Source organism: Rhamphochromis sp. 'chilingali' (genome assembly GCF_963969265.1).
Source record: "Rhamphochromis sp. 'chilingali' genome assembly, chromosome: 7".
Lineage (NCBI taxonomy): Eukaryota > Metazoa > Chordata > Actinopteri > Cichliformes > Cichlidae > Rhamphochromis > Rhamphochromis sp. 'chilingali'.
In genome coordinates this window covers 21918948-21991036 of record NC_137934.1, presented here as the reverse complement: position 1 = coordinate 21991036, position 72089 = coordinate 21918948, and the positions used below count along the sequence as shown (strand labels likewise).

Below are 72089 nucleotides of genomic sequence, written 5' to 3'. Positions count from 1 at the left end.
GCGTTAAGGCGTCTGGGAAGGGATCTCAAAACTGGATTATAGATGGCAGAGAGTTGGTGTCGTAAACCACCGCCTCTGTTCAAACATGGTCGCTCACAGTGGACATAGATGGCTTCTTTCACTCCTCTTTCAAACCATCTGTCCTCTCTGTCCAAAATGTGAACATTGGCATCCTCGAAAGAGTGTCCTTTATCCTTAAGATGCAGATGGACTGCTGAGTCTTGTCCTGTGGAGGTGGCTCTTCTGTGTTGTGCCATGCGCTTGTGAAGTGGCTGTTTGGTCTCTCCAATGTAGAGGTCTGAGCATTCCTCGCTGCACTGTACAGCATACACCACATTGTTAAGTCTGTGTTTTGGCGTTTTGTCTTTCGGGTGAACCAGTTTTTGTCTGAGCGTGTTGCTGGGTCTGAAATGTACTGGGATGTCATGCTTGGAGAAAACTCTCCTGAGTTTTTCTGATACACCAGCTACATAGGGGATGACAATGTTGTTGCGTCTGTCTTTCTTATCCTCCCTCGCTGGTGTCTGATCTTCTTTTCTGTGCCTCTTTGCTGACTTTAAGAACGCCCTATAGATGCCCTCCAGATCAAGATCAGCCAGACCCTGCAGGAACTGGAAACCCTTCTACCCTCTCCAATCTTAGAAGAGGTTTACAAGTTTGTGGACAAGGCTCAGCGGGCCCAACACTCTAAAGGAAAAGAAAGACAACGCAGGAAATTTCACACCTTGCTTTCAAAAACACACACTCCTCATCCTGAACCTACACAACCCAGAGAAGAAAACACACCTGAAGACAGTCAGGAGAAATGGTTTAAGAACTTTTCAGACAGGATTCTCACTGAACCTGAAAAGAGAGTATTAGCCAAAGGACTCAATTTTGCCATTTCTCCACAACAGTTGCCCATAGTGGACCTCATCACAGCCACAGAATCTGCCATACGGATTAATAAATTATCACAGACAGAAGCAGAGCAAATCAGGATGAAAGTCTCAGCCACGCTCTCCGAAACCAAACAAAAGACAAGGAGCACGAGAACAACACTGAGTCCACAAATCCTCAAAAAGAGTTCAAAACAGGGAGGCAAAGTCCAAAGAGGCCAGAAGGTCGACTCGCGAGGTGACAGCACAAAAGTCCAGTTTGGCTGTTCCGGGGGCCGGCCGTGTGGAAGACGGCGGCAGCAGAGTGGGTCCGGAGTTCCTTATTTGGTTACCTCCTGTGTACCCCTGTGTATCTGTGAGCCCTCGTCTCTCCTTGTGTTTTATTCCATGTTTTCCCCAGCCTGTTATGTCTGTGTTCTCCCCGTGCTCTCTCTCCTCCTGTCTGAACCTCTGTGTACTTCCTGTTTTAATTTGACAGTCTCTCGTCAGTATGCGTCATGTTGTGTTCACTCCTGCCCTGTCTCGTTATGATTATCTGTGTCAGCTGTGTTCCCCGTGTGCTCCCACTTCCCTCGTTAACCCTCTGCATATTTATGTGCATGTCTCCATCAGGTGAGTGTCGCGTCGTCAATGTCTTCTCCCCGAACCTGTGTGTCTTTCTGTGTTCCCACGGTCTTCTGTTAGTATTCCCAGTTTAGTTCTGTTCCTTTGTGAAACCTGCAATAAAGCAGTGATTTTGAGTTCAGTTCCTGCCTCCGTGAGTTTTGCATTTGGGTCCTCATCTGCCTTCACACAGCCGGTTCATGACAGTAATGGACCCAGCAAACTCCCTACGGAACCGGCAGCGTGCAGACCCCGCCTTCCCTAACGAGAGGAGAAGGCAGGAGGCTCGGCATGCCCGGGAGCGCGAGTCTGCCTTTTATGGGACTCGATTGGCTCTAGGTGGGCCGCGCAGCCTCCAAAGTGCAAACGCTGCTGCCTTTTCCCCACATCGTCCCACGGTGATAAGAGTTGGAGGATTCAGCCTATCGCCTGCCACAACTCCTCCGGCCTTTTCAACTTCCGGTTCACCTCCCCAGTCGCCGCCCACGTCCCGCGCAAAGAAGAGGGTTACTCGGCGGCCAAGGAGAGATTTCGTGCCTCCGACAAGCAGCCTTTCTCCGCTGCAGTCCTTTGCGCTCTTCCTGGGACTTCCACGCTCGGAGCTGCACAAGCTCCCTGTCTCTTCGGCGCAGCCCGTCATCGGCTAGGTCAGCCGACGTCTTTGGGGTACCCGCGTCTACAGCCTCAGGAACTCACGGCACAGTTCCCAGGAAAAAACGACGCTCACGCCGTCGCCACTCTAAAGTTACTGAGCAAACTCCGGTGGTGAGTGAATCTGACTGTTTCTTCCATGCCACTTCCAAGTCGGACCGACTCGGACAATATTCTGTTCCTGAGTCCGCTGTTTTCCACGTCTGTAACACATCAGAGACAAATAGTAAGTTTGAAAATGACTGTGTTTCCAGGCCTCATAACGTTTCTAAGTTCACCTCTGCACCTATTAAGCATGAGACTGAGTTCATTGCCCCCCTAGAGACTGCTGTTCAGGCTGAATTAAAAGATTCTGGCACTGTAAACTCTGTGCGCATCATCCCAGAGCCCGTTAACTCTGTGTCTGGTAATTCTGGGTCAGTTAATCCAGAGTCTGCATTACCTACCCTCACGCCCATGTTTGAGAATGACTGTTTTTCCTTTGTTCCTCCCAGGTCAGCAGTAATTAACACACAGACTGACACTCTCACTTTAGAAAAGCAAAAGACTACTTTTGAGTTGCATACTTGTGAACTAAATATTAAAACAAACAGTCCTGAGGTTCCTGCTCCTGCGGAAACCGGAGGGGACCACCTGGAGACTGACCTGTGTGTCTCCCAACCTTCAAAGGTTGCGCGTTCTGTTCTTCAGGTTGCTTTTGACCCTCTGTCACATTCAGCTTTTCCTGCCTTGTCTGTTAGCTCTGACTCTGTTTCTCCAGGGATAAAGAATGTTGCTCCTCTCGTGTTAACACTAGCTGATGCGAAGTCTGTTAACTCAGGTTTTGAAAACACTAAGACTGTGCATTCAATCACAGCTGTTAAGGTTAAGTGCAACAAGTTACCGTCCGTCATGTGTAAACTGCTAGGGGAGCTCAGGTTGACTATTCCTGAGTTAGTTTCGCACCCAGTTGCCTCAGACACCACCTGTGTTAACTCCCCAACTCCTGTACCTACTGTGTATAAGACTGTGGATGGTGTTTCTTCACTCCTGGACTATGCTGCTCTCCAACCTGTATATTTAGAAACAGTCTATGAGAATGCTTCTATGTCTATAACGGCTCCTTCTGAGCCAAGAATTACAGACTCTAACTCTGCTAAGCCTGGATCTTTCTGTACAATGACTGTTTTAAAGACTGCTACTTCTAACACGGACAGCTTAAGAACAGCAGAGTTGCTAAGAGTGGCCTGCCATAAGTCTCTGTTTGCTGACACGGTGTTTGGCTCCACTAACTTGGTTTTCCCAGTGTCTGTTACTGCTCCTGAGCTCAGCTCTCCAACTCCAGTTCCTGTAACCAGGGCAGTGCAGGCCCAGCTTTCCCCTGCTCCCGCATCAGTTCCTCGGGAGAGGGTGGCTGAGGTCCAGCTGATCCCTGCTTCTGTCCCCAGCCTGGCAGAGGCTCCGTTCATCCCGGCACCCGTACCTGCTCCTCGGGTGGGGTTGATGGACACCCAGCCGTCGCCTGTTCCGGTTCACCGGGTGAGGTCAGCCGTGACCCTGCCGACTCCTGCACCCGTCTCAGTTCCTCGGGTGGGAGCGACAAAGGTCCAGCTAGTTCCTTCACCTACACCGGCCCCCAGGGTAAAGGCAGCCAGAGCCCAGCTCGTCCCTGCACCTGTATCTGTTCCTCGGGTGGGGATGGCTGGTGTTCGGCCAGGCCTAGCACCCGTTCCTGTTCCCCGGAGGAGAGCAGCCAAGAGTCAGTCACCTGCTCAATCACAAGTTCAACTACCTGCTGTTCCACCATCACTACAACCACAACTACAACTTGCACTTCTGTCCATAGCGCAGTCATTAGCTCAGTTATTAGCACAGTTTCCCGTTTTGTCACCAGCTCAGTCTCTAGCACAGTTATCAGCTCCATTACCTGCTCAGTCATCCGCTCTGTTACCACCTCAGTGTCTTACTCCATTGCCTGTTCAGTTAACGGCTCAGTCATTATTAGCTCTGTCATTACCTCTGTCACCAGCTCAGTTCATAGCTCAGCAACCCGCTCAGACACTGTCAACCTCAGCTGGGAGCCTTTGTGGGCTTTCTCTGCCAGCTGAGGACTGCGTGGTACTGACGGACTTTGGACAGACTGTTTGCCCTGCACAGCCCCAGCCGTTGCATCCCAAGCTGACTGCGTGCCCTGTGCAGCTACAGTTAGCGTCTGCTGAGCCAGAGGTCCCCGCACCTGCTGGCTCTGCATCTGTCTCCGCTGGGGGTTCAGGAGGACCCCTCCAGCCACTCCTCGTCTCCGCTGGGGGTTTGGGAGGACCCCTCCAGCCGCTCCTCGTTTCCGCTGGGGGTTCAGGAGAACCTCTCCAGCACCTCCTCGTCTCCGCTGGGGGTTCAGGGGAACCTCTCCAGCCGCTCCTCGTCTCCGCTGGGGGTTCAGGGGAACCTCTCCAGCCGTGCCTCGTCTCCGCTGGTGGCTCAGGTCAGCCCAGCCAGCACCTCCTTGTCTCCGCTGGAGGGTCCGAGGGGCCCGTTCAGCCGTCGCCTGGTCCGGCCTCTGCATCAGCTGCACCCACGCCCGGTCCGGCCTCTGCATCAGCTGCACCCACGCCCAGTCCGGCCTCTGCATTGCCTTCAACGTCGCCCGGTCCAGCGTCGGCCTCGGCTTCTCCTGGTCCGTCTTCCACGCGGCCGGCCTCCGGACCCGCTCTGCTGCCGCCGCCGTCTTCCACGCGGCCGGCCTCCGGACCCACTCTGCTGCCGCCGTCTTCCACACGGCCGGCCCCCGGAACAGCCAAACTGGACTTTTGTGCTGTCACCTCGCGAGTCGACCTTCTGGCCTCTTTGGACTTTGCCTCCCTGTTTTGAACTCTTTTTGTGGATTTGTGGACTCAGTTTTGTTCTCGTGCTCCTTGTCTTTTGTTTGGTTTCGGAGAGCGTGGCTGAGACTTTCATCCTGATTTGCTCTGCTTCTGTCTGTGATAATTTATTAATCCGTATGGCAGATTCTGTGGCTGTGATGAGGTCCACTATGGGCAACTGTTGTGGAGAAATGGCAAAATTGAGTCCTTTGGCTAATACTCTCTTTTCAGGTTCAGTGAGAATCCTGTCTGAAAAGTTCTTAAACCATTTCTCCTGACTGTCTTCAGGTGTGTTTTCTTCTCTGGGTTGTGTAGGTTCAGGATGAGGAGTGTGTGTTTTTGAAAGCAAGGTGTGAAATTTCCTGCGTTGTCTTTCTTTTCCTTTAGAGTGTTGGGCCCGCTGAGCCTTGTCCACAAACTTGTAAACCTCTTCTAAGATTGGAGAGGGTAGAAGGGTTTCCAGTTCCTGCAGGGTCTGGCTGATCTTGATCTGGAGGGCATCTATAGGGCGTTCTTAAAGTCAGCAAAGAGGCACAGAAAAGAAGATCAGACACCAGCGAGGGAGGATAAGAAAGACAGATGCAACAACATTGTCATCCCCTATGTAGCCGGTGTATCAGAATAACTCAGGAGAGTTTTCTCCAAGCATGACATCCCAGTGTATTTCAGACCCAGCAACACGCTCAGACAAAAACTGGTTCACCCGAAAGACAAAACGCCAAAACACAGACTTAACAATGTGGTGTATGCTGTACAGTGCAGCGAGGAATGCTCAGACCTCTACATTGGAGAGACCAAACAGCCACTTCACAAGCGCATGGCACAACACAGAAGAGCCACCTCCACAGGACAAGACTCAGCAGTCCATCTGCATCTTAAGGATAAAGGACACTCTTTCGAGGATGCCAATGTTCACATTTTGGACAGAGAGGACAGATGGTTTGAAAGAGGAGTGAAAGAAGCCATCTATGTCCACTCACATCCTGGGCCATCTGATCTCAGGAATTCGCATGATAAGGTGGGGCCAGGTTTCACAATGAGCTCACCCGAAACTCTGGCTGATTGGAACCCACACCCAGTTTCACACCTTGGCTCTGGCGATTGGAGGATCATCAGGGGGTCCTTTTGTCCCTCTGTGGGGGGAAACTCCCACTAGGTTTATATCTGGGACTCTCCACCATTTGACCTTAGAACTGAAGAAGCTTCTCGGATGAGAGGTGAAACGTCTTCAAGTAACTTAAAGAAGTCCAGACGCTTTTCTTTGCAAGCTCCTTTGACTACGATGACCTGGATGACTGAGAACCTTCACAGATATAATAACAATAAACAATAAAAATCTGATTTTTTTTATGCAACATTTAATTAAAGGCATGGAGCAATGTCCTGCACACCATGTAACGGGGCGATCGTGGCTCAAGAGTTGGCAGTTTGTCTTGTAATCGGAAGGTTGCCGGTTTGAGCCCCAGCTCCGGCAGTCTCGGTCGTTGTGTCCTTGGGCCTTGGACGCTTCACCTGTTGCCTACTGGTGGTGGTCAGAGGGCCCGGTGGTGCCAGTGTCTGGCAGGGCAGCTGTGGCTACAATGTAGCTTGCCATCACCAATGGGTGGATGACTCAATGTAGTGTAAAGGTCTTTGGGGTCCATAGGGACTAAGTAAAAGCGCTATACAAATACAGGCCATTTACGTATTTAGAGCATCTTTTCACAGAGATAAGTGTTCTTAAACGTGTTTGGTTGCCTGGATAACAGTAGTCCTAGTCATCTAGATCTGACCCTGAAATGTCGTAGAGACAATAGCAAGAGTGACAGAGACAAGCTATGCTATTTTTCATGTTTATGGTACCATAAATAGAAAAGCTGCTGCCACTCTCATTGTGTTTATGTGGAAACTGATGTCATTTCCCAGGGAATGAAAATACATGACATATCATAGATATGCAGTATGCTGAGAAGCCAGCTTCCTGTAAAATGACTTCTACATTGTAGAAAAGCTGAACATTTCTAAGCTTTTTTCATGTAAATTACCAAGTGTATTTGTTGTCTAATGACTGAATTTATTTTCTTAATTACTGCCACAATTCTTCACATCTGATACAAACTGGAACCGTGAGTGAAGTTTGGACCCAAGAGCAGACTCCATTGCATGAACTATTTACATGATTTAGTCACATAAATAATCATCTTAAACAAGAGCATGGATATTAACTGAAACTATGAACGGGGGCTGTTGGAAACCAGGGAATGGAGAAATGTTCGGGCACGCAGAACACAAGGATACCACAGGCAGGAACTTCTGCAACAGAGGAGAGAAGTATCACTGGACAGGGAAATGAGAGAAAGGGCTGAGGTAAGTAGTACTTGTGGAAGGCATGTGCTTATTTGTCGATGCAGACCGGTCGGCATAGGAGGGGTAGCCGTGAGAGTGTTCAGGGGATGGTGGATTATGTGAGTGAGATCAATCCAGGTTCCAGGGGGTCCAGAGGGGGGAGAGATCCACCGTTGAAGCAGAGGGCAGGTCGGCCAAAGAGCAGAGTGTGAAATCCTTAATTTGCAAGAAGACAAGAGAACTAGGGTGGAAACAGAACCAGCGCTGCTGACAAGCACGGCAGGAGATGGATTTGGAGAGAACTGGAGATGCAAAACATGTTAACCCAAAAAAAGGGGAGCATGAATATCGAACACAAGGAAGGCTGAGTTACCACCATGAGTAGCAAGATGAACTGGCAGAGATTGGCAGGCAGTGCTGTTTTAAGAACAATCCAGATGATGGCCCGGAAACTAGGAACCTAGTTTCCTACTTTCTATGAAACTAGGTTTCTAATGATTAGTTTATTAGTTTATTACCAGGCGTCTGGAGAACTGTGAGACTTGTTGAGGAGGAGGTCTCATGTTTTTTGTATTACTTTTCCCTGGAACACTCTCTCACAGTCTGTTCTCTAAAACCTAAAAGAGAATTATGGATTTGATCACCTGGTCTCTGAATGCAATTGAAACCCCTTCTCAACGAGAAGTTTGGGCTTGGGTGAGCCTGAGTGCTGAAGATATCTACCTATTCGGAACCATGGTGAAAGGTTTGTAGCTTGAACCTATTCGCTGGAACATTGAAGACAATATAATTACACAGCAAGCAAGACACGAAGTAGGCAAAGTTCTTCATGTTTCTCGTGCACGGGAGAGAACCTGACAAACGCCGTTCCTTCGCTTGACCCCAGTTGCTCTCGTCCGCTCCCCCGTAACACTACTCTTTTATTGAGGTTACATGAATATGCATAGGTTCATTAACATACGATGTCTACATACAAACAAAGAGTACCTTGCCTGTGTGTGTGTGGGGGGGGGGATCAGAGGGTGACCCCATAAATGACTTCCCAAATTTGCTGGTCTGGAGGTCCAACAGTTCATCTAAATAAAAGGCACTTAACCTAAAACAGATATAGCCACGTCTATCCTGCCATAAAACAATAAAACAAGGTACGACCTCTTCCCATGCTCCCAGGATGTAGGTGTGCGAATGCACACCAAGCCTTTGTAGCCTGCTAAAGATCACACATCCTATCACTACACAATTGATTATACACCTCTAAGCATATATGGTTAAATATTTCTAAGCATAAATGACAATCAACAATACAAAACCTAACACATGGTAACAGGGTTCTGGCTAATCGGAGCTGGCTTGGCCCTGACTTATCGAAGAATTAAGAAAGCGGAACCGGCTGTTCGAAACCCCACAAGGCTGCCCGCTGGGATTGGAACGAGGTGAAGAGGCGTGAGTTTCTCAAAATGGGCTCATTGAGTGCAGCACGGATAAAATCTTGGAAAGGCTACGGCTGCCGTGAATACTCAGAATAACATCTCTGAGCGCAAATTGGATGACATCTTGGGGAGCTCACTGTGGTCGTGAGTTCTCAGAATCGGCTCTTTGAGCACAAGAATGACAACATCACAGAGTGCAAGTTTGATAACATCAGGCGAAGCTCGCAGCTCTCCAACGGGAGATTTTGAGAGACCAGTGTCAGAACAGCTTTGAAATTCATATGAGTTGTTCGCACTAAAGTAAAAAAAACACCATCACTTCATGCGGATACCCCTTTGGCGCCAGCCTCTAGGCTGGAGCAGAACAACAACACCCTGATAATGGACTGTGTTTAGACTGTTCTTCCCATTCTATGCAAGGCCACCTGGGTTGGCTGGAAGACTGTTTACTTAGCCTGGCAGGGCAAAGGACACTGTCTCAGCTGAACTCTCGACACATACACACACACGCACACAGACATATATACACATGCAGACATACACTCATCCCCCCTCCAAACGCCTTCGACGCTTATTCCCTTCCGATGCTGACGGTGGATCAAGGAGACCTGCGCACAGGCTGTCTCTCACCCTTTACCCACCCCTGTTGCTTGTCATGTGTTTCTTTGGTGTATTAAGAGTTTTTTCATGTGCTATGTGCAGAGGTGTTTTTTGCTGTTCTCAAACTGATCTCCCTGTTGGAGCTCAGTCTGGGGGGAGTTATTTTTTTTCTCCTTATCTTTCATCATGTGGTGCATTTTCCATTGTTATATCTCTCTGACCTGTCGTCCCCATGTGATGTTTTTGTGTAAAGTATGTATGGTCGGAGGGTAAGATGGCGCCGCCATTGCGTGCAATAGGTCGGCAGCCTTATGAAATTTCCCCTTGTGGGACTAATAAAGGTATATCAAATCAAATGTAGCCATTTAAATTGGCTGTGTTGGATCAAGGACACATCTAAAACCTGCAGGGAACCAGCACTCGAGGCCTGGAGTTGGACACCCCTGCTGTACACAAAATGTACTACACGAAAGTCTGAGATATCATTTCAGATAATAGTCAGTCTACTCATAATAATGGTGGTTACATACATGTATTTATATTTGTCTTAGTCAAAATGCAGAAAGCAAACTGAGTAACTAATAAACGGAGTAAGTAAATAAACTGAAAGAGGCACAATGATTAACACAGACAAAATGGCGAGGAAAGGAGAAGCGACAGGAAAGGGATGACTTATTCTAAAACACAAAGAAAGAAGAAGAACTAAAAACGACAGTAGAAAGAAATTTATATTTTATCAGGGCTTGCTCTGGCATTGGAAAAAGAAAGAAACCATGACTCCTGCAGAGTTTGGCAACATCTGATTAGTTTACACACTGGCACATCATTTTTGTTTTAGTAGCCAGATTTTGCTCTGTGAACATTTGCAGAACTAATACTCTGTGACTGATATTTATTAAATCGAACAAGCTTTAGTAATGTACAGAATTATCTATACAGGGTGGGCCATTTATATGGATACACCGTAATAAAATGGCAATGGTTGGTGATATTAAAGTCCTGTTTGTGGCACATTAGTATATGTGAGGGGGCAAACTCCTCAAGATGGGTGGTGACCATGGTGGCTATTTAGAAGTCGGCCATCTTGGATACAACTTTTGTTTTTTCAATAGGAAGAGGGCCATGTGACACATCAAACTTATTGGTAATGTCACAAGAAAAACAATGGTGTGCTTGGTTTCAACGTAACTTTATTCTTTCATGAGTTATTTACAAGTTTCTGACCACTTATAAAATGTGTTCAATGTGCTGCCCATTGTGTTGGATTGTCAATGCAACCCTCTTCTCCCACTCTTCACACACTGATAGCAACACTGCAGGAGAAATGCCAGCACAGGCATCCAGTATCCGTAGTTTCAGGTGCTGCACATCTCGTATCTTCACACCATAGACACTTTCTTTCAGATGACCCCAAAGATAAAAGTCTAAGGGGGTCAGATCAGGAGACCTTGGGGGCCATTCAACTGACCACTTTCCAGGAAACTGTTCATCTAGGAATGCTCGGACCTGGCACCCATAATGTGGTGGTGCACTATCTTGCTGGAAAAACTCGGGGAACGTGCCAGCTTCAGTGCATAAAGTGGGAAACACATCATCATGTAGTAATTTCAAATATCCAGTGGCCTTGAGGTTTCCATTGATGAAGAATGGACCCGCTATCGTTGTACCCCATAAACCACACCAAACCATCACTTTTGTTGTTCCAACAGTCTTGGAGGGATCCATCCAATGTGGGTTACTGTCAGACCAATAGCAGTGGTTTTGTTTGCTAACTTCACCATTCACATAAAAGTTTGCCTCATCACTGAACAAAATCTTCTTTGTGAACTGAGGGTCCTGTTCCAGTTTTTGTTTTGCCCATTCTGCAAATTTTGTGCGGCGATCTGGGTCATCCTCGTTGAGATGCTGCAGTAGCTGGAGTTTGTAAGGGTGCCATTTGTGAGTAGCTAATATCCGTATCCGCTAATATCAATAGTCGAACAAGGGATGTTCGACTAATGCCACTCTCCAGTGACATGTGGCGAGTGCTACGCTGTGGGCTCTTGCTGAATGAAGCTAGGACAGCCGCCGATGTTTCTTCATTAGTGACAGTTTTCTTGCGTCCACATTTTGGCAAATCCAACACTGAACCAGTTTCACAAAACTTAGCAAGCAGTTTGCTGACTGTAGCATGGGAGATGGGTGGTCTCATAGGGTGTCTTGCATTGAAATCTGCTGCGATGACCCGGTTACTGCGTTCACCAGATATCGACACAATTTCGATCTGCTCCTCACGTGTTAACCTCTTCGACATGTTAATGGCTGTGAACAAAGAGAAACTTGTAAATAACTCATGAAAGAATAAAGTTACGTTGAAACCATAAAGAAGTGATGTGTGAGGAAAAAGAAGTTCTTTCTTCACTTCTCTTTTTGTTCATCCAACCACAGCTGTCACTGCACGGCAGTTACGATGATAAACATTTGTCTAAGCCAACAAAACCACAACTTCATCTGCTTCCTACTTTCTGTGAAATGAAACATTTGGTGCATAGTCAAATTTTGTACAAAGCCTTTCCCTCAGGCTGTTTAAACTAAGTGCAAATTTGTAAAGAATTCCTAGAAATGGCAGGGATTTAAGCCTTCCAGGAAAATACATCAGACAAGTTAGAACAACTAGACAAAAATCTATTAAACCCCATCCAGTGGATACAGCCAGACTACTTTCTCACCTTTGTTTCCAAAAAGGGTGCAGCTTTTTTTTTCAGAAAACACTGGATTAGTATGGCTTGTTCAAAACTGTTGCCGTAGAAAAGGTCATCTCCCTATAAAGAACATGTTAAAACAGGTTATGTTTCCAAAAATGCAGTCGTTAGAAAACACAAGACCTCTGGAACAAAGCCCTGTGTGCGTTGTGCACAGGTCCTAGCGGTTTTTTTTTTAAGAAAAAAACAAACACACCATGCCAACTTCAGCACACTGGTGGATGGATAAAGATTTGGGGTTGTTTTGCAGGTACAACAGCTAAGCAGGTACAAAAGCTTCAGGACCAGGGCAGTCACTGAATTGACCACTTAAGAGAGTTGACAGCTAAATTCAAATTCTTTTTTACAGCTAAAAATCAGAAAAGTGTGCACTTGTATTCAATCCCGTTACTGATATCACAAAAACAAAATTCACTGCAACCACCTGTGTGTACTCTGTGTACTATAATCTCAGTATAATCTCTTTAAAGGCCTCAGAGGTTTGTAAAGAAACATCATGAAGCTTAAGAAAACACCAGACAGGTCGGGAATAACGCTGTGGAGAAGTTTAAAGCAGGACTAGGTTATAAAAACACATTTCACGTTTTCCCCGTGATAATTGAAACGGCCTGTATGACAGTGAATAATTTACCTATAGTCCCTAAATTAAAGATTTATTGAAAGAAGATCATTTAATTTTTTGAGCTTGTAGAGACAGGCCGCTGTAGCTGTTGCTTTGAATTTTTCTTCAAGGTCAGAGTGTAAAATTCACACACACACAGAATAAAAGTGTTGAAAAGATGTCTGCTGTTTAAGAGCTTGGTTAAGTTTGCCTTTTTTTTCCCCTGCAGGTGTGTGAAGGAAACATTTGGATCATTGAGAAAATTCAGCAACACCTCAGAGCTGTACCAGAGCTGTAAAGCAGGATTTTGGCTTTTCCAAGCAACTTTAGGGTTAACCCTGGGTTTTCTATGCTTTTTTTTTTCTTTTTTTCTTTTTTTTTTGCCTGTCCCGTTTGGCTCTTTTGCCATCAGAATTGTTGTCTAAAGGCAAAGAAAGATACCCAACGGATTTACTTTACCAAATTGACCATCCCAGCCTTGCCGTAATGGTCCATTTGATTCACCTTTTATTGTTTATTTTATTTTCACTTACTGAATACGGGACAGACTTGACTGGGGGAAAGAAGGGAAGAAAGAAAGAGGGAAAGAGAAACAGCTGAGAAGAGGGACGGGGGAGAAGGGCAAAAAACAGAAACCAACAGAATGAGCAGAAAAAAAAAAAGAAAGAGAAAAAAAATGCATATATCAATGACCTGGATCACCTGTTGAGAAAGAAAAAAGAAAACAAGCAGAAGAGAACAAGAGTAATAGAATAAACAACATCACAATGATATATGGGAATATGACAGTAAATACTAAATGTTAAACATTATTGTGCAGCACATAAGATCAACAGAACACAGTGTGCTTTGAGGTAGGAGCCAAAAAGGGTGTAGTTTGTGGGTGTGATCACCCGTGTGTACACCTGTGAGCATGGACGCGCTTGTTTTTTTTTTTAAAGGTTCCTTCATGTAATGATCTGCTAGAGGGTGTGGGGGGGCCACAGCCCCGTCCTCCAGGGCATGAAGCAGGTATAAGATAACCTTTATTATTAGTCCCACACGTGGGAAATTTGTTTTGTCACAGCAGGAAGTGGACAGTGCAAAAGTTATGAGGCAAAAATTAGAATACAATAAGAATAAATACAGTACACAACTGTACAGAATAGAATAAAATAAAATACTATATACAGTAGAATAAAATAAAATAAATATACAATAAGATAAAAATAGAATACAAATACAAATACTATATACAACTGAGTAAAAATACAACGATGACAGAAAGGATTATTGCACTTAGTATTATTGCATATGTATGGATGTGTGTGCTTGATCAGTTAAAGTCTTTATTATGGGCCCCAGCCCAGAGACGGAGCGCCCCCAGAACCTCACGCCCATCCTGGACCCACCCAGGGGCAGCCAGGCTACCAGGTCAGTAACCCACGTCCGTCAGCACAGACCCTCCCCTAGCCCCGCTGCACGCAGCCGCGAGGAAACAGCCACCTGAGAGTCAACAGAGCCCCTAACCGGACATGACCGCTACCCCAGGTTGAGCCCCCCAAGGAAGATGCCTCCGGGGAACCCCCTGACGCCCTAAGCCTGTCCCTACCCCCACACCAATCACAACAGTGAAGGCGGGACCAAACTATGACCCCCCACCCCCACTAGGTGATGGAGCTGATCAAAGGAGCCCAGAGCAATTGATCTGATGTGGTGGCAGAGGCTGTATCAAGACTAATGTAATCTAATAGATAATTTCTATATTGGTTAGAATTAAGATTATTTTTATTTTTCCAGTTCATGAGGACTGTTTTCTTGGCTATGCATAGGGCAGTGAAAACCATATGGGCGATATTCTTTTCTGAAGTGACATTATCTAAGCTGCCCAACAAACACACTAAGGGGGAAGTTGGAATGTTACATTTCAGACACTTCGATAAGTCTTCACATATCTCGCGCCAAAACTTCTGAACTGGTGGACAGAACCAAAGAGCATGGATATAATTGTCCGGTGAATTGGTTTGGCAGTGTGAGCAGTTGTTGGTAGACGTAAAGCCCATCTTGAACATCCGATGACCTGTATAGTGCACTCTATGTAATATTTTGTATTGAATTAATTGAAGACTGGGATTTCTAATTAGATGAAAGGTTTTTAAGCAAATCTGAGACCAGAAGTTTAGGTCTAAGTTAACTGATAAATCCGCTTCCCATTTTGCAATAGGAAGTGATATTGATTCATCTGTTTTAGAAAGCATTCTGTATATTTTGGATAGTAATTTGGGGGTTTTAAGAGTAAGAAATTGAACCACACTTGGTGGTGTTTGTAGTTCAACTTGACCCGGTTTAAATTTCTTTTTTACTATGGATTTAATTTGTTGATATTCTAAAAATCTTTTCTTGTTGATCCCATATTGTGTAACTAGTCCGTCAAATGAGATAAATTCTGTTCCTTCTAGTATATGTTCTAAATATTTGATTCCTTTACCACTCCAATCTGAAAAGTTTATCATATTATTTTTTTGTAATATGTCAGGGTTGTTCCAGATAGGTGTACGTTTGCATGGGATTAATGAAGACGCCGTCAATTTTAGAAACTCCCACCATGCTGTCAGAGAAGAGCTGATGTTGATGCTTTTAAAGCATTCATGTCGTTGGATGTTTGAGCTGATAAATGGTAGGTCTGAGATCTCTAGATTATTGCAAAGTGCTTGTTCTACATCTAGCCAAGGTTCATCTAAGAGGGTATGTTTTAGCCATCCTGAGATAAACTGAAGCCTGTTGGCTAAGAAGTAGTGCTGAAAGTTAGGCAGTTCTAGTCCTCCTTTATCCTTGGTCTTTTGTAGTGTTTTTAAGCTTATACGTGGGGGTTTATTTTTCCAAAGGAATTTGGACATACATGAATCTAGCGATCTGAACCAATCTTGTGGCGGTTTAGTTGGGATCATTGAGAATAAATCATTTATTTTTGGTAAGACCATCATTTTTATAGCGGCAACCCTTCCCATGAGTGATATGGGTAGACATTTCCATCTAGCCAGATCATCTTCTACCTTCTTTAAAAGTGGGATATGGTTTAATTTAGTTAGATCTGCAAGCTTGGGAGAAACATTAATACCTAAATATTTTATATTTCCCGATTGCAGTGGTGTAGAAGAGGAATTATGGAGGGAGCAATTAATCGGTAGAACTGTAGATTTTGACCAGTTAATTGAGTAATCTGATATTCTTGCAAAAGAGTTTATCAATTCAATCACCCCAGAGATATTGGTTTGTGAATTTTGGAGAAAGAGTAACACATCATCCGCATAAAGGCTGATTTTATGTTCCACGTTCTTGCATTTTATGCCCTTAATTACTGAATTCTGTCTAATTGCTGCTGCTAGTGGTTCAATAAAAATTGCAAACAGTGAAGGGGAGAGTGGGCATCCCTGCCTGGTGCCCCTCAAGAGACAGAAGCTGGAGGATGTCTGGTCATTTGTTCTAACACAAGCTGTTGGGGAATTATATAATATTTTTAACCAGTTGATGAAAGAGGATCCAAAACCAAATTTGTGTAAAGTTGCAAATAGAAATTTACAGTTAACTCTGTCAAATGCTTTTTCTGCGTCTAAAGAGAATATAGTTTCTAGGTTTTTACTGTATGAGTAGTCTATCAAATTAAGTAATCTACGTGTATTTGTTGATGAGTGCCTACCTTTTATGAAACCAGTTTGGTCAGGATGAATTAAGAGGGGGGTTATTTTCTCCAGTCTCTTTGAGAGAGCTTTACAGATTATTTTAAGGTCTACATTTATAAGGGATATTGGACGATAGCTTGAGGGATATACAGGGTCTTTGCCTGGTTTTAGCAGGAGATTAATGTTTGCAGAATTCATATTTGATGGAAGTCTGCCCTTTTCTTTGATTTCCAACAACGTTCTGTAGAAAACTGGTGCTAGAATCGACCAGAATTCTTTGTAGAATTCTGCAGGAAAGCCGTCTGGACCTGGAGCCTTATTATTGGGCATACTTATCAGGGCTTCCTGGAGTTCACCTGGTGTCAGTGGTGAATCCAGTGCCATTGCTTGAGTGTCTAATAATTTTGGAAGAGTTATGTTGTCCAAAAACTGATCAATTTCTTTTTTAGATGGGTTTATTTGTGGTGAATACAGCGTTTTATAGAAATACCTGAAAATGTTGTTTATTTGTTTTGGGTCATATATTGTGTTCCCAGATGAATCTTGAACAGCACATATAGTTGTTTTTTCTTTATTTATTTTTAGCTGGTTTGCTAGAAATTGACCGGATTTATTACCATGTTCATAATTTTGTAGCCGTAGTCTTTGTACTAAGAATTTTTTTTTTTTATCAATTATCTCATTTAATTCTAGTTTTGTTTTGCGTATTTTGTTCAATGTTTCCTGATCTTGGTGGGACGCGTAGGCTTCTTCTAGTGATTTGATGTTTTTTTTCTAATTCCTGAATATTTTTATTTTCTTTTTTCTTTTTATGTGATGAGAAAGAAATTATTTTACCTCTCATCACAGCTTTCCCTGCTTCCCATAGAACAGAAGCTGATGTTTCGGGAGTGTCATTATAGTCCAAATATAAAGTCCACTCTTTTTTAAAATATTTAATAAAGTCTTCATCTTTAAGTAGTGATATATTAAATCTCCAGTTTTTTCTTGGCGTAGTATTATTCTTGTGCATTAGTGTTAAAGATACAGGACCATGATCGCTGACAGCTATAGGGTGAATCTCAGTGTCTGAAATGTCGTTCAGCAGTGAGCTGCTGACCAAAAAACAATCCAGACGAGAGTAGGAGTGATGGACATGTGAGAAAAAAGTATATTCCTTACTGGTGGGGTGAAGGGAGCGCCATGCATCGCAAAGACCAAAGTCACTCATATACTGTTTGATTATATTTGTGGACTGCCAATTACGCTGAGTTCCCGCTGTATTGAGCCTATCCATGTCTTCATTTAGTCCAAGGTTGAGATCGCCTCCAAGAACAAGTGTGCCATCTAAGTGTTCAGAGAGTGCACTGAAAAAACCGTGAAAGAATGAGGGATCATCAACATTTGGACCATATACACTTGCAATACATAGCTTTTTATCAAGTATAGATAGTTTAATGATTAAGAATCTGCCCTCTGGATCTATAACTGTATCGAGTACTGTGAAATTAATATTTTTATGTATTAAAATTGCTACTCCCCTTTGTCTAGAATTATAACAAGCTGAGAACACATTGGGAAACTCAGGTGTTTTAAGTTCATTCGAACCTCTAAGAGGTCTGTGGGTCTCTTGTAATAGGACAACATCTGTCTGTAGTTTTTTGAGTTGGTTAAATATTTTTAACCTCTTTTCTCTGGAGCCAGCTCCATTTATATTCCATGTAATGAACCTCAGTGTACCCATAGATGTTTGTGTATAACTAGGGATGTATGCTGTGTGCGTCGCTTAGACAGGTGGAGAGAATATGTCACTTGTTCATAAATAAAGAGAAGGAGAGAGAGAAAAAATGTGTGGCGAGATGCTCCCTGAGTCTGACTTTGTGTATGCATAGTTACTAATATGAGTAGGCTTGGCTTAAGTGTGTGTGTATCTTATATGACTGTGTGCGCTGTCTGACTAATGTAAATGTGCTGCCGTTGAGCGCATGGTGCGTATGTGTCGAAATAAAGGATGTTTGCGGATGAGTGTCGAAGCAGGTGATCGAGGCAGTGAAAGGAATAAAGAAAGAAACCAAGGACAGGGGTGAGCAGCATAAATTTGCCCTGAATTCTAAGGATGGGTCCGATGTATCCTTCATGTCCTACTATATCCCACGATTCATTGCGGGTCATAGAGGAGATTTGTTTCTGATAACGATGGTGGTCGAAGCAGGAGAGGAAAACACTTTCAAATGTAAGTATATGAACATCTGGTTGTACAAAACTTAAATTGTTATAGCTGTTGTGTTGTTAAGCTTTGGGCATCTGCATAGACATGTTTCTTTTATTTAAAATAACCGTAAACCAGCTTGTATCGCAGGTCCCGCAATTTTTCATGTATTGCCACTTACATACAGCTAATTTAGATTTTTTTCGAATTGGTGACATGTTGTGGGGAACAAAGACCAAACAGCTTAATTTATTAAAACGAGGAGAAAACAATCACCTCTTCACTGGGGTGAAGAATTGGGCCACTACGGCTTGGATGTACAAGAATAAATAAATTAACACATCATATTCATATGAGTACGGTCCTATTAACCTTCACGCTGTACAGCAGCGGTCCCCAACCTTTTTTGCACCACAGACCGGTTTATGTCAGACACAGAGTGGCCTTTAAGGTATCGCGGATGAATACAACCACATAAAATGATCCGACCAAGACAAAAACTGTGGTATTTTGTAAATATAATAAACGTGAATGTACTGTCTAATTGTGTAACTTTATTAGCAGCGTCATCCTGAAAATGCCTCAACATTGAGAGTAACATCCTCCTCTCTGCCGCTTAATACTCTCTGGTCGCTATGGTAACGTGTAAATATTTCTTTCAAAATAAGACACACAGCTACAACAAGGGAAAGACCCAGGGAAACCGAGTTAAAGATAATAACCCTGAAAACCATAAATTTCACAGCGGAGCCTCAACTCTCGTGGCCCGGTACCAAACGACTCACAGACCGCTGCTGTACAGAACCTGTGATGTCCAGACGGTGTTCCTCTGGTGTTCTGCTGTGAAAACTTTTGATTTAGGGATTAACATAGTTGCCACGGTTTCCTTTCTTCTCTTATTTGTTGTCTGTGGTCAGGACAATTCTGGAGAAGATGGGCCTGCAGGGGAAAGTCACCCCCTTGCAGGCCAGAAGACATGAGATAACTCAAAATACAAAGTACATATGTGTGTTATCAAGAAGATAATTCTTAAGAACACAAGTTAATAAATGTGCAATTACTAAGAGTTACTGTGGTGTTTTTATTTGCCTGCTATCATTTTTGATTTCCTCTGCCTTTAGGATTGCAAGTATCCAGGCTCAGGAGAGGGAGTCAGTGGGAAGCCCACTGCTGCTACTTGGCCCTAGTTTGCCCTCATGGATGAGGTGATAGGACAGATGCCTTCCATTAAGCCTCCTGTCCTAATGTCCTCTCTCCCTGAGGACACCCCAGGGCCAAGCACAGCAGTGGGTGACCAAAACGACAGCAATGACGAAGCGGCTCAGCCACCTACGACAGGGAGAAGGAGGAAAAGAGACAGGAATGATGAGCTGCTAGACCTCATCAGAGAGGACATGAGGCAGCAAAGAGGGGCTGAGGAGAGGGGAGCAGGGAGAGGATGGACAGACTGTGTTCACTTCTAGAAAGATTAGTTCCCAAATGAGTTATGTATTGAGACATTTATTTATTTGAATATATTTGTTACATTGTTATATGTGTTGCATTAGTTTAAAGGTTTTATGTTATTAATAAATTGATTCAAACAAACAGTAATTGTCACTGAACTCAATTTGATTTACAGGCATTTTTAACATGTATGAACATAATGCTAACTTTGAACAATATTACATGGATATTTATTTGATAGCAATAAATAAATAACAATAACAATTAAACATGAATATTTCAAATACACAGTATGTAAAGATGGAAAAACAATATTTTCAGTTGTTCACACAGGATTAACCCGAGTGACCTGTTCCTGGACCGTTTCTTGAACAACTGTAATAGATTACAGGAAGTCTCTGGCAGTGTTGCTGAAGATCAGACATGGAGGGGGTGCTGCAACTGAGACCTGCGGTTTGTCTTTTCTGGTCAGCGAGTGGAGAATCACACAGGGTGGTCTGCAAAGAGAGCTTTAGGATGCTTCCTCCCACTGTCCACTGCATCGTCCATCCACAGTGTTTGCAGGGCTGGCTCACTCGTGGCTGCCACACCACTAAGATGTTTTCAGAAATATGCAAGCAGGAGATGGTGGATGCTATATTACAGTTTTTTCTGAAGGCTTTAACCCTAACTGTGATTCTTATAGCACAATTCCTAAAACTGTTAATACTTATAGCAAAACCACTCACTGAGTTTGCAAAACTAAAAGCACAAACACTGCTTTGCACTCAGTTTGCAATTTTGTAACACACACTTGCAAAACTGTAGGCACAATTCACTGCACAGCACTCTTTTTGCAGATCTTTAAACACAACTCACTGCTTACACTCAATTATCAAATTTCCAACACACTCCAAGCAAAATTATACACATGTATGGCTATCATTAACACTATTTTGCCAACTGTCTGGCACACGTTCACATGTGAAAACTGTTTTAGATAATTAGTCCACTTTGCAATCAGCCTAAGCACTATAAACAGGCCACAGGTAAGCTGTCTATGTGGAGTACAATGGAAGGAGCAGTAAGAGTGAGAAGAGTGAGAATCAGAGGAGGCCGAGGGAGAGAACGTGGAGGTGAAGAAGTTGGAGGAAGAGGACGTGGAGGTGAACAAGCAAGAGGGTTAGAGGAAGTTAGAGGAAGAGGACAAGGAGGAGCAAGAAGAGGACGAGGAGGGGAAAGAGGAAGGGTAAGAAGAGTAAGAAACAGAATAACTGATGACATCAGAGCTACAATAGTGGACCATGTCATCAACCATGGGATGACCCTGAGGGAAGCTGGCCAACGGGTTCAGCCTAAACTGAGCCGCTACACTGTGGCAAGCATCATTAGGACATTTCAAAATGAGAATCGGTAAGTACTTTGTAGCACTGCCATACTCTAATGAGAAACACAACAGTACCATACATGCAAAAATACTGAAATTGTTACTTTACAGAATTGCTAGACGTCCAGATGTTGGGGGCAGAGGCAGAATGTTCACTCCAGAGCAAGAGACCCATATAGTGAACATGGTGATTGCCAATAATGCAATAAGACTGCGCGAAATACAGCAGCGCATAATTGATAATGACACCATCTTTCAAAATATACACAGTGCAAGCATTTCTGCACTAAGTCGTGTACTTGCGCGCAACAGAATAAGAATGAAGCAAATTTACAGAGTTCCTTTCGAGAGAAACATAGAACGTGTAAAGCAACTGCGATATGACTACGTGCAGGTAAGCTAGTGTCATTGGTTCTGAATTTGGAAGTGCATACTGTAGTGCTGTGCATGGGCCTGATGTGTTGCATTTGTTTTGTCTTGTCCAGAGAGTGATGGAACTAGAAGCAGATGCAATGGGACATGAGCTACTTTTTGTAGATGAGGCCGGTTTTAACCTCAGTAAAACCAGGAGATGTGGCAGGAACATTATTGGACACCGTGCCATCATCAATGTCCCAGGACAACATGGTGGTAACATAACCATGTCTGCAGCTATAAGCCAAAATGGTGTTGTTCACCATTATGCAACCATAGGCCCATACAACACTGCACACATTATTGCATTCCTGGACACCTTACATGACATGCTCACTGTTCAGAGACCAGGGCAGACCCGATATGTCATCATATGGGACAATATTAGCTTCCATAGGGCTGCTTTGGTCCGCAACTGGTTTACAGACCACCCATCCTTCATGGCACTCAACCTCCCTCCATGCTCTCCATTCTTACAGTTTTTTCTGAATGCTTAAACCCTAACTGTGATTCCTGTAGCACAATCTCTAAAACTATTCAGACTTATAGCAAAACCACTCACTGAGTTTGCAAAACTAAAAGCACAAAAACTGCTTTGCACTCAGTTTGCAATTTTGTAACACACACTTTGCAAAACTGTAAGCACAATTCACTGCACAACACTCAATTACCAAATTTCCAACACACTCCTAGCAAAAGTATACACATGTATGGCTATCATTACAGATTTTTTCAGTCGCGAACAAGCGTTTGTCCAAACAGTTGTCACATTTGCAAAACTCTAAACACAATTAGCACAGAATCGGTCTGTTGTGGCCATACCATTCACACATTTCATGTCGTGTTCACCCAATATGCAGTCAGTGAACACATTTCCACAATGCTTACATTTTCTTAACAGACAAGCTATACCTCCCAACAAAATTATGGACTGTTTTTGTAGTATCTACGAATGTTAACACACAACATCCCACAATAGCAAAAACAATATTCCAAACCTTAGATACAGTATAAAAACCTCTGCTTCTGCAATGATATCAGTACAAAAACAATATCAATATCAAAAATATATCTCAGCTGATAATAAACAAACAATTGAATAATTGACACACAGCTGATTTATGTTTGGTAAATTGGGCCAACCACAGCTTCTTCCATTCTGGCTTAGACTCAGTGGGGTTTATAAGGCAAGACCTTGAGGAGTGATGTTTTTGGAAACAAAAAAAAGACAAACACTGTAATGTCTGGTCGAGGAAGAGTAAGAGCAAGGGGCCCAGGGAGAAGAGCAGGCCCAAGGAGAGGGCAAGGTAGAGGTGTAAGAATGCGTGGTGGTGGCATTCCAAGGGCTGCAAGAACAGTAGTCAGTGATGAAATCCGTGCCACTATCATTGACCATGTAATCAACCATGGTCTTTCACTAAGAGAGGCTGGTGAAAGAATGCAGCCCAATTTGAGGCGGTCAACGGTTGCCTCCATTATACGCATCTTTCAACAAACCAACAGGTAAGTATTGCATTTTACATGGATTGTTTCTATTCTCACTTGACATGTCAATATGGTCATACAGTAATGCATATGTTGAATTTTTTGTCTTTCTAAAGAATGCAACGTCTTCCACCCTCTGGGGGAAGAGGAAAGCTCCTCAGTAATGATCAGGAGCTTGCCATTGTAGAAATGGTTACTGCAAATAATGCAATAAAACTGCGTGAAATTCAAACTAGAATTGTGGCGGACCATGAGATATTTGACAATATCGATAGAATCAGCCTCACAACCATTACGCGGACATTGTCCAAACACAGAGTGCGGATGAAGCAGCTCTACACTGTTCCCTTTGAGAGGAACAGTGAGAGGGTCAAGGAGCTACGACGACAATATGTCCAGGTATAGTGTATATTCAATCCAATGTCCAGTTCTATAAGCTTTGCACTTTGCAAGTAGGTAACCTACACAATACTAGGTTACAGTACAGTATGGTATACAGTAATAACATGACTTACATAATACAGTTTTTTTCAATCGCTAACAAGCGCCTACCCATACTTCAGATACTTTTTCTAAACTCTTAACACAGACTCACACCTACAAAACACAATTGGCCAAATGGATAATTTTCTTCTCAAAAATACATTTTGTTAAATATATACTAACTCTTCATTTCAAAATAGAACACATCTTTCTCTGCACACACTAACTGTACAAAAACACTATAAATCTGACTCAAAATGAAATTAGTCTGTCAAAGAATAACACTTGTTTTCACTTCACAAGGTACATGCAGTCAATCAAAGTACACCAGGTTTCAAAATACTGGCTATTATTGACATTACAAAAACTGCATAGACTTTTATGTTTCAGTTTTACAGGTATTTGCATGCGAAACATGCAATCCACCATTTTGACACCAGAAATGTCTTGGTTGGTAACTGTATGTCCACATGTACAGTAATGTTCACATTCAAAAGCATTCCAGTAAAAAGCAAACAAGTTTATGTTTCTTTACTGTTTACTACAGGAGGTACAGTAGAAACACAGTATGATAGGACAGAGAAAGTTTTACAGTATTGCTTACAGTGAACAAAATATCCATGAAACACACAAGAGCATTCTGAACAAAAAAACAACAGCAAAAAGCCAAGATCAAAAGGGGGGGAGGGGGAGGGGGGCTAAAAAAAGGCAAAAACTTTGCATCTAATCTCTGCGATCTTCAGGGTTAGGCCACATTTTTTCATCAACATCACATCTGATGTTATCCAAGTCGATGCACCTGGGATAGAACCGCCTGGTATGTCGGATCCACCCTTGGCAATCGTCAACTGTGATGTCCCTGGAGCCAGCATCCATGGCTTCGAGGAGGGACATCTGGTCATGTGGCTGATGGTCATAAACCTTCCACCTCCATGCAGAAAAGAACTCCTCTATGGGGTTGAGGAAAGGTGAATAGGGTGGAAGGAAGAGACTTACCAGTCTTGGGTGGACTTCAAACCATGTTGTTATTGCTTGCGAGTGATGGAAAGCCACATTGTCCCAGGTAATTACAAAGGTCCTCATGTTTTCACCCTCCTGACCTTGCTCTGGAACCAGGCGCTGGTGGAGATCATTGAGAAAGGCAAGCAAGCGCTCTGTATTATAGGGTCCAACCTGACATCTGTGAAGGAGTAATCCTGCATTTGCAATTGCTGCACACATGGTAATGTTTGCCCCTCTCTGTCCTGGCACATCAACTGTGGACCTTTTTCCAATTACATTTCGTCCACGTCGACGCCTTTTGGCCAGATTGAATCCTGCCTCATCGATGTATATGAATTTATGAGGGGCCTGGTTGGCCTCCAATTCCATAACTCTCTGAAACAAAGTTTATGTAAGTCATGTTATTACTGTATACCATACTGTACTGTAACCTAGTATTGTGTAGGTTACCTACTTGCAAAGTGCAAAGCTTATAGAACTGGACATTGGATTGAATATACACTGTACCTGGACATATTGTCGTCGTAGCTCCTTGACCCTCTCACTGTTCCTCTCAAAGGGAACAGCGTAGAGCTGCTTCATCCGCACTCTGTGTTTGGACAATGTCCGCGTAATGGTTGTGAGGCTGATTCTATCGATATTGTCAAATATCTCATGGTCCGCCACAATTCTAGTTTGAATTTCATGCAGTTTTATTGCATTATTTGCAGTAACCATTTCTACAATGGCAAGCTCCTGATCATTACTGAGGAGCTTTCCTCTTCCCCCAGAGGGTGGAAGACATTGCATTCTTTAGAAAGACAAAAAATTCAACATATGCATTACTGTATGACCATATTGACATGTCAAGTGAGAATAGAAACAATCCATGTAAAATGCAATACTTACCTGTTGGTTTGTTGAAAGATGTGTATAATGGAGGCAACCGTTGACCGCCTCAAATTGGGCTGCACTCTTTCACCAGCCTCTCTTAGTGAAAGACCATGGTTGATTACATGGTCAATGATAGTGGCACGAATTTCATCACTGACTACTGTTCTTGCAGCCCTTGGAATGCCACCACCACGCATTCTTACACCTCTACCTTGCCCTCTCCTTGGGCCTGCTCTTCTCCCTGGGCCCCTTGCTCTTACTCTTCCTCGACCAGACATTACAGTGTTTGTCTTTTTTTTGTTTCCAAAAACATCACTCCTCAAGGTCTTGCCTTATAAACCCCACTGAGTCTAAGCCAGAATGGAAGAAGCTGTCGTTGGCCCAATTTACCCAACATAAATCAGCTGTGTGTCAATTATTCAATTGTTTGTTTATTATCAGCTGATATATATTTTTGATATTGATATTGTTTTTGTACTGATATCATTGCAGAAGCAGAGGTTTTTATACTGTATCTACGGTTTGGAATATTGTTTTTGCTATTGTGGGATGTTGTGTGTTAACATTCGTAAATACTACAAAAACAGTCCATAATTTTGTTGGGAGGTATAGCTTGTCTGTTAAGAAAATGTAAGCATTGTGGAAATGTGTTCACTGACTGCATATTGGGTGAACACGACATGAAATGTAAGAATGGTATGGCCACAACAGACCGATGCTGTGCTAATTGTGTTTAGAGTTTTGCAAATGTGACAACTGTTTGGACAAACGCTTGTTAGCGACTGGAAAAAACTGTAATAATAATAATGGATACTTTATTGATCCCCATGGGGAAATTACTTGTTTTTTCTCTGCATTTGACCCATTCACTCAGTGAAGCAGTGGGCAGCCCACTAAGCAGGCGCCCGGGGAGCAGTGTGTAGGGACGGTACCTTGCTCAGGGGTACCTCAGGGTAGCCGTTAAGTGGATTCGAACCGCCGACCTTCCGATCATGGGGCGACCACTTTACCTACTGAGCTATCCCTGCCCCATGAACTTTGTTTCAGAGAGTTATGGAATTGGAGGCCAACCAGGCCCCTCATGAATTCATATACATCGATGAGGCAGGATTCAATCTGGCCAAAAGGCGTCGACGTGGACGAAATGTAATTGGAAAAAGGGCCACAGTTGATGTGCCAGGACAGAGAGGGGCAAACATTACCATGTGTGCAGCGCCTGGTTCCAGAGCAGGGTCAGGAGGGTGAAAACATGAGGACCTTTGTAATTACCTGGGACAATGTGGCTTTCCATCACTCGCAAGCAATAACAACATGGTTTGAAGTCCACCCAAGACTGGTAAGTCTCTTCCTTCCACCCTATTCACCTTTCCTCAATCCCATAGAGGAGTTCTTTTCTGCATGGAGGTGGAAGGTTTATGACCATCAGCCACATGACCAGATGTCCCTCCTTGAAGCCATGGATGCTGGCTCCAGGGACATCACAGTTGACGATTGCCAAGGGTGGATCCGACATACCAGGCGGTTTTATCCCAGGTGCATCGACTTGGCTGACATCAGATGTGATGTTGATGAAAACATGTGGCCTAACCCTGAAGATCGCAGAGATTAGATGCAAATTTTTTGCCTTTTTTTAGCCCCCCTCCCCCCCTTTTTATCTTGGCTTTTTGCTGTTGTTTTTTTGTTCAGAATGCTCTTGTGTGTTTCATGGATATTTTGTTCACTGTAAGCAATACTGTAAAACTTTCTCTGTCCTATCATACCATGTTTCTACTGTACCTCCTGTAGTAAACAGTAAAGAAACAAAAACTTGTTTGCTTTTTACTGGAATGCTTTTGAATGTGAACATTACTGTACATGTGGACATACAGTTACCAACCAAGACATTTCTGGTGTCAAAATAGTGGATTGAAGTTTGGATCCCTCTATGCTTATGGATCTATGACAGAAGTATGAGCTCAAACTAACATAGCCTACCTTGTGCACAGAGACAGCAAAAGCCAGATGTGTTTTGTATTCATACCATCAGTGTGCAGTTGGCGCATTGTGTGCTTAGTAGATGATGGCTTGTGTGTACTGTTTGATACGGAAACACCATTTTTACGAAGGTGTGAAGAGTTAATCTAGCTGTGTTTGCTTTTGCAAGAGAACTACAATGTTTTGATTATTGGGTGACAGGTTTTCTTATTTGTGTGAAGAGTTTTGCAAAAATTAGCCAATAGTTACAAAAAATGTGCTTAAGCAATCAGAAAAAACTGTAAATCCCATCGAGGAGTTCTTCTCTGCCTGGCGCTGGAAAGTGTACGACCGTCATCCTCATCAACAGGTAGCCCTTTTACAGGCAATGGAGGAGGCATGTGGAGATATTGACCAGGCATCATGTCAGGCCTGGATACGGCATGCAAGGAGATATTTTCCCCGGTGCCTTGGACTGGAGGATATCGCATGCGATGTGGACGAAATTTTGTGGCTGGACCCAGAAAGACGACATGATGTAGGCTGATTGTCTTTTTTTTCTCCTTTTTTTTTGTGAAATTCCTATTTTGTGTTCTGACTTTGTCTTGGTTTTGATGAGTGTGAATAAACACCAATACTTGAAGTTTGGATCCTTGTATGTTTACATGACACTATGACAAAAGTGTGACCTCAAATTGACATCTATACACAGAGAAAGCAAAAACCAGATGTGTTTGGTATTCATACCATCAGTGTGCAGTTGGCGCATTGTGTGCTTGTGTGTACTGTTTGATACGAAAACACCATTTTTACGAAGGTGTGAAGAGTTAATCTAGCTGTGTTCGCTTTTGCAAGAGAACTACAATGTTTTGATAATTGGGTGGCAGGTTTTCTTATTTGTGTGTAGAGTTTTGCAAAAATAGCCAATAGTTACAAAAAATGTGCTTAAGCAATCAGAAAAAACTGTATTAGTATAATACTTGTAACTCTGTAGCAGACAACAGTTTGATTAAGTGCTATGTAAAAAAACAAACAAACAAAAGATTAGATTCTATACGTTTCAAAGATATTTAGTTTATATATTTTATATGATACAGTACACGTGTAAGAATGACCGATGTCGTGCCAAAAAATGATCGTCTGCCAAAAACTTTCCGGTTTTTGCCCTAAACTGATTGCTTGTATGTAACCTGCTATAAATAAGTTGTTGTTCTATACGTGAAACGTGTCAAATGTTTCCCTCATTAATGATATCAAGTCACTCTGAGCCACCAGCAACATTCCTGTAACAAGGTAGAAGCTGCAATCAGTTTTTGGCAGTGACTTTTATATATCTTTTATTTATCCAGTTCAAAAACAATCTTGTTGACATTAGAAATTTATTTTTTAAGAGTAATCTGGCCGAGGACGGCAAGATGGCATCGTAGCGTGAACACCCGTCTCGCTGTGCTCCGGTGAGGTCCCCCAATTATCCGTCTAAAATACGTGTTCACCTGGTGAAATGTTACAAATGTGCGTGGGAGTAACTCTATAATGAGTCTGGACGACTATTTTTCTAAAATGCCTAACGTCAGGTCTAAGAAAAAGACAGCTCCGGTTGTGCAAGCTAGCGACATTGTGGGTCCTATGGCGGCTGAGCCTGAAGAAGCTAACGCCAGCGACACAGAAATCTCCGCTGACGCTGAGGAAACTGGGAGTGATATCGACCCGAATATCCTTGCGGCTCTGAGTAAGATAACTGACAGCATTACAACTTTGTTGGATGTTAAAGTTGATACTGTGCTGGCCGCAATCCGTGAACAGACGTCTCGGATCCAGGCTCTGGCGACACGGGTGGGAGACGCCGAGATACGGATTTCAGGCGTGGAAGACACGGCAGGTGTATTGCAGGCGAAAGTGGCTCGACTCAAAAAACAAGTAACTGACATGGCAGACCACATGGATGATTTAGAGAACCGCAGCCGCAGATGTAACCTTCGCCTGGTCGGGCTTCCCGAGGGCACGGAGGGAAATGATGTTGTCGCCTTCATGGAGTCATGGCTCCCCTCCTATCTCGAGCTCACAACTAAAAATGGGAAGATCAAACTAGACCGCGCTCACCGCTCTCTAGCACCGAGGCCGGGCCCCAGCCAGCGCGCCAGACCCATCATTATGAAGCTTCACAACTTTGCTGATAAACAACGTGTGATGGCCGCAGCTCGGCGCCTGGCTACGCAGCCGAACCAACCAAGAGGTCGGATCAAAGTCTCCTTCTTTAATGATTATTCAGCGGCGGTAGCCAAGAAACGCAAGGCTTTCGACGAGGTTAAAAGCTGCCTGAGGAAGAAGAATGTGGATTATGCGCTTCTCTACCCCGCCACACTGAGGCTGTTTGCCAACGGCAAGGAGAAGAGATTTAACACACCGGAGGCAGCTGCGTCCTACGCGGACTCGCTGCCCTGAATCCCCGTAACCACCGGAGTACTCCTTTTCTTCACACTATGCCTTATGAACCAGTGTGAGTACTTGCCGAATTTAGGCGTATATGACTCTCTTTTTTCGTCCTCGCTGCTTAAAAGCGACCAGGTGAAATCTTCCACCCCATCGGGCACCGGACGGACTGTGTTTTCGTCTATGGGTAGGCGTGAGTTACGCGCGTGCAATGCCCTTCGGCTTTCCCGACGGGCAGGAGGAGATTGGTTTTTCCCTACATGTTTAGTAGGGCTGTTGCCAAATCACTGTTCTTTGAATGTTCCGTCACACAGCTCTTTCTTGCCTTTTTTTTATTTTTATTTTTTTATTTATTTATTTATTTATTTTTTTCAACCAGGGTGTGGTGAACCCTTTGGCTCAATATGCTTTGTATGATACATGAATAAGTCTAATAATGAGTAGGCTGCGAATATGCACCTGGAATGTACGAGGGGTTCACAGCCCTATTAAGAGGAGGAAGATATTTACTTGTCTAAGAAAGGACGGTGTAGATGTTACTATGTTACAAGAGACACATCTTGATAATAATGAGCACTTGAAGTTGCAACAAGGATTATATGGACAAGTGTTTTTTTCATCCTTCACTACAAGAAGTAGAGGAATGGCAGTGTTGATTAGGAAAAATGTACCTTTTGTAGTAACTGATTGCGTTAAGGATCTGAAGGGCCGCTACGTGATAGTCAAAGGGATTTTGCAAGGCCAAAATATTTTATTACTGAATGTTTATTTTCCACCTGCCCACCCGACTACCTTTCTTACCAAAATGTTTCTGGAATTAGCCCCATTTCTTCCTAACTCTACCGTTATTATTGGTGGTGATTTCAACTTAATGTTAAATCCGTTTATGGACAGATTTCCACATAGCATTGCAACTCCCTCTCCTCAGGCCAAAGCGCTTCACGCTCTATGCGACGAGTTTGGACTTGCTGATGCTTGGAGATATACTCACCCCTCCGATAAGCAATACACATTTTTTTCGGCTCCGCATAGGTCCCAAACTAGAATTGATTACTTTTTTCTCCCGAAAACTGACTTGGGTTCAGTAGTATCGTGCGACATAACAAGTATAATCATCTCAGATCACGCTAGAGTAATCATGGATCTCGATCTTAAAGCTGCGCTTCATAGGTCCCGTCACTGGAGGCTTAATACCTGTCATGATCCTGGGTCCTTTTGACCCAGCGTTTTGTGTTTTCTCTTCGCGATTTTGGTTCTGTTCTTCCTCTGGTTAGTGTTTACTCTGTTCTGCCCGTGTGTTCCTGTATCTAGTCCGCGTTTCTTAGTTTGTGTCCTTTCATGTGTAAGTTCCTGTTTTATTGTGAAGGTCTGTGTCTTATGTGAGTGTTTTCAGTTTGCCTCCCTAGTCTCGTCATGTTAATTACTCCCAGCTGTGTTCCCACCTGTATGTAATCCCCCTGTGTTCTCTGAGTGTATTTAAGTTGTGTCTTCTGTCATAGTAGTTGCTGGTTCGTCTGTGTTGTTTCCCCTCGGTCTCCCTGTATGTATTTCCCCGGACCTCCCTGCACCGTCATTCCTGGTTTGTGTTGTTGGTTTACCCAGTTTAGGTTTCGGTTTCATGTTCACACCCCGTTGCTGTTTGTACCCACTGCTGTAAATAAACACTCACCTGCACCAGAGCTGCCGCCTTTTGGGTCCTTACTACAAATCCACACGGCTTGCCCCGCAAACCGTGACAGAACGAACCAGCCACCATGGACCCAGCGGCAGTCAATCCATCCGAGGAGCTCCAGGATGACATCGGCTACAATGTGGAGATCCTCCTCGGGCTGTGGCTGGAGAATCCTCCGTACGAGCTTCGCCGCGCCGTGGAAGGTCGGCTACAACGTCTCTTTTCCGGCCTGCCATGGCTACTGAATTCACTTCCTCCGACCATACAGGCTTTTCTCCGGCACACACCTCACCTTCTCTCAGCCACTCCTGCCTCGCTGCCCGACTCGCCGGATGTGATCTTGCCCGGCCCGTCGGAGCCGTCTGCGGGGAGGAAACGCCGATCGCGCCGCAAGCGCGCCACCCCACAGCCGGACGTTCGGGCTTCTAAATCGCCGGCTGTGGTGAGTGAGGACTCTTTTTCATTTTCAGACTGCATGACTGTTCATTCAGGGGCTGCGTTTTGTGTGGCGGATGTCAACGCGAGCTGCTTATCGCCTGTGCAGCTACCGGCAGCTCGGTTAGCTCCCCCGCAGCCACTCTCAGCTCGGTTAGCTCCCCCGCAGCCACTCTCAGCTCGGTTAGCTCCCCCGCAGCCACTCTCAGCTCAGTTAGCTCCCCCGCAGCCATTCTCAGCTCAGTTAGCTCCCCCGCAGCCAGTGCTCCTCTCAGCTCAGTCTCCTGTGCCTCCTTCAGCTCAGTCTCCTGTGCCTCCTTCAGCTCAGTCTCCTGTGCCTCCTTCAGCTCAGTCTCCGTAGCGCAGGCCCCAGTAGCTCCAGTGCCGCCTGTGGCGCAGGCCCCAGTAGCTCCAGTGCCGCCTGTGGCACAGGCCCCAGTAGCTCCAGTGCCGCCTGTGGCGCAGGCCCCAGTAGCTCCAGTGCCCCCGCTACCCGTAGCTCTGGCTCCAGCAGTACCGGTTCCACTCATTCACTCCATGCAGGGAGAAGATTTAAGGTCCAGTCAGGGAGTTTCTCGCGCTTTAGCTGCTTCAGGCACCGTTCTGCACTCCAGGGCTTCCCCAGAGGCTAGGTCTCAGTCCCCAGCTGATTCTGGACCCCTGAAGATTAAGCAGCCCTCAGAGAACAACTCCGTGTCAGTGCTGTCTGAGCAGGGCCAGTGCTCAGCACAGCACCCATTGCCTTCATGTCTGCCAGAGGACTCCATGCCTGCTGGCTTTGTGTTGGCTTCTGCTGGAGGGTCCAAGGGGCCCGTCCAGCCTTCGTCCCGTGTCTCCGCTGGAGGGTCCGAGGGACCGCTCCGGCCTTTGTTTCCTGTTTCCGCTGGAGGGTCCGAGGGACCGCTCCGGCCTTTGTTTCCTGTTTCCGCTGGAGGGTCCGAGGGACCGCTCCGGCCGTTGTCTCCAGTCTCCGCTGGGGGGCCCGAGGAGCCTGTTCAGCCACCTGTCTCAGCTGGAGGGCCCGAGGAGCCCGTCCAGCCACCTGCTGCAGCTTCATCATCATCCTCGCCGGCTGCAGCATCATCATCATCCTCACCGGCTGCAGCAGCATCATCATCCTCGCCAGCTGCAGCATCATCATCAGCCTCGTCTGGTCCAGCCTCAGAGCCTTCAGCCTCGTCTGGTCCAGCCTCAGAGCCTTCAGCCTCGTCTGGTCCGGCCTCAGAGCCTTCAGCCTCGCCTGGTCCAGCCTCATCCGAGTCTTCATCCTCGCCTGGTCCAGCCTCTGCAGCCTCGCCTGGTCCGGATCACCATCGCCTGAGTGGCCGCCGTTGCCTTCTGCACGGCCGGCCCCCGGACCGCCATCGCCTGAGTGGCCGCCGTTGCCTTCCGCACGGCCGCCCCCCCGAACTGTGTCCACGTCGCCGCCGTTGCCGTCCGCACGGTCGGCTCCCTGAACTGTTTGGACTCCTGTGCTGTCGGCCCCCTGGCCGGCCCCCTGAACTGTTTTGGACTCCTGTGCTGTCGGCCCCCTGAACTCTTCTGTTTTGGACTCTGTTTTTTCCTGTGTTCTGGTGTGCTTCGTTTCTTTTGGTTTTGGGCTCGTTTTTTGTTTTTGTCTTTTGGCCTTCTGGTGCTCCGGTTTTGTTTTGCTTTGAGCCCTCCTTCCTGGGCCCCCGCCGCCCGCCCTGGTCGGGTTGTTTTCTGTTTTTTCTGGCTGTTTTGTTTCTTGTTGGGCTGTCTGGAGCCAGCCTTTGAGGGGGGGGTACTGTCATGATCCTGGGTCCTTTTGACCCAGCGTTTTGTGTTTTCTCTTTGCGATTTTGGTTCTGTTCTTCCTCTGGTTAGTGTTTACTCTGTTCTGCCCATGTGTTCCTGTATCTAGTCCGCGTTTCTTAGTTTGTGTCCTTTCATGTGTAAGTTCCTGTTTTATTGTGAAGGTCTGTGTCTTATGTGAGTGTTTTCAGTTTGCCTCCCTAGTCTCGTCATGTTAATTACTCCCAGCTGTGTTCCCACCTGTATGTAATCCCCCTGTGTTCTCTGAGTGTATTTAAGTTGTGTCTTCTGTCATAGTAGTTGCTGGTTCGTCTGTGTTGTTTCCCCTCGGTCTCCCTGTATGTATTTCCCCGGACCTCCCTGCACCGTCATTCCTGGTTTGTGTTGTTAGTTTACCCAGTTTAGGTTTCGGTTTCATGTTCACACCCCGTTGATGTTTGTACCCACTGCTGTAAATAAACACTCACCTGCACCAGAGCTGCCGCCTTTTGGGTCCTTACTACAAATCCACACGGCTTGCCCCGCAAACCGTGACAATACCATTATTCTTAAGGATGAGGAATTTACCTCTCACTTCTCTGCAGAATTTAAAGCGTTTTTGGATATCAACACCCCCTCAGCTAGTACTGCCTCTGTTTTGTGGGAAACATGCAAAGCTTATGCGAGGGGCCTAATTATTTCATATTCTGCGACAAAGAAGCGACAACGGATGGAGGAACAAAAATCTTTAGAGAGCGAATTGATGGATAAGGAGAAAACATATATTGCCTCCCCATCACCACCATTATGGCAAGAAATAACCGCACTCAGGTCAGCGCTGAATTGCCTTCTTACCAGAGATGCAGAGAAGAAACTTAAATACACCAGACAGAGGTTCTACGAGCATGGAGATAAGGCCGGTAAATGTCTGGCGTACTATGTTAAGAAGCGCGCAGAATCTAATACCATTGCAGCGATATCTGATGAAGGTGGCCACAAGATATATGAAAACAAACTGATAAATGACTGTGTTAAGAAGTTCTACGAAGCCTTGTACTCTTCTCAACAAGTCCCGGAGGGGGAGCAGCTGATGCATAATTTCTTTACCCAATTCGACTTACCAAATTTGTCAGAGGAACAGAAGACTGCCCTTAACAGCCCTATAACTAAGACCGAAGTGTTTAAGGCTATTAAATCACTACGAAGTGAAAAGTCACCAGGGCCTGATGGCTTCTGTTGTGAATTTTATAAACAGTTTCGGGATATTATTGTGGAACCGCTTCTTGATATGTTCAACCACTCCTTCATTACGGGTAAATTCCCGCAGACACTGAAGGAAGCCAACATTTCCCTAATTCTAAAGAAAGGGAAGTGTCCTGATTTGTGCGGATCCTATAGACCTATAGCCCTCTTGAATGTGGATAGGAAACTGCTTTCTAAAATTCTGGCCTCCCGCTTAGAAAATGTTTTACCTGTGCTGATAAGGAAGGACCAGACAGGCTTTATAAAGGGTCGAAACTCAGCCACCAATGTTAGACGCTTACTGAACGCTATTGTGGCTTTCAAGCAAAAATCTATTGACGGCCTGGTGCTTTCTCTCGATGCGGAGAAAGCATTTGACAGAATTGAGTGGTCTTATTTGTTGTATACTCTGGGCAAATTCGGCTTAGGGGAGAATTTTATAAAATGGGTCAAAGTTATCTACAATAATCCACAGGCAGCAGTCCTGACTAATGGACTTAGGTCTGATTACTTCAACACTCATAGGGGAGTTATGCAGGGCTGCCCCTTATCGCCCCTTCTATTCGCTCTGGCCATAGAGCCTCTTGCTGAGGCCATAAGGGCGACGCCCACAATACGTAGTTTAGAGATTGGACAGCTGTGTCATAAAATAACCTTATACGCGGACGACATCTTGATTCTTTTGACTAACCCTGTAACATCCGTACCCAGTCTCATTGAGGTGACTGACAGGTTTAGCCGTTTCTCTGGCTATAGAATCAATTTGGCTAAGTCAGAGGCCATGCCTCTCGGTACTCTTTTCACAATGCCGGCTACTGTTCCTTCTTTTCCTTTTAAATGGTCTCCTAATGGATTTGTGTATTTGGGGATCTTTATTACCCCGTCTCTCGACCAATTGTACAAAGCCAACTTCACACCCTTATTTGGCAAACTCAAACAGGACCTAGAGCGGTGGGCGTCACTTCCTGTCTCCTGGCTAGGACGCATTGCCCTGATCAAAATGAATGTGCTGCCCAGGCTATTGTATCCTATCCAAATGATCCCCGTCTTGTTCTCTAAGAGAGTACTGAAGGACATAAATGGTTGGCTTACCTCTTTCATCTGGAACAAGCGCAGACCCAGACTCAAGATGGCAGTGTTGCATCTGCCAAGCTCTAGGGGCGGCTTGGATCTACCTAATATTAGATTGTATCAGCTTTCTGCCCATTTAAGATTTGTGAGCGACTGGGTTAGGGGTAAAACCTCAGTCTGGTCGGATATTGAGACAGCTCTGTCACAATGCAAACTGAGCGATCTATTATTTTGTAATGATTTTAACGGAATTAAGGCCCTTTGTACAAATCCTGTAACAATCAACACCCTAAAAGCGTGGCGAATTGTCCGCCGTCTTGAGGGAAGATCGAGAATAACATCAACCTTTACCCCTATAATGAATAACCCTGCTTTCCCTCCGGGTTCCTTGGACCCCGGCTTTCAATGATGGTCTGATAAGAATATTAAGTCTCTTGGTGACCTTTTCTCGGGTGGTGAACTCATGTCGTTTGAACGACTTACCAACAGTTACAGCTTGCCTAGACAGGATTTCTTTCGTTTTCTGCAAATACGACACTATATCACTCACAGTACAACCCTTGCTGAGCACCCTGAAGTATCTGATGTTGAGAAGGTTTTGTTTAGGCAACAGCTGAAGGTGTCGCTGAGTTCATTTTATCATGTGCTTAATGCTTTGACTACCACTGATGCGCAGGGGATTAGAGGTGTGTGGGAGAGGGAACTGTCGGTAACCATAGATGAAGATAAGTGGGATACCGTTTGGTCTCTCGCAAAAAGGATTTCAATTTGTACTCGGACAAGAGCAATCCAACTTAAGATTTTACACAGATTACACGTATCCCCTCACCGCAGACACCTCTTCAACCGCTCTCTTTCCCCTGTGTGTCTTAAGTGCAAAACTGATGTAAGGGCTTTAACTCACTGTTTTTGGTCCTGTTACAAGCTTCAAGAATACTGGGCTGACATTACAGGTGAACTGGGGAAAATCTTCCACATTGATATAGAGATGGACCCTTTATCTCTGATTCTAGGTCTTCCAAGTGACCGCCTAAAAGCGGCGGCCAACAAAAGATTGTATAACACTCTAACATTTGCAGCCAGGAAAAATATCCTCTTACAATGGATCAACGATAGGACTCCCACTGTCTGTGGCTGGTGCAAAATAATTTTTGAACTGATTCCTCTGGAATATCTCACACACGTTATACACCACAGTGTGGGTCAGTTCTATGGGATGTGGCACCCCTTTTTGGACTATATTGGACCGGACCTTTCCGCTATCTTATTCAAAGGACTACTACGCACGTGATCACCACCCGGGCGCTGTAAGACTGACTCACCACCTCTTGTATGTTATATTTTGTATTTTGTATCTTGTATTATGCCTTATTTAAGAGCTGTTGTGTACGTTTTGTGTTTGTACTGTTTTGTTGTTCTGTGTCTAATGTCGAGACACTGTCTTGTTAAAGGAAAATCTGCAATAAAAACAATGATGAAAAAAAAAAAGAGTAATCTGGCCAAGAGGACAGCAGACAGCGCAACAAATATATCAAGTGTACCTACATTACAACCAGAGTTATGAAGATACTTGAACAACAGGTAATTATTGTATATATAAAACCCCTTTGTAAACCATGTTCACCGAAGTCTATTTACCAACATACATAAAGATATTACACACGGAAACATTGGAAATCAGTTTTGGCAGGCGAACACTTTTTGGCACAACGCTGGCAATAATTCATACGTGTAATTAGCTGAGTAATTCCTAAATACGTGTAGATTAAAGGAAATTATTTTACCTAGATATGATTGTCTCTGATGAGCCTAAGGTACAAAACGTGCGGGTGACAACGATAAGGTTTTTCTAGCTCCTCAAGAAATAAAATTGTCCACACAACGGAGCAACATTTGTGGGTCCATTTTAAATTTTTCGCGCTGTGGCGTTAGCGACGGAAAAACACATAAGTAAGGGCAGAGTTGAAGGCTAGGAGGCTGTCCACAGCCCGTCTGTTATGTTGGATACTCATTGTTTGTTCAATAAAGTTTCTATAGAGAAAAAAAAAGGGGGCTGTCCACAGCCACTCACTTCCTGACTACCCGTCCGTCTAAGGACACTACCTTGTGACGTAGGTAGGTAGTGTCCTTATGAGCATCCTTCCCCTGAATTCGGACACAGCCAGTGATTCATTCAACTCGTTTGAGCTGTGAGCCAGGAGGGAGGAGGTTAGTGAGTCCTGAGTGATTCGCTTCTACTATGAGGGTGTGAGTAACTCAAATGTGCTGTTAGCATGCTAGCTGAGCGATGCTACAGTGAACCGAGGAGCTGTTGTCTTGATGTGTGATGTGAGCTTCTACTCAGGGTTTTTTCTTCCAGTTCAGAGCAGGAATGTTTTTGTTAAGAAACTGGCTGTTGTTTTTTTACCCACAATTTTAATTATAAGCTAGATATATTTCTAATAATGGGATTAGTTTGCTAACAGAAACAGGGATGAGTCAGTGAGTCAGTTGCGCTTGTGAATCATGATTCACGAGTCAGTAAAGTGATTCTCGAGTATTTGTTCACGAATCGAACATCACTACGCAGTAGCACAGGAACAGAGCAGGAGGGAGAGACTGAGAAAGAGAGCCAGGGACAACAACATCACATTAGAAAGGTACAGTAATGACCCACAACTATTTTCAGTTGCGGATGATAAAGGATTCAGAAAGTTTATTCATGCAGGCCTATATGACAGAGAATATGCATCTTCTTTTTGTTTTCATAGTTTAATTTATATTTAATTGTGTTGTGGTTTGCAGTGTTTTGTGGTGTTACACTTTAAATATGTTTAAAAGGAAAAAGCTGAAAATTTAAATAGTTAAAAGTTGAACTGTGAATAGTTGGGTTTTGTATTATATGATTTATTTATTTCAATTTATGTGGAGTGAAAAAATAAAATTATATTTACGGTGGCCCCTAGAGACAAAGCACGTACAAACTTCAAAACACATACGAACTCTGAAGCACGTACCAACTCCAAAACACGTAAACACTCAGAAGCACGTAAAAACTCAGTGTAATTACTATTTTGTTTTGAATTGGAAATAAGCACTTGTGTTTGTTTTGATGTGTGTGAATAAACACCAGCAAAAGCCAGATGTGTTTTTTATTCATACCATCAGTGTTAGGTTGGTGCATTGTGTGCTTATTAATGTGATGGCTTGTGTTAACTGTTTGATACAAAAATACCATTTTTACGAAGGTTTGGACAGTTAAGCAAGGTTTATTAGCTTTTGCAAGAAAACTACAATGTTTTGCTGATTTGGTGAAGGGTTTTCTGATTTGTGTGTAGAGTTTTGCAAAAATAGCCAATAGTTACAAAAAATATGCTTAAGCCATCAGAAAAAACGGTAAAAACTCCTGAGATTCATAAGAACACTGCAAAGCATGAAATCTGAACAGCTTCTGTAGCTGATTTTGGGCGTGGGAACATTGTTTACTTTCATGTTGTCTCCAACATCACAGTAGATAAAGTCAAAACATTTTGTCTTCCTGTAATCAGCTCGCCACCCCTCATTTCTCCTATGAATTTCTGGCATGAGTCCAAATGGCAGTTTAGCTCTAATATGCTGATCTCTCTTTTTGTTTCCTTTGGTTTTCCTTTCATGTTTTTAATGACTCAAGATCAGAAGAAACAAACTCAGACTGGAGAATTTAATTTCACACCACACACAACCCACATGCTCATCTGCTGCAGGATTGTACACCATTACTGCCACCTTGAGGCTCATCAACTCTCTGAGATAACCCAGGATGGCATTTGCATTATCTGACCAATCCCAATTATGGAAAAGCGCACTAGCAGCAGAGCAGCTGATTTTACAAAGAAAGATAAAAATGCACTTCAGGAGGTTAGACACATGGAAGCAAAACAGCTGCTGGTTGGTATGGTTGGTATTTCCCTCTGTTGTAGTCAAAAATTGTAGTTTCAACACTGTTTGTCTGTCTAGTACAACAAGTCACAATGGAGTGAAAATATGACAACAAGTTTGTAGAAACTAAAGAAAAATCAGTGGTTGTCTGAAGATTGTACTGATATTTTTTTGTATCAGTTACTGATAACAAACTCAGCATGCAGAACATAGGAGTGGAACATAAAAGGAAGCTTTAATTCTGATAAGACAAAATAACAGAGTCCAAAGGTAATCAAGTCATCAAAAATGTGCACATTCTTACAAAAACCTAAGAGAAGCTAAATCTCTCAGGTTAAAGTCTCAAAAATCTCTAAGAAGAAAAACAGAAATCCCCCAAATTCTCTTAGATTCTCAACAGCACTGGGGGAAAAAACAAAAAAAGATTTTTCCAGAAATCATAATTTTAAGCTAAGAGGGTTTGTTTGTTTGTTTGTTTGTTTGTTTGTTTGTTTGTTTGTTTAGAAAACCAGCTTTTCCTTTTTAAATGTGTCCAGGAAACTAATAACTCATGGGAGAACATGCAAAATCATTCTAGGAACTAATTCAAAGGTGCTTCTAGAAAGAAAATTATCAATTAACATGGAAACTCCAGTAAAACTTCAAGCTCTGTTAGAATTACAAGTTTCAACAAAAAACAATTTTTTTAAATTAATTGTTCCGACTTGGGATGGCATGTCCCAGTGATACCTGAATGGCTCGCCCTTGATAAGAACCAAAACTTATTCTGTTTTTTCTCCCTTTTCCAACTTTAATGGAGGGCGCTACCTTTGGAGTAATGTCCTTCCCAGTTCCAACCTTCTGTCATGGCCTTGGTCTTTGACCCAGTTTTTGAGTTTCTTATGGGATTGTGATTCTTTTTTTTTTTTTCGATTTAAGAGATTTTCATACTAGTTTTTTGTATGATTTAATCTTCAGTTTTGCAATTTTTTTTGTGTATCTGAGTTTGTTATTTCTAGCTCCTGGTTCATAAAATCTTTGTTGTGATCTCCCTCTTGGCTGTGCCATGTCGATTTGACTAATAACTAATATGATGAATAAATCTGCCCTGTTTAACCCTTTAATGGTGTTTGGACAATCAGTTGTGTAGTGGAGGAGAAGGTGTGACAGTGTGGGGGTGCTGTGCTGGTGACACTGTTGGGGATTTATTCAAAACTGAAGGCACGCTGAACCAGCAAGGCTACCACAGCATCCTGCAGCGTCATGCCACCCCATCTGGTTTGTGTTTAGTTGGACCATCATTTATTTTTTAACAGGACAATGACTACCGTGGAATGGACATATTTTAGCGACCTTTTTCTTGAAGGATGAGGTGCTGGGAATAGAGAATGTTAAACTAACTACCAAGAAGGACAGTGATGAAGTGCTGTGCCAGATTGCCTGGCCTTCAGTCACCTGACCTATACCCAGTCAAGATGGCTTGGGATGAGATGGACCACAGACTGAAGGCAAAAGGGCCAACAAGTGCTCATCATCTCTGGGAAATCCTTCAAAACTGTTGGAAAACCATTTCGGGTGACGACCTCATGAAGCTCATTGAGAGAATGCAAAGCAGTAATCACAGCAAAGGGTGGCTACTTTGAAGAATCTAAAATATAAAACATGTTTTGAGTTATTTTACACCTTTTTGTTTACTACATAATTCCATATGTGTTCATTCATAGTTCAGATGCCTTCAGTGAGAATCTACAATGTAAATAGTTATGAAAAAAAAAGAAAAGCCATTAAATGAGAAGATGTGTCCAAACTTTTCACTGGTACTTATAAGAAATCGAGAGACAGAGAGTCCGATTTTGAGATCTAATTTCTTTACTATAATTGGTCTCTATTTAAGATGACTAAACACTGAAAATCATCAAATAACAAAAAAGTTACAAAGCTTTTCAGAAAATAAATTTTTGCTTTTAAAGCTATGCTTGGTATGTTAAAAAACTGGAAGGAAAAGAAAGACATTACTTACAAAGCACATATTACTATTTTTTTCTTTTCTCACTCTCTCTTTTTTTTGTGAGTAAAACACAGTGAAATAAAAACGAGGTGACATCCTGATCACGACTCCTGTTGATTCACTATAACCCAAAGGCCAGAGGACATGTGGTGTGGTGGCTCCCTTTAATATTTCCTCAAGTACATGGATCCTCTACTGTCGTCACTTTTGACCTGATTAATCATGCAGATGGTAATGAGCAGGCCCAGCAGCTATAAAGACAGAGAAGAAGAATGATCAAAATGTATTGTTTGTATGTACTGCTCCAACACTGTAATGACTGGCTTTTAGTCTAAAGCTGAAGAGTTTCCAGCTTCATGCTAGTTAAAGTTGAAATCAGGAGGCTAATAAGCTACATAAGATAAATGAATATTATAGATTAAATTAAAAAGAAAAAACATTTGAAATGTAAACGTTTTGGCTTATCAAGTTTGCAACAAAGTGGCCAAAAAAGTGGACAATAAAGACTGTAACGCATAGATCAGAATAACATCTTCAAATTCCATATTTTGTTTGATTAGCAGTCCATTGACCAGAGTCAAGTACTATGTTAAAATGATTTTTCACTGTTGAACAGTTATTGAATGTACAGGTTAAAGGAGTCAAAGGTGATTTTGACAAAATCTTAAAGAACAACAGAGTCAGTGACACACAGAGGTAACCATGGCAATAAAATAAAAAAACGATAGAGCTTACTGCTATAACAGCAAATCCAAAGAAGAAGCCAAACAGGATGTTAAAGAAAAGGTTCAAAAGTTCAAGGATAATGTCATAGCAGGGCTGCAGAAGAGAAGAGAAAATGGTAATTATCTGACCAGCAGTACAGTGTACAGTGTTTTGATTGGCTGGTAGGTCAGATGATTGAATACCTGTTCATAGATTTCATGTGGGCCACTGGTTCCCTGCAAGAACACAAGAGCAAAATGTGGATGTAAATAGAAACAGTCTGTTAATGTTTTAGGTTGTTTTATTCTGGTGAGATTACACTCACCAGCCTCTTTGTTAGATACTCATGTTCAACCCCCCATCAATGCAAATCTCCTTCAATTCCGATTCTTGTTCATGTAATATAATATAATATACCCCTCCGCGAATCACTACCTTATCATGGTGGAGGGGTTTGTGTGTCCCAGAGATGCCAGGGCCTATGTTGCTTGGGGGCTTTTACCCCCTGGTAGGGTCTCCCATGGCAAGTTGGTCCTGGGTGAGGGACCAGGCAAAGAGTGATTCAGAAGACCCTTATGAGAATATCACCGAGGGAACAGTTTACCCTGCCCAGGATAAGGTTACTGGGGCCCCGCCCTGGAGCCAGGCCCGGGGAGGGTGCCTGAGGGTGAGCGGCCCGGCAGGGCACAGCCCGAAAAGGGGACATGGGCCCATCCTCCTGCAGGCCAACCACCCTCAGGAAGCGGCATAGAGGTCAGGTGCATTGTGCGCTGTGCGGCGGCCAGGAGCAGAGGTCCTGGCTGACTGATCCCCGGCAACCAAGACTGGCAATTGGGACATGGAATGTCACCTCTCTGGGGAAGGAGCCTGAGTTAGTGCGTGAGGCTGAGAGGTACTAGCTAGATATAGTCGGGCTCACCTCAACGCATGGCTCAGGCTCTGGAACCAATCTCCTGGAGAGGCGCTGGACTCTGTCTTAGTCTGGAGTTGCCCCTGGTGAGAGGCAGTGGGCTGGGGCGGGTATTCTAATATCTCCTCGGCTTGCTGCCTGTACGTTGGGGTTCTTGCCAGTGGGTGAGAGGGTTTTGTTCCCTGCACCTTTGGGTCAGGGAACGGGTCCTGACTGTCATCTGCGCTTATGCGCCAAGTGGCAGCTCAGAGTATCCAGCCTTTTTAGAGTCCCTGTGGGATGCTGGAAGGTGCCCTACTGGCAGACTTCAATGCTCACATGGGTAACGACAGTGTGACCTGGAGGGGCGTGATTGGGAGGACCGGCCTCCCTGATCTGAACCCGAGTGGTGTTTTGTTATTGGACTTCTTGCAAACCAAAGTTTGGCCATAACGAACACTATGTTTGAACATAAGAGTGTCCAAAAGTGCACGTGGCACCAGGACGCTCTAGGCCGCAGGTCAATGATCGATTTTGTAGTCGTAGCACCAAACCTGCAGCCATGTTCTGGACACTCGGGTAAAGAGAGGGGCTGAGCTGTCAGCTGATCACCACCTGGTGGTGAATTGGATCAGGTACCAGGGGAGGACGCTGGACAGACCTGGCGTGCCTAAACATATAGTGAGGGTGTGCTGGGAACACCTAGCAGAGCCCCAGTCCGTGAGATCTTCTTCGGCAGAGCTTCGATAGCATTCCAAGGGAGACTGGGGACAATGGGTCCGAATGGACCATGTTCAGCACCTCCATTGCAGAAGCTGCTGCACTGAGCTGTGGCTGCAAGATGGTTGGTGCCTATCGTGGTAGTAACCCCCAAACCAAATGGTAGTACCCAGAGTTGAAGGGAGCCACCAGGCTGAAGAAGGAGTACTATTGGGCTTGGTTAGCCTGTGGGACTTCGGAGGCAGCTGACAGGTACCAACAGGCAAAGCAGAATGCTGCTCGGGCAGTGGCTGAAGCAAAAACTCGGGTGTGGGAGGAGTTTGGAGAGGCCATGGAAAAAGACCTTCGAATTGCCTCAAAGAGATTCTGGCAGGAGGGGAACGCGGTGCTCTACCTGTACTGTGTATAGTGCCGGTGGAGCGCTGCTGACTTCGACTGAGAAAATTGTTGGGCGGTGGAAGGAATACTTCAAGGACCTCCTTAATCGCACTGGCACGTCTTCCATGAAGGAAGCAGAGTCTGGGGCTGAGGGGGATGACCCGCAAATTTCCGGGGGTGAGGTCACTGAGGCAGTTAAACAACTCCTTGGTGGCAGAGCCCCTGACGTGGATGAGGTCCGCCCTGAGTTCCTGACGGTTCTGAATGTTGTAGGGCTGTCCTGGCTGACACGCCTCTGCAATATTGCATGGAGATCAGGGGCAGTACCCGTGGACTGGCAGACTAGGGTAGTGGTCCCCATTTTTAAGAAGGGGGACCGGAGGGTGTGTTCCAACTACAGGGGGATCACACTCCTCAGCCTCCCTGGGAAAGTCTATGACAGGGTGCTGGAAAGGAGACTCCGTCTGTTAGTCGATCCTCGGATACAGGATGAACAATGTGGTTTTCGTCCTGGTCGCGGGACACTGGATCAGCTCTTTATCCTCTCAATGATACTTGACAGCGCATGAGAATTTGCACAACCAGTCTACACGTGTTTTGTGGACTTGGAGAAGGCATTCGACCATGTCCTTCAGGGTGTCCTATGGAGGTGCTGCAGGAGTATGGGGTGTCTGGCCCATTGCCCATTCGATCCCTATACAACCATTGCAAGAGCTTGGTTCGCATAAGGGGGACTCGTTCCTCGTGGGTGATGGGCTCCGCCAAGGCTGCCCTTTGTCACCGATTCTGTTCATAACTTTTATGGACAGGATTTATAGGCGCAGCCAAGTGCTGGAGGGCTTTCACTTAGGTGGCCTCAGAATCTCATTCCTGCTTTTCACGGATGATGTGGTTTTGTTGGCTTCATCGGGTGATGGCCTCCAGCTCACACTGGAACAGTTCGCAGCCGAATGTGAAGCAGCAGGAATGAGGATTAGCATCTCCAAATCTGAGGCCATAGTTCTCAGCCGGAAAAGAGTGGAGTGCCCACTCCGGGTCGGGGACGAGTTTCTGCCCCAAGTGGAAGAGTTGATGGGAGAATGGAGACAGAGATCGACAGACGGATTGGTGGTGTGGCTGCAGTGGTACCGGCCCGTCATGATGAAGAGAGAGCTGAGCATAAAAGTGAAGCTCGTGTGAAGCTAATGAGTGAAGCTCATTATTATTATTTTTTTTTTTTTTTTTTTTTTTTTTTTTCTGTTTTATTGTTATCATCCGAATCTCAATGGCCCAACCTGTTTTGATATATGTCTTTATATCGGTTGATACTTGCTGTATTGGGCCTGATATGTTAAATTACATGTGCAAAACTTTATAAATAAAAAATTATAAAAGTGAAGCTCTCAATTAATCGGTCGATCTTTGTCCGTACCCTCAGGGTCACGAGTTCTTTTGGGCACTTTTGGTAGTGAACAAAAGAACGACATTGCGGAAATGAGCTTAATTCGAAGGGTGGCTGGCCTCTCCCTTAGAGATCTCCCTTAGAGGGAGGTCTGGGCCTCTCTGTTTACCCTACTTGTGTGAGGAGGCCTACCCATTGTAATGTGGTGATCTTTTTGAGAGATAGCCTTTATTTGTCAGTTGCAGGTCTTTTGCCCACAACCGAGATGACAGACCTTGCCGACCGTACATACAATACACAAACATCACATTAGGGAGACAGGTCAGGCTAGGTAGCGAAGAAAAAAACAAAAGAAACAAAATGTGTAACACAAAAGGATAATACAGGAATGCACAGATATCAACACACCATAGGACAATAAACACAGACAAGCAGCATGGGAAAGTGTTCCAGTGTGTACATCTGATCTGGGACCGCTGCAATCTTCGACTGCGCCTCCAGCTGACCCGATGTCCACATCAGAGGGGAGGTAAGCGTTGGAGGTGGTGTTGGATCCGGGGCAGGGAGGGTGATGCGTCAGTGAGTGGTTATCAGTATCAGTATATGTATGTGTTTGCGTGTCCATAGTTCAGCTGAGACAGTGTCCTTCACCCTGCCAGGCTAAGTAAATAGTCTTCCAGCCAACCCAGGTGGCCTTGCATGGAATGGGAAGGAACAGACTCAACACAGTCGTTATCAGGGAGTTTTTGTTCGGCTCCAGCCTTGAGCCCACAGCTGGCGCCGAAGGGGTTGCCGGATTATGATGGTACTTTTTCTTTTGCAACAACTCATGAGAATTTCAAAGCTGTTCTTTAACACTCCGACACTGGTCTCTCAATCCGTCCATCGTGTATCCGGCAGGGAAAGTACTTCCAGGGCACTCGGGCTCTCCCGAGCCCAGACTTCTCATTGAGAAAAGGGTGTCAATAGCATTCAGAGACCAGTTGATCAAATCCATAATTCTCTTTAGGTTTTAGAAACAGACTGTGAGAGTGTGTTCCAGGGAAAGTAATACAAAAAACACGAGACTAGACAAGGACATAAGCAGGGAAGATAAGGGAGAGGAGAGGAGAAAAAGTGCGTCCGCCTCCTCCGAGAGCCTAAAGAGAAGTTTTTCCAGTTGAGCAGTATCTTGGCAATAATCAGGACCACAAGCAGAGGTGTTTTGATATATTTGGAGTTTGTTTAGTTCTTCCATATCGCCAAGTAAACAGAGGGAGAGGTGGTCAAGGATTTGGGATATTTTAGTAGTTATTTCTTTCCAGACGTTTTGTATTGGTGGACAGAGCCAGAATGCTTGAAGGTGTTCATCAGTGGTGTTGAGTGTGCAGTTTGTGCAAATGTCTTATTCACTAAGTCCTATTGGAGATAAAGTATCGGAATTTCAGGAGAGGTACCATGCCTCCAAAACGCACTCCTTCCGGTTCTCATCTATATATGTTCCCCCAGTTCTACAAGCTGTTCATTCTCGTTTACGTGCCCTACCCTCCCTCTTCTTTAACTCCTTCACTTCTGTTTAGTACATGGGGATCTGCTAGGCCCGGGAACCACGACCAGTCCCGTTCGAGGAATTCCCCAAACCGCAGCTGAATTCACATCCAAGCCATTTACCTATACAGGGAGTGCAGAATTATTATGCAAATGAGTATTTTGTCCACATCATCCTCTTCATGCATGTTGTCTTACTCCAAGCTGTATAGGCTCGAAAGCCTACTACCAATTAATCATATTAGGTGATGTGCATCTCTGTAATGAGAAGGGGTGTGGTCTAATGACATCAACACCTTATATCAGGTGTGCATAATTATTAGGCAACTTCCTTTCCTTTGGCAAAATGGGTCAAAAGAAGGACTTGACAGGCACAGAAAAGTCAAAAATAGTGAGATATCTTGCAGAGGGATGCACCACTGAACAAGACACACAAGCTGAAACGTCAAGACTGGGCCAAGAAATATCTCAAGACTGATTTTTCCAAGGTTTTATGGACTGATGAAATGAGAGTGAGTCTTGATGGGCCAGATGGATGGGCCCGTGGCTGGATTGGTAAAGGGCAGAGAGCTCCAGTCTGACTCAGATGCCAGCAAGGTGGAGGTGGAGTACTGGTTTGGGCTGGTATCATCAAAGATGAGCTTGTGGGGCCTTTTCGGGTTGAGGATGGAGTCAAGCTCAACTCCCAGTCCTACTGCCAGTTTCTGGAAGACACCTTCTTCAAGCAGTGGTACAGGAAGAAGTCTGCATCCTTCAAGAAAAACATGATTTTCATGCAGGACAATGCTCCATCACACGCGTCCAAGTACTCCACAGCGTGGCTGGCAAGAAAGGGTATAAAAGAAGAAAAACTAATGACATGGCCACCTTGTTCACCTGATCTGAACCCCATTGACAACCTGTGGTCCATCATCAAATGTGAGATTTACAAGGAGGGAAAACAGTACACCTCTCTGAACAGTGTCTGGGAGGCTGTGGTTGCTGCTGCACGCAATGTTGATGGTCAACAGATCAAAACACTGACAGAATCCATGGATGGCAGGCTTTTGAGTGTCCTTGCAAAGAAAGGTGGCTATATTGCTTGCTGATTTGTTTTTGTTTTGTTTTTGAATGTCAGAAATGTATATTTGTGAATGTGGAGATGTTATATTGGTGTCACTGGTAAAAATAAATAATTGAAATGGGTTATATATTTGTTTTTTGTTAAGTTGCCTAATAATTATGCACAGTAATAGTCACCTGCACACACAGATATCCCCCTAAAATAGCTAAAACTAAAAACAAACTAAAAACTACTTCCAAAATATTCAGCTTTGATATTAATGAGTTTTTTGGGTTCATTGAGAACATGTTTGTTGTTCAATAATAAAATTATTCCTCAAAAATACAACTTGCCTAATGATTCTGCACTCCCTGTATCTACTAAAACGCTGTCAAATCTAAAATAAAGACGTGGGCCTAGCTAGTGAAGTATGATTTTATATTGTATTACTTGTATGTTGGTGTTGTTAGACATGCTAAAAATGTTATTGCAGACTCTACTCCAAAACTGATTATCTGTCTGGATGATGGAGTCTTTTTCCCATTTGTTAATTTGAGCGTGAGGTGCATTATCATTAGAGGATAGTAGTTTATTTGGTTTTAAGGGTGGTTTTTGTGACTTTGCAATTTTATTGATGCTGTTTATTAGTGATGGTTGTCCTACGTTAGTGTTATTGATACTTATTTTTGCTTTGATGGAGTGTTTTTGTTGGTTATGTTGACGAAATAATTTTCTGTCAGTCCTGTATATGTCAATGAACTGTTGAAATGTTAAGAAGTTATTCTGATAAAATATGTGGCGGAGGTGTGTGATGCCTTTTTCTTTCCATTTAATGCCTATCAGGGTAATTTATTTGCAGTGATGTAAGGGCTATTCCATATGGGTGTTTGAGTTGTAGGTGAGAATATAGTGTTTTTTATTTTATTAATCTTCCAGCAAGCTGACAGTGTTTGCTGTTGCAGTGGTTTTAAGCCGTTGTGATGTGTGATTGTATTCCTGATAAATGGTAAATCTTTGATTAATCGATCTTTATAATCAGATTGTCTAGACCTGGATGAAGGTGATGGGTTGAATGCATCCATTTGATAAGGTATTGTAGTTGGTTATCTAAGAAGTAGTAGTTGAAATTTGGTGCTTCTAGGACTCCTTGGACTTTTGACTTTTGTAATATTTTTAGTTTTATTCTGGAGTTTTTGTTTTTCCAGTAGAATGAAGTTATTATTGTGTCCAGAATAGTGAAAAAAAAGCTTCTGCGGGTTAAATAGGGATCATTGTGAATAAATAGTTGAGTTTAGGTAATATCATCAACTTTATGGTGTTAATACGTCCTATAACTGATAGCTGTATTGTCAACCATTAATTTAAGTAATCTTTTATTGTTTTTGATAGGAGTCTTGAAAACTGCTGATGAATTTGAATGTGGTCACTGGATTGGTTTATAGAGTAGATACAGTGGGGCAAAAAAGTATTTAGTCAGCCACCGATTGTGCAAGTTCCCCCACTTAAAATGATGACAGAGGTCAGTAATTTGCACCAGAGGTACACTTCAACTGTGAGAGACAGAATGTGAAAAAAAAAATCCATGAATTCACATGGTAGGATTTGTAAAGAATTTATTCGTAAATTAGGGTGGAAAATAAGTATTTGGTCACCTCAAACAAGGAAAATCTCTGGCTCTCACAGACCTGTAACGTCTTCTGTAAGAAGCTTTTCTGTCCCCTACTCGTTACCTGTATGAATGGCACTTGTTTGAACTCATCATCTGTATAAAAGACACCTGTCCACAGCCTCAAACAGTCAGACTCCAAACTCCGCCATGGCCAAGACCAAAGAGCTTTCGAAGGACACCAGGAAAAGTATTGTAGACCTGCACCAGACTGGGAAGAGTGAATCTACAATAGGCAAGCAGCTTGGTGTGAAAAAATCAACTGTGGGAGCAATCATCAGAAAATGGAAGACATACAGGACCACTGATAATCTCCCTCGATCTGGGGCTCCACGCAAGATCTCATCCCGTGGGGTCAAAACAATCATGAGAACGGTGAGCAAAAATCCCAGAACCACACGGGGGGACCTGGTGAATGACCTGCAGAGAGCTGGGACCAAAGTAACAAAGGTCACCATCAGTAACACACTACAACGGCAGGGAATCAAATCCCGCAGTGCCAGACGTGTTCCTCTGCTGAAGCCAGTGCATGTCCAGGCCCGTCTGAAGTTTGCCAGAGAGCACATGGATGATACAGCAGAGGATTGGGAGAATGTCATGTGGTCAGATGAAACCAAAGTAGAACTTTTTGGTATAAACTCAACTCGTCGTGTTTGGAGGAAGAAGAATACTGAGTTGCATCCCAAGAACACCATACCTACTGTGAAGCATGGGGGTGGAAACATCATGCTATGGGGCTGTTTTTCTGCCAAGGGGACAGGACGACTGATCCGTGTTAAGGACAGAATGAATGGGGCCATGTATCGTGAGATTTTGAGCCAAAACCTCCTTCCATCAGTGAGAACTTTGAAGATGAAATGAGGCTGGGTCTTTCAACATGACAATGATCCAAAACACACCGCCCGGGCAACAAAGGAGTGGCTCCGTAAGAAGCATTTGAAAGTCCTGGAGTGGCCTAGCCAGTCTCCAGACCTCAACCCCATAGAAAATCTGTGGCGGGAGTTGAAAGTCCGTGTTGCTCGGCGACAGCCCCAAAACATCACTGCTCTCGAGAAGATCTGCATGGAGGAATGGGCCAAAATACCAGCTACTGTGTGTGCAAGCCTGGTAAAGACCTATAGTAAACGTTTGACCTCTGTTATTGCCAACAAAGGTTATGTTACAAAGTATTGAGTTGTATTTTTGTTATTGACCAAATACTTATTTTCCACCCTAATTTACGAATAAATTCTTTACAAATCCTACCATGTGGATTCATGGATTTTTTTTTCACATTCTGTCTCTCACAGTTGAAGTGTACCTCTGGTGCAAATTACTGACCTCTGTCATCATTTTAGGTGGGGGAACTTGCACAATCGGTGGCTGACTAAATACTTTTTTGCCCCACTGTATAATTTGGAACTGCTTAATATTGCTGTTGTGTGCAATCTTCCCAAATAAAACAGATGTGACAATGGTAGGAGGAAGGAAAGAAAATTAAACAAAACGCACAGATAAAGAAATAAACAAAAAAAATGTTAACACTGAAACACATAAAGGCATTGCGTACACAATGTTAAGAGCCTAATGACACATGAGTTCAGAGACAACTAGGTTAACTGTTCTTTTTGGATTTTATCAACTACTGTGGGGGGAGAGAAAAAAATATGAATGGAATGTGAGCAAGAAAGAGGGAGGGAGGAAAGAAAGAAAAAAAGGTAAAATAAATTAGCAGCGACAATGATAGCTTTAATGATCATTTGACATATAAAAACACCCAAAATCACAACACATTTAGTCATGAAATTGTTTTATGAACAATTTGCTTTTCAGCTTGACATTATAGTTCTATTCTGTAAAACCAACCTGAGGCTTGGATTTGCATCTAAGTGAGTTGGATCTTCCATTCATTGCTGATCCAGTATTTGAAGAAATGCATTCACAGGAGTCAGGGATATTATTACCCCAGTCTGTGGCGTTCCTAATTCCACAGCAATGAAACTGTTAACAAACAAGAGATTGACTTTAAACAACAGGAAATACTCAACAAAATTCTCCACTATTCTGTTTTTTATCAATATAGTGACTGTAATGTAAATATCATTGCAAAACAATTCAGTCAATATATGGTGCAATCAAAATGTTTTTTGACTCCAATCTTGGCTGATCTCCCCTTTAAGGTTGGTCCTTGTTCACCTCTGGGCCCTTCCAGTGCTACTGTTATGTTTAGGTAACTTACAAGTTCTGTGTTGACTACTTGTAAAAGCACAGTTGCAACAAAATCCACTAGGGCCAGTAGAAAGACTACTATTATTGGGGTAAATAGTGCAAAAAACATTACATTTGACTGTATCTTCTCAACCATACTTCTAATGACTTCTTCTCTTATGTTGGCCTTTTGTAGTTCATTCTGGAGGGCAGTCTCTATCTGGAAAAGAAAATAACATTTTAGTATAATGGTAGAGAAATGAAGAATATATTCTCCTCAAGACAGACAGACACAGCAGGCCAAAAAGCACAGAGAAAGCAGAGGGAAAGATGAAGCAATAATAATGTTATGGATTATGAGACAGCAGACGCTTAAGCAATAATATGTCCACTCATAACCAAGAGGCCCTTCAATGGTTCCTCTTACAGCAGTTACACTTCCTGATTTTATTTGTATCTTCCTGAAATATTTTGACTGAATCCTCATTCTCTGAAATGCTACTTGCTTTCTTTTTAAAGTACCTCTTAAGTCCCATGGTCATGGCCAACTAGGACGGTTGAGTAAACTGATCACTTGGTAGTGTGTTGGTTATTGTGAGTTATTAAGACTGAGATATAAAAAGCATACTGCAGAAAGACAATGAAGGTAATTTATCTCCAAAACATAAAAATTAAGTCTAGCGGCAAGATAACAGATGGAAATACTAAATGTAGCTGATCAGACAGCAATGGAGAACACAGCAGAATTAAGAAAGAAAAGACAAGATGACCTCATTTCTTCCTGTCGCTACATTGATGCCACCATAAAACATGATGATCATTCCAATCCCCATGAAGCTTGCAAACTGTACAAACAAAACAATACAAAGAGCATCCACAGTTATTGTTCTAATAACTATAAAATTAACACAGCATCAGCTTGTTATCTTGTTTGATGTGGAGTTGTACATACTAGTTTGAGGCCGATGATTGACTCACAGCACGTAGCAAAGATTCCCAGAGAGGAAATACCGAGGACGCCGATGGCAAACAACCAACCCCAAATCATGTCTGGCAAATCAAGTGATGAGAACTCCTCCTGAATGATAGGAAAGGACACCAACAATGGATTAATCTGGAAAATTATTTAGTTCTTCAAATGAAAAAACAAATCAAAAACAATCATCCAAAATAACATTTTAGACATGACTGTCCGGTCCATGTTAGACTGACTATCCCAACCCCCCCCCCCCCCATGCTACCATAGGTCACACAAGAAGCATTTCAAAACCTGAACCAGGCCATACGAGGACCAACCTGCAACTCACCACCCAGCAAGTAGCATTCCTGAGTGAAGAGGCCAGCTCATTCAATTCAATTTCATTTTATTTATATAGCGCCAAACAGTGTTGGGGAGTAACGGAATACATGTACCGCCGTTACGTATTTAAAATACAAAATATGAGTAACTGTATTCCATTACAGTTACCATTTAAAAAGGTGGTATTTAGAATACAGTTACTTTGTTAAAATAAATGGATTACATGGCGGTATTTTCCTGTTTCATTTTGTCGCGGGTCAGGACTGTTTCGGTTTTGCTTGACAACTATGTTCTGTTGTTCCAGGCGGCAGCATTATGGTTGCCATGGCGACTGTGTGTTTCCTGGGTGAGAAAGCGCCTTTTTGTTGTTGTTGTTGTGTAAAGCTAATAGGCAGGGACTCTCCTCAGCTCTTACTGGAACAGTGGCGCGGCTGCCCCTCTGTTGGTCTTCCATGGTCTCTTGTGTTCTGGGGGCCTCTGGATGTCTGGAGTTTTGATCTCCTCCATACCCGCTTCACACCCTGGAGGACGGGGCTGTGGCCCCCCCACACTCCCTAGCAGATCATTACATGGAGAAACCTTTGGAATGCAAGCATGCTGATCCACACAGGTATGCACACATGGGTATTCACAGACGCGGACTAAAGCTTTCTTGGCTGCTGCCTCAAAGCACACTGTGCGCTGTCTATCTTGCGTGCTGCACAATATCGTTTATTATTTAGTAAATATTGATATCTATGACTAGCTAGTTTATTGTGATGGTGCTTTGTTTTCTCTATTATTATGTTGCTCTTTGTTGTTTGCTGTCTCCTCTGTTTGTTTTTTTTGTTTGTTTGTTTTTTTTCTCCATACAGGTGACCCAGGAGTTCTTTTTTTTTTTCTCTCTCTTCCCCCCCCTTCTCACCGTCTCTTCTCCCCTTTGGTTTTCTTTCTTTCTCTCCCCCTCTTTCTCTCATTCATTCCCCCTGTCCTATTTATTTAAAAAAAAAAAAAAAATGACAAAGGATGAACTGAAGCTCTGTCATCACGTAATGTCGCATACTGCTGTTTCTGATGTCATTTAGAAAAAAAAAAAAAAAAAAAAAAAAGCTAATAGGCAGAATGCTACAGGTATAGCCCTAAAGAATGTAGCATCATAGGCAGTGTAGTCCGTGCTGCAGGGAGAATGGATCGCCATACCCATTATGTGTCTGTGAGCGCGAGGAGGGAGAAAAAGGAGAGTGGAAAAGTACGAGTTGTCATCAAACAAAAACGGGAGCTGGAAGCATGTAAATATAATAATAACCACTGCAGCCAAGAAGAGTGCCTGGCGAGCCCAGTTGTAAGTAAGCTATTAAGACTCGACTGTACACTGTGTTCATGTTTTCCTACGAAACAATAAGTTCCATTGGAGCAGCCTTTCAACGCCTCTCTCTGTCTCTCACAAGCAAAGGTGACCCAGACAACAAAGTAAAGCTATTTTTCAGCTACAAGCCCAACACGGAACCGACGTATTAGTCAGAGGTCCGTTTACTACAGTTCGGAGTCGCGGACCTTCAGTAACAGTAATAAATCACACAGCAATAGTACATTCACGTAGTTGTAAAAAGCATGATAATATATTAAGTAATCCAAAGTATTCAGAATACGTTAGTCTCATTGAGTAACGTAACGGAATACGTTATAGAATACATTTTGGCGTATGTATTCTGTAATCTGTAGTGGAATACATTTTAAAAGTAACCTTCCCAACACTGGCGCCAAATCACAACAGTCGTCTCAAGGCTTGTGTACTACCTTTTTCTGTTAATGGTTTATATGACACTACTGCATGTCATGTTCTTGTACTTCTGTACTAAAAATGGCAACACATTGCAAAACAGTTGGGGTCAGGTAACAAAAGGCTTGACAAATAGTTCGAAAAATAGTATGGAAAAAAGGAACAACTGGAGGAACATTTTGAAACATATTTTGTTAACTAACAACAGGTCGGTAGCATGCTGGGGAATAAAATGTGGATATATTAAACATGTTAAAAGGAAACATTTTAAAAGAAAGTGACACTTAAAAAAATCAGCAATCTGCTTTGTTCTAATTAAAAACTGAAAAATTAATGAGACTGTTTACCTTATGGGTAGAGGTCTGTAGCAATCCGTAAATCAGCCCAAATCCAACTATCTGAGGAAAGAGACTCAGATCATGTCATCTGCAATAGCAAAACCAGAGTTCCTGTATGGTTGCCTAAATGTACCAAGGAAACATTTATTCTTTAAAAGATAAATTCATCAGGGACTTGTTTTAAAAATGTTTCAAAACAAAAGAAACAAAAGATAAACAGTACCACAGAGAATTTCAAGTTTAAACTTTAGTCGATCTGCCCATTGGTTAGGTTTGACCAATACAGAATATATATATATATATATATATATATATATATGTAAAAAAAACCAAAATAAACACACCCAGCACGCCCCTGCGGGCGGTTTATCCTTCAAGCTCGGGTCCTCTACCAGAGGCCTGGGAGCTTGAGGGTCCTGCGCAGTATCTTAGCTGTTCCCAGGACTGCGCTCTTCTGGACAGAGATCTCCGATGTTATTCCCGGGATCTGCTGGAGCCACTCGCCTAGCTTGGGAGTCACCGCACCTAGTGCTCCGATTACCACGGGGACCACCGTTACCTTCACCCTCCACATCCTCTCGAGCTCTTCTCTGAGCCCTTGGTATTTCTCCAGCTTCTCGTGTTCCTTCTTCCTGATATTGCTGTCATTCGGAACCGCTACATCGATCACTACGGCTGTCTTCTTCTGTTTGTCTACCACCACTATGTCCGGTTGTTTAGCCACCACCATTTTGTCCGTCTGTATCTGGAAGTCCCACAGGATCTTAGCTCGGTCATTCTCCACCACCCTTGGGGGCATCTCCCATTTTGACCTCGGGACTTCCAGGTTATACTCGGCAGAGATGTTCCTATACACTATGCCGGCCACTTGGTTATGGCGTTCCATGTATGCCTTGCCTGCTAGCATCTTGCACCCTGCTGTTATGTGCTGGATTGTCTCTGGGGCATCTTTACACAGCCTGCACCTGGGGTCTTGCCTGGTGTGATAGACCCCAGCCTCTATGGATCTTGTGCTCAGAGCTTGTTCTTGTGCTGCCATGATTAGAGCCTCTGTGCTGTCTTTCAGTCCAGCTTTGTCCAGCCACTAGTAGGATTTCTGGATATCAGCCACCTCCTCCATCTGCCGGTGGTACATACTGTGCAGGGGCCTGTCCTTCCATGATGGTTTCTCATCTCCCTCCTCTTTCTTGGGTTTCTGCTGCCTGAGGTATTCACTGAGCACTCGGTCAGTTGGGGCCGTCTTCCCAATGTATTCTTGGATGTTCGTTGTCTCATCCTGGACTGTGGTGCTGACACTCACCAGTCCCCGGCCCCCTTCCTTCCGCTTAGCGTACAGCCTCAGGGTGCTGGACTTGGGGTGAAACCCTCCATGCATGGTAAGGAGCTTTCTTGTCTATATATATATATATATATATATATATATATATATATATATATATACAGTGGGGCAAAAAAGTATTTAGTCAGCCACCGATTGCGCAAGTTCCCCCACCTAAAATGATGACAGAGGTCGGTAATTTGCACCAGAGGTACACTTCAACTGTGAGAGACAGAATGTGAAAAAAAAAATCCATGAATCCACATGGTAGGATTTGTAAAGAATTTATTCGTAAATCAGGGTGGAAAATAAGTATTTGGTCAATAACAAAAATACAACTCAATACTTTGTAACATAACCTTTGTTGGCAATAACAGAGGTCAAACGTTTACTATAGGTCTTTACCAGGTTTGCACACACAGTAGCTGGTATTTTGGCCCATTCCTCCATGCAGATCTTCTCGAGAGCAGTGATGTTTTGGGGCTGTCGCCGAGCAACACGGACTTTCAACTCCCGCCACAGATTTTCTATGGGGTTGAGGTCTGGAGACTGGCTAGGCCACTCCAGGACTTTCAAATGCTTCTTACGGAGCCACTCCTTTGTTGCCCGGACGGTGTGTTTTGGATCATTGTCATGTTGGAAGACCCAGCCTCGTTTCATCTTCAAAGTTCTCACTGATGGAAGGAGGTTTTGGCTCAAAATCTCACGATACATGGCCCCATTCATTCTGTCCTTAACACGGATCAGTCGTCCCGTCCCCTTGGCAGAAAAACAGCCCCATAGCATGATGTTTCCACCCCCATGCTTCACAGTAGGTATGGTGTTCTTGGGATGCAACTCAGTATTCTTCTTCCTCCAAACACGACGAGTTGAGTTTATACCAAAAAGTTCTACTTTGGTTTCATCTGACCACATGACATTCTCCCAATCCTCTGCTGTATCATCCATGTGCTCTCTGGCAAACTTCAGACGGGCCTGGACATGCACTGGCTTCAGCAGCGGAACACGTCTGGCACTGCGGGATTTGATTCCCTGCCGTTGTAGTGTGTTACTGATGGTGACCTTTGTTACTTTGGTCCCAGCTCTCTGCAGGTCATTCACCAGGTCCCCCCGTGTGGTTCTGGGATTTTTGCTCACCGTTCTCATGATCATTTTGACCCCACGGGATGAGATCTTGCGTGGAGCCCCAGATCGAGGGAGATTATCAGTGGTCTTGTATGTCTTCCATTTTCTGATGATTGCTCCCACAGTTGATTTTTTTCACACCAAGCTGCTTGCCTATTGTAGATTCACTCTTCCCAGTCTGGTGCAGGTCTACAATACTTTTCCTGGTGTCCTTCGAAAGCTCTTTGGTCTTAGCCATGGCGGAGTTTGGAGTCTGACTGTTTCAGGCTGTGGACAGGTGTCTTTTATACAGATGATGGATTCAAACAGGTGCCATTCATACAGGTAACGAGTGGGGGACAGAAAAGCGTCTTACAGAAGACGTTACAGGTCTGTGAGAGCCAGAGATTTTCCATGTTTGAGGTGACCAAATACTTATTTTCCACCCTAATTTACGAATAAATTCTTTACAAATCCTACCATGTGAATTCATGGATTTTTCTTTCACATTCTGTCTCTCACAGTTGAAGTGTACCTCTGGTGCAAATTACTGACCTCTGTCATCATTTTAAGTGGGGGAACTTGTACAATCGGTGGCTGACTAAATACTTTTTTGCCCCACTGTGTATGTATATATATATATATATATATATATATATATATATATATATATATATATATATATATGTATGTATATATATATATCCAGCTGGATAGCGTAGTGAAGCAGCTGGATAGCGTAGTGGTTAGACTACACTCCTTTGGAACAGAGGATCGCAAGTTCGATTCCTGCCTGGGGCGTCTGTATCCAGTAAGGGTCCTAAGGCTAGACCCCCTATGCTAAGCAAGCCTACCGCAGACATGAGCGAGACAGATAAATATGAAGGCATGCCGGCTCGGACGTCGCCCGGATCAACAAGGTCCGCGTCAGGTGTTGAGGAACCAGGGCACCCTGACGAAAAGTGGGCTACTGGAACAAGAAGGCATCGGTGGGCAAGAGACGAAAACAGGGCGTTGTTGGAATGCTACTACGCAAGTAACCCTGGCGGAAGGGGCTACATGAATAGGCTGAGGGACCTATGGATTCTTCGATACCCAACATCCACAATGACGGCGAAACAACTAGTAGCTCAGTGTTCCAACATTCGAAAGAAGGGACTGCTCTCACAGCTAGAGATTGACAAGGTACAACACAAATGCTACGGCAAGGAGGAGTCAGGACGCCAGGTCAGGGGGGCGATATCATCACCCCCACCCGAGATTGGGTACATAGCCCCAAGTGCGATAGGAGAAGGATCGTTAAGTGCGAGAGGAACTGACCTGAAAGATAGGATCATGGCCAAGCTTGAAACCTGGATCCCCCGTAGCCGGTTACCAAGATTACGTGAAGTACCCTCAGAAGGTCTGCTAGATGATGTTAATGCAGCACTACGGACGATACCTACAACCACGATTACCGACACTAACAAGCTGATCTACAATATGGCAGCAGTGATCAGTGAGATGCTTGGCTACAAGTTGAACAGCCACAAGGGGCAGTACCCTCCATGGAGAAGGAGGCTAGAGGGCAAGATCAAAGTAGCACGGAGGGAGGTTAGCCAACTAACGGAGTTGCAGAAAGGTGCGACAAAGAAGGTGCATAAGAAATACAGCAAGCTGTCCATACCTGAGGCCTTAGAAACTGCCAAGCAAAGACTCACAGCCTTGGCCAGCCGCTTGAGAAGGTACACCAGAGAGATAGAAGGCAGGAGAATAAACCAGCTGTTCTCCACAGAACCAGCAAAGGTGTACTCTCAGTGGCAAGGGAACAATAAGAGAACAGCACCACCAAGGCTGGAGACCGAGCAATACTGGAAGAGCATATGGGAGAAGGACGCAACCCATAACGGCAATGCTCAGTGGCTAGTGGATCTGAGGGCAGACCACAGCAACCTCCCCGAACAGGATCCAGTAACCATCACAGTGGCAGATATCCAAGAAAGGGTCTCCAGTATGAAGAGTTGGACAGCACCAGGGCCCGACATGGTTCACGCCTACTGGCTAAAGAAGCTGACTGCACTCCACGAGCGTCTAGCAGCACAAATGAACCAGCTGCTAGTTAACGAGAGACACCCGGAATGGCTAACCGAAGGTCGGACGGTCCTGATCCCCAAGGACCCCAAGAAGGGACCGGTCCCCTCCAACTACCGACCAATAACCTGCCTCAGTACTACATGGAAGCTCCTGTCAGGCATCATATCGGCTAAGATGAACAGGCACATGGGTCAATACATGAGCGGGACACAGAAAGGAATTGGCAAGAATACCAGAGGCGCAAAACACCAGCTACTGGTAGACAGAACAATCAGCCGAGACTGCAAGACCAGACTGACCAACCTGTGCACTGCCTGGATTGATTACAAGAAGGCCTATGACTCAATGCCCCACAGCTGGATACTGGAATGCCTAGAATTGTACAAGATCAATGGGACCCTAAGAGCCTTCATCAGGAACTCAATGGGGATGTGGCGTACAACACTAGAGGCCAACTCCAAGCCCATAGCACAAGTCACCATCAAGTGCGGGATCTACCAAGGAGATGCTCTGTCCCCACTGCTGTTCTGCATAGGCCTGAACCCCCTCAGTGAGATCATTAACAAGACTGGCTACGGATACCGACTACGGAACGGAGCAGTTGTCAGCCACCTCCTGTACATGGATGACATCAACCTGTATGCCAAGAGTGAACGAGACATCGATTCACTGATCCACACTACCAGGCTATACAGCAATGACATTGGAATGTCGTTCGGACTGGAGAAGTGTAGTCGGATGGTAACAAAGAGAGGGAAGGTAGTCAGAACTGAGGGGATTGAACTACCAGAAGGCAACATTGCAGACATAGAGGACAGTTACAAGTACCTGGGGATCCCGCAGGCGAATGGGAACCATGAAGAGGCCGCTAGAAAAGCTGCAACCACCAAGTACCTGCAGAGGGTCAGGCAAGTCCTGAGGAGTCAGCTGAATGGTAAGAACAAGATCCGGGCCATCAACACCTATGCCCTGCCCGTGATCAGGTACCCTGCTGGGGTAATAGGCTGGCCAAAGGAGGAGATAGAAGCCACTGACATAAAGACAAGAAAGCTCCTTACCATGCATGGAGGGTTTCACCCCAAGTCCAGCACCCTGAGGCTGTACGCTAAGCGGAAGGAAGGGGGCCGGGGACTGGTGAGTGTCAGCACCACAGTCCAGGATGAGACAAGGAACATCCAAGAATACATTGGGAAGATGGCCCCAACTGACCGAGTGCTCAGTGAATACCTCAGGCAGCAGAAACCCAAGAAAGAGGAGGGAGACGAGGAACCATCATGGAAGGACAGGCCCCTGCACGGTATGTACCACCGGCAGATAGAGGGGGTGGCTGATATCCAGAAATCCTACCAGTGGCTGGACAAAGCTGGACTGAAAGACAGCACAGAGGCACTAATCATGGCAGCACAAGAACAAGCTCTGAGCACAAGATCCATAGAGGCTGGGGTCTATCACACCAGGCAAGACCCCAGGTGCAGGCTGTGTAAAGATGCCCCAGAGACAATCCAGCACATAACAGCAGGGTGCAAGATGCTAGCAGGCAAGGCATACATGGAACGACATAACCAAGTGGCCGGCATAGTGTACAGGAACATCTGTGCCGAGTATAACCTGGAAGTCCCGAGGTCAAAATGGGAGATGCCCCCAAGGGTGGTGGAGAATGACCGAGCTAAGATCCTGTGGGACTTCCAGATACAGACGGACAAAATGGTGCTGGCTAACCAACCGGACATAGTGGTGGTAGATAAACAGAAGAAGACGGCCGTAGTGATCGATGTAGCGGTTCCGAATGACAGCAATATCAGGAAGAAGGAACATGAGAAGCTGGAGAAATACCAAGGGCTCAGAGAAGAGCTCGAGAGGATGTGGAGGGTGAAGGTAACGGTGGTCCCCGTGGTAATCGGAGCACTAGGTGCGGTGACTCCCAAGCTAGGCGAGTGGCTCCAGCAGATCCCGGGAACAACATCGGAGATCTCTGTCCAGAAGAGCGCAGTCCTGGGAACAGCTAAGATACTGCGCAGGACCCTCAAGCTCCCAGGCCTCTGGTAGAGGACCCGAGCTTGAAGGATAAACCGCCCGCAGGGGCGTGCTGGGTGTTGTATATATATATATATATATATATATGTATGTATGTATGTATGTGTATATATATGTATATATATATGTGTGTGTGTGTGTGTGTGTGTGTACATATATATACGTATATATACACATATGCATATATATATATATCTATATATATATATATATATATATATAGTATATATATATATATATATATATATATGTGTGTGTGTGTGCGTGTGTGTGTGTGTGTGTATGTATATACATTTATGTATATATGTATACTTTTGCACTCAGAGTGCTCATTGCTAGAAGCAATGTAAATGTAATTTTAATAAAACATAGTAGGAAATATGTGTGCTAAGCATTAAAAATAAATCCTTATTTATTTGTTCTAAATTATGGAAAAACAGCTTCTTCTAACTGCCCAGTCTTTTAATCATTATATCTTGCAGCACTGCTTCACCATGGTAAAAGACAAAAAGGCTTCAGTGGTTCATAGTTAGATTAAAATATGAGAATGCTGAAAATAGTTTTTCCATTTCTGCATGTATGTCTTATTGTTGGGTCTTTACCTTACAATGTAAAGTGCCACGAGGCAACTGTTCTTGTGATTTGGTGCTACATAAATAAAACTGAAGTGAACAATTTTCTTTTTTTTAAAATAAACTTGTGAAAAATAAATCCTTTTAGTTTCTCTCTTTCCTTCAACATAAATAATAACAAAAATCAATAAATCAATCATCAAAATGAAATCCTAAAAACAAAAAAATAAAGATTCCACTTACTGCAAAAAGCACATTGAAGAAGACAAAAATGCACTTGAGACATCCATTAATTTTCCCCATCTTCAATTTTTAGAGGTGATGCAGTGAGGTTGTAACCCAGAGTGTAAGAATGTGCAGCTTTTCTGCCGTTTGTGAACACACAGAGTGAATGTGAATTCAGGAAGACGCAGAAGTGAAACACAAAAGGCTTCTCTGAGGACAAACCCTCACATCTATAGTAAGACCTCATAAAACACATGCAGTTAGAAAAAAAAACATGCTTTAGTTCTCATGAACTTAATAACAGTAAGCAAAACAAAAACTGAAAGAAAAAAACATATCAAAGAATTATTTCTGACTACTGTATAAAGAACACTGGCAAACAGAATGGGGGGGGGGGGGGGGGGGGGGAGTAAACGTAATACAGCAGAGATAAGACTGCAGTCCTCCAGTCTTCCATTAAGAGCCTCAACATCGTCTTGGGTTTTGAGAGGTAAAACCACCCCTTCAAGGAATTATGCAACTAAATCAATTTTTCTACTTCAGCAAGGCATTTAACATCTTGCTATGAACCAGTTGAGTCTCCTTCACTTCATCTAAAATGGCAAGGACTTTTCGCTTGATTCACTGTGGCTGCTCAGTTTACTTTGCATCAGTTTAACACTTGGCCTAGAGAGGTTAAAGCACACAACATTTACTATAGCAGTCGTTCTCAAATTGTAATACGTGTACCACCTATGTCTGGTGGTACGTGGGAAGTCTCCAATATTTTTTTGTTAGGATTAAATAATTGTATATGTCACGGGTGTGCACTAGAAGGGATCCAGATAGCAAGGAAACACTGAATCAACGTTGAGGTGTGACGTTGACCTAACGTTACACTTGCACCCTTTACTGTTATTGAAACGTCAGTTTTTGATATTGAATCAATGTTGAAAGCTGACATTGATTCGACGCTATATTTTCTAATAATGTTGACATCGAAACAATGTCAGATTCTAATATTGAAACACTGTTGAACTATGATGTTGATTTTCCACTTCTTTCGCACAGTTGCTTTTTATTGAAACAACAGTTACTGGAAATCATGACTGGAAATCTACCATTCTTTATAGGTATTTTAATCAATACTAAACTACTGCATGTTTCCATCATATTTAAACCACCTAAACACATAATTGTACTTATTCCTCAAATTGGACACCCTTTATATGTTAAAAAATGTCTCACAATGTATCATGTCAATAGTCCTGGTGTCCTGGATTGTTGATTACCTGACAGGAAGACCACAATATGTACGTCTCCCACAGTGTGTGTCTGACAAGGTGATTAGCAACACAGGGGCACCACAGGGGACTGTCCTCTCCCCCTTCCTCTTCACCCTCTACACCACAGACTTCAGCCACTGCACAGAGACCTGCCATCTTCAGAAGTTTTCTGATGACTCTGCGGTGGTTGGATGCATCAGCAGGGATGATGAGACAGAGTACCGGGCTGTGGTCGACTCCTTTGTCACGTGGTGTGAGCAGAATCATCTGCAGCTCAACGTGGCAAAGACCAAGGAACTGATCGTGGACTTCAAGAAGACCAGGAAACACTTGACCCCTGTTTCAATCCAGGGGGTCAGTGTTGACATTGTGGAGGACTATAAATACCTTGGAGTACACATTGACAATAAACTGGACTGGGCTAAAAACACCACAGCACTTTACAGGAAGGGCCAGAGTCGTCTCTATTTTTTGAGGCGACTGAGGTCCTTCAACATCTGTCAGAAAATGCTGAGGATTTTCTATGAGTCTGTTGTGGCCAGTGCGATCCTCTATGCTGTTGCATGCTGGGGGAGCAGGCTGAGGGTCGCAGATGCCAACAGACTTAATAAACTGATCCGTAAGGCCAGCAATGTTGTGGGGATGGAGCTGGACTCCCTCAAGGTGGTGTCGGAGAGGCGGATGCTGTCCAAGATAAAGACAATGTTGGATAACACCTCCCACCCACTCCATGACATGTTGGTCAGTCACAGGAGCTCGTTCAGTGAGAGACTGAGATTACCGAAAAGCACCACTGAACGACACAGGAAATCATTCCTGCCTGTGGCCATCTCCCTGTACAACGCATCCACTTAACACACTGTTTGCTGCTACAACTACACATGTTTCTTTTCCAAATATTTATTTATAAGTGACTTATGTATGTATGTATGTATGTATATATATGTATATATTGTACTATTCTTAGTTAGCGTATTGTCTGTCTTGTCTTAATGTTGGTTTAAAATGGAGCACTGTAACAAAAAATAATTTCCCCCAGGGATCAATAAAGTATTCTGATTCTGATTCTGATAGTCAGTTCTAAAAACAGAAAGCATCACACATCATGTAACAGAGAACAGAAAAGAAAAAAAAAGGTCAATAGACATGTATCGTTTGCAAAATATTTTATTAAAAGACAAAGTTTCCTATTAAGATTTCTATGTTTCACGTCACTTTTTAATTTTTACAATCCGGAGCATATCTGAGCCATTTCTGGACTGCTTGAGCAAAGACAAACTCAGACATAGAGTTTGCCCCTACCTGCTGCGTCAGGCCATCTAGGACAAAAATAGACACACACAGAAAAAAAAAGACAAAAAAAGTGAATTAGAGCACATGAATAAGCTCTTGTTAATTGACAAAACAAGCCGAAGACCAAAGACTCCATCTCCAGATTAACCGGACATGAAAGTCTTGTTATTAAGAAAGACAAAGTAATATAGCAAAAACCGGACATAGGATATGTGAAACACACCCAGCACATCAATTGATCCCTTTATTGTTTACTGTAGGCTCATAAAACTACAATAAATGATAAAACTTACCAAATATGCATCTGCACTGCGCTGTCTCTTTAAATGCCATTTTTTGCTGTCTGGTCCTTGTTTTTTTCCCTGCCCAATTGAGTACCGAGGCCAGCTCGTTTGGCGGTGCGGCAGACTCGCACCTCCAGTGTGGTCCCTCCAATCAAGGCAAAGCGCCTCACCTATAGACACATTTTAAGAGATGGAATTAGCGTGTCTCATGTCTTAAATGTGTACGCAAGTGCTTGTGTGTTTAATCAACAGGCATGTTATGTATTTTAATCAAATCTGATAGCTATTACACTTTATAGTTACAAAGTGTACATAACCTTTATATACTTACCATTGCCTTATTTGCCTCCAGCGATTGAAGGGCTGCCCCTGCATTGTTTAGCTCCTCAATGTTGTGCAAAGGCAAATCCAGAGGCAATACCCCAGCATCTACAGATTCATTGCAGCAGGGATGGCGGTTGGCTCTGACCTCCTCACGGAGTTCGTTAACTGCTCTGGTCAGGTCTGACAGCATCGTTAACATCTTTTGTGAGGTCGCATCTGTTTCAAAGAACAATTCTAGAAAGATTAATGGCTTAAGCAGTGGGAGGCGAAAAACGAATATATCCATAAGTGATGGTGTAACATTCTGCATTCAAATATTACCGTATTTCCCGGACTACAAAGCGCACCTGAATATTAGCCGCACAAGCTAAAATCAGTGGAAAATCCTGTTTTGTACATACATTAGCCGCACCTGACTAAAAGCCGCAGGTGTTTCAATGTTGACTTATCATATGTAAGAGAATATGCACAAAGGGAATTGTCAGGAAAGAGATGGCTGTTTGGAGACATCACTTTTATTAATATTTTGAAAAACAAGTTATGGGTACATATTTGCATAACTTTTTAGGTATATGTACAAGTAGCGATAATTACAAGTACGAAACATGTACTGTGCTTCATAAATGAGTAACAAATGTAGTACATAACAATAACCTACAGCACACCAGAAAAATAGATTCAGACTACCTTTTAGGCTCAGGTGCAGTGACATGGCTTTAACAAGAAGAAAAGTCAGTCATTCACCACCATCTTCCTGCGCACTAAAACCACCAAAGTCCTCTCCTCCAGTGTCGGATACGAACAGGCTCAGGATGGCTTCGTCATCCACTCTCAGCTTCTTTCATTCGTTGTCACTTACAAAACCAAAGAAATCCTCGTTGTCAGTGTCAGAGTCGAACCCCCTCTGAAGGGCCGTGGCGGTGTCTTCCTCTCCATAATGCAGCAGTCCAGCCCTTTGAAATCCGTTGGTGATCATGGATGTTTTCACACTTTTCCACGCTGTCAGGTTCCACCGGTGGAGTTGAGCATAACTTGCTTTTCGCAAGTTTATCGCCGCTCGTCATCCACGACTCCCGCTGAACGCGTAGCGTTAATTTGAAGTTTGTTTTTCGCGCTACTTGTACAGCACTATGTTGCCTGGCGAATGGACACGTGACCAACATACCACTCTTGAACCCCGATACTGTGTGTCTGATCACATGCCCTCCTGCCAGTCAACGTAGTGCCGTACAACAGCGGAACAAACAAAATAAATCCTCTTACGATATCACAAAAATCTTGGACAATCCATAAAAAAGCCGCAACTGACTAAAAGCCGCAGGGTTCAAAGCTTGTGCAAAAAGTAGCGGCTTATAGCCCGACAATTACGGTAGTTGTTGTAACTGTTAAAAGTGTTTACTAGTTTTTGCCTGTCACATATATTTGATATTTGTATATGTAGCTTGCCATCACCAGTGTGTGAATGTGTGTGTGATTGGGTGGATGACTGAATGTGTAAAGCGCTTTGGGGTCCTTAGAGACTAGTGTAGAATAAGGAGGGGATGTTTTTCTCATTATCATTTAATATTTTAATATGCCATTATTAGTTCATTAGAAGTATATAACCAGCTTTGCATTAAGCATAAATTGAAGTTTTTGATCTTACATTATTCTTTGCATTACAGTGATGGTGATAACTTTAGTTTGATCTTTTCTTACAGGTACCAGAATAATAACATGATTTTCCATTGCAGATGTAACCATGATCATTCCATACACATTGCAGTTTGTTGCTTATTCTAGAGTTGTGCTCAAGGTAATTAAAGGTTAAAAGCTACAGCCAGCGCGAGTCTGGCTGATCTATGGAGGGCAAAGGCTTTGAGCTTGGAAGGCCGCACGCGCTTACACAGCACTTATAAGATGTTATTCTTGGTGATTTTGTGCTTAGTCATGTTTTAATATGTTTAAGTAGAAGTAGCTGATCCAGCAATATTCATTTAATATTATATACTTGATTTAGAGCAATACACACTGATGGTCTTAACAAATGAAAGAGTCCTTGTAGCTGCCATGTTGTGTCTTAGCAGGGTACAGACGGTTCCAGGAGACGGGGGCAGTCAGCGTCTGCCCTCGGGAAGGAGACAATGTTATTCTTTGTGTTAAATAAAATTGTCAACATTGATTGTATTACACCTGTCACTACGCATGAGGGGGCGTTCTAATACCCTGATTTCATAAAACTATGGTGATGTGTTTTTTGAGATGAGATCTGAGACTGTCTGCATACAGTGTCCATCTCCCACGTGTGTGATCATTAAATCATCGTTTGACTCAACCCGACCGGACCAGTGTTGTTATTGTGGGTTTTTTCCTCTGGTGTCCATCCCAATATTCTGAACCTTAACACTAGTAAAAGCGCTATACAAATATAGGCCATTTACCATTTATACCATGTAAACTGTGAAATTCCAAGATTTTCAAACTTGCCTTGTAATAGTGGCCTCACAGAGTCTCTGGAATCTACAGAAAAAAAATCACAACAAGATGACATTCAGGAGTATAAATTGGTGTTTTGAAGATAAGAGTACAATGACATTGTGATGCAGCTTTAAAACTATTTTAAAAGCATACCATCTATAGGGAAGACATCGACATCAGACTGCATGCTGGGGAGATTGCAAAGCTGTGTCGGAAAGTCATGTACGCATGCAACGTAAAGTTAGGTGAGCATGCAACGTACAGTCACGTGGGCATGCCGCGTGAGCATTCGAACTGAGTCTAAAGTTTTGGTTACCTGGAGGGATGTACCACTGTGAGAGGGGTGCTGTGGAATAGTCCAAGTGATCCCTGCTGTAATTTCCCAGTCAACTATACATAAATTGCACGTCGACACGATTTTTTAAAGCTGGTGAACTAGACCAGAAATCATTGATAACAAAAGAACAATAAATCTACTTTCTCCGGTACTTTATACCCGCTCAGTTGCAATGCAATTTAACGCTCAACTACAAATCAATGGCTTTTTGATGGTGACCGGCGCGGAATGATGGTCAACTATAAATAGACATTTTCTCGATGTTGTTGTTGCCACCTGGTCGACTACAAATAGATCAAATATCAATGACAAAAAAACAACGGTAAATCAACATCATTACAATGTCCCTATAGTAAGACCGTCGGTTTACCACAGTATTTCAATGTTGTTATAAGATTGGCATTTCAACCCTGACCGTAACGACGGATCGGATGAAAAATCAACATCAATTCAATGTCGTCTTGCTATCTGGGGAAGCCCATATAAACAGATTTAAGGTATTTAAGCAGCCCTTTCCTGCCCAGTCCGACCAGGCTAAAGCTATTACAAAAGCTACTGGGGTGTTTAGCTGCAGATGAGAGGTTGTATTCCATTGTCCAAAACAAGGGGTTTAAACTATGATGAAGGTGCTTGAGCCATGCCATGATATCCCGTTGCGCATCCACTTTAATGGCAAGATCATTCCAGGCATGTATGAGCAGGAAAAGATTTAAGTTATGGCTGAACTGTCCCAGGCATCTTCTATTGCCCTAACCCATACAAATGGGTGGACCTCCAGGTCAACGGAAAGCTACGTGACCGTGACAGCTCATTATATCACACCGGAGTGCGATATAATGAGCGGTATTATTGTAGGGTCTACCTTACAATATAAAGCACCTTGAGGCAACTGTTGTTGTGATTTGGCGGTTTATAAATAAAATTGAATTGAGTGGTAGATACAAAGCCCTATACTGACCTATATTGTACCATAATTTTTTTTTAATAATTGCGTGGACTGAGCCTAGAGTTTAATGTTTTTAACAGGCAAAACATAGTTCAATAAGTAAAAAAGTAAATGTTCAATTTTTGTCTTTTTCTTTTTTTACTGATCCGAAAATTGATCTGATCCATGACTTAAAACCGTGATCCGATCCGAGCCGTGAGAGTTTTGATCCGTTGCACCACTACAAAACAGTGAGGAAATATGATTTGAATTATATCAAGTTTGGATTCTTTTTGGAGTGGCATAGAAGATGAGCCCACGCTTAGTGTGTGGCGAAGTTCTTAGCAATGAATGCATGTAACCATCAGTGTTGGGTAAGTTACTTTAAATTAGTAAATGGTAAATGGCCTGTATTTGTATAGCGCATTACTAGTCCCTAAGGACCCCAAAGCGCTTTACACATCCAGTCATCCACCCATTCACACACTGGTGATGGTAAGCTACATTGTAGCCACAGCTGCCCTGGGGCGCACTGACAGAGGCGAGGCTGCCGGACACTGGCGCCACCGGGCCCTCTGACCACCACCAGTAGGCAACAGGTGGCAAGTGTCTTGCCCAAGGACACAACGACCGAGGCTGTCTGAGCCGGGGCTCGAACTGGCAACCTTCCGATTACAAGACGAACATGTTAAAAATAACTGAACTCTTGAGCCACGATCGCCAGCTCTACGGGAAGAAGTTCCTCCTGCGCACAGACCATGCGTCCCTCACTTGGCTGCTCAGCTTTAAAGAACCGGAGTGACAGCTAGCCCGGTGGTTGGAGACATTGCAAGATTACCACTTTGAGGTTCGTCACTGGGTCGAGGCTCCCAGTTGTTGTAGTCGCGGGTTCGTCTGTGTGTCTACCCCTGTATTTCTGCCGTGTGTTTCTCCATGTTCCAAGGTTTCACACCTCAGGTTTTCAAGTTTCTCATTGCAGGTTTTTGTTCTTTTCATTGTTATTTTGTAGCTGTTCCCAGTTTAGGTTTTTGTTTGCATAGTTCCCTGCAATGCTCTGCTTTGGTTTTTATTTTGCCTTTCATTGTTAATAAATTTTCTCACAACTACGCTATTGTCCATGCTTGCGTTTGGGTTCAAATCCTCCTCCTCCAGATGATCTGCCACGCAGATCATGACAAGGTGACAGTCAGCAGAGTTTTAGGACAGTTGTCTACCAGTTGTGTATGGCAGTTGTCTGCGGTTTAATAGGCGAGTGGGTCTATCACATGCTTTGCCATGTGACTGGGCTGGGCAGACATCTCCAAAATCATTGAAGCACTTTTGGAAATAGGACAAACCAACCAGATATCTGAAGATTAAACCGCTACATTTTCAGCTAAAACAATTTTAAAGGGGTAATAGGGTATTTCAAAGCACGGTTCAGTTATTTTCAACATGTTCATAGTTGTTGTTGAGAAACGCCACCAGGCCAAAGCAATGGTTTTGACTCAATCAGCATTAACCTCGCCTCCTGACTTTGATGGGTGAGGCTGACAGATAATATTGATTCAAGAACAAAGCCACAGTGTCAGGACTGCCAAAATGAAATAAATAAATACATAATTAAATAATTAAATGTGTCATTAATTAAATAAAAATTGAAATAAAGAAATAATTGATTAAATGTTTTAAATTGAATGAATAGGCATTTAATAAATTATTTAAATATTGATTTAATTCATTCATTCAAATGTTATTAATTAATAAAAGATGTATTATTTATTTAATGGCGTATTTAATTTATTTATTTTGTCACTCCTGGCCCTCCATTTTACCAGACCAGAGGCTCACTTTCCATTCAAAACATCCTCCAGTCAGCTTGGGTCCTCATTCTTCTATAATTCCTCTGCCACCGCAGACATGACACAGATAAGATAAAATAAGAACTCCATTGATTCCTCTTGGGGAAATTCACTTGTC

The 72089-nt window shown here is 43.7% G+C and overlaps 1 protein-coding gene and 1 long non-coding RNA gene across 2 annotated transcripts; both read right to left on the bottom strand.

Moving 5' to 3' along the window:
- Positions 1 to 42191: 42191 nt before the first annotated feature.
- On the bottom strand, positions 42192 to 63323 carry LOC308399859 (uncharacterized protein; the record flags this gene model as incomplete). Its single annotated transcript, XM_080887270.1, has 11 exons — positions 42192 to 42278; positions 42763 to 42846; positions 42936 to 43075; positions 43321 to 43466; positions 43652 to 43830; positions 52181 to 52315; positions 52656 to 52742; positions 53314 to 53367; positions 53475 to 53600; positions 55929 to 55979; positions 63264 to 63323. The coding sequence occupies 11 exons, from the start codon at positions 63321 to 63323 to the stop codon at positions 42192 to 42194; spliced, it is 1149 nt and encodes a 382-aa protein (XP_080743396.1).
- Positions 63324 to 65715: 2392 nt separating this feature from the next.
- LOC308399661 lies at positions 65716 to 68868 on the bottom strand. Its single transcript, XR_013972233.1, has 3 exons — positions 66419 to 68868; positions 66097 to 66257; positions 65716 to 65829 (listed from the first exon to the last, which is right to left on the bottom strand). It is a non-coding gene; the product is annotated as an uncharacterized lncRNA (long non-coding RNA).
- Positions 68869 to 72089: the final 3221 nt, after the last annotated feature.